The sequence below is a fragment of the Hibiscus syriacus genome, unplaced genomic scaffold (assembly GCF_006381635.1).
Source record: "Hibiscus syriacus cultivar Baekdansim isolate YM2019G1 unplaced genomic scaffold, ASM638163v2 tig00112131_pilon, whole genome shotgun sequence".
Taxonomy (NCBI): Eukaryota; Viridiplantae; Streptophyta; class Magnoliopsida; order Malvales; family Malvaceae; genus Hibiscus; species Hibiscus syriacus.
Window position 1 is genome coordinate 121,118 of NW_024063261.1, and position 64,068 is coordinate 185,185.

General features: G+C 33.6%; 2 protein-coding genes and 2 pseudogenes across 2 annotated transcripts; 2 read left to right on the plus strand and 2 right to left on the minus strand.

Annotated features, from left to right (window-relative positions):
• The first annotated feature begins 224 nt into the window (after positions 1-224).
• Positions 225-18,472, plus strand: LOC120174934 (bifunctional aspartokinase/homoserine dehydrogenase 1, chloroplastic-like). Its single transcript, XM_039181659.1, has 6 exons — positions 225-364; positions 493-580; positions 719-811; positions 17,022-17,062; positions 18,041-18,094; positions 18,390-18,472. Exons 1-6 carry the CDS (start codon positions 287-289, stop codon positions 18,426-18,428), a joined length of 393 nt encoding a protein of 130 aa, XP_039037590.1. The 5' UTR covers positions 225-286; the 3' UTR covers positions 18,429-18,472.
• A 1,377-nt stretch (positions 18,473-19,849) lies between these two features.
• Positions 19,850-24,688, minus strand: LOC120174935 (annotated as a pseudogene).
• Positions 24,689-26,826: 2,138 nt separating this feature from the next.
• LOC120174947 (dnaJ homolog subfamily B member 6-A-like) lies at positions 26,827-27,866 on the plus strand. The gene is made up of 2 exons (XM_039181675.1): positions 26,827-27,406; positions 27,553-27,866. The coding sequence occupies exons 1-2, from the start codon at positions 26,827-26,829 to the stop codon at positions 27,864-27,866; spliced, it is 894 nt and encodes a 297-aa protein (XP_039037606.1).
• Positions 27,867-50,813: 22,947 nt separating this feature from the next.
• LOC120174932 lies at positions 50,814-54,632 on the minus strand (annotated as a pseudogene).
• Between the last annotated feature and the right edge of the window lie 9,436 nt (positions 54,633-64,068).

A 64,068-nucleotide genomic window follows, 5' to 3' on the forward strand; every position in this document is an offset into this window, starting at 1 on the left:
GCATTGTAATGGCGAACAAAAAGCTCTTACATCCACATTGGTAATAAGCTCTTCTGCACATCTTCATTAGTGAAATTGAAACAGTTAGGATGCTTTCTGTGTTGTCAAATTATAGTTTTTGAATTCTATTGATGTGAATATTTTCAGTGTGAACTTTGAACCATTGATAAAGTAACACACTTTGTTGTAAACAGTAGCCAAGGGGGCATTTCATGATGTTAACATTTTCTCTATAGGTTTGTATGATTTTGATATTGGTACCTTGTTGCTTGTCCAAATTATTATAATGTTTCTTTCCCTTGTTCTGCAGGAGGATTATGACAAGTTGGTTTCACATCCACGACGCATATGGAATGAGTCAACTGTAAGCCAATTTTAAACAATCTCCTTACGATACTTTTTTCTTCATGTACTGGGCATATGCTGCTTGATGTAACTGCATTGCAATGTCTCAAGCCTTTTCTACTAATTTAGGTTTTATTATTTATTTAGGTTGGTGCTGGTCTTCCAGTCATATCATCAATAAATCGCATAATTTCATCTGGAGACCCCATCCATCGTATTGTTGGAAGTTTTAGTGGTATACATTTGTTAATGCACTGAGATGAATTCACAGTATTAGTTTCATTGGTTGACCCTTGGTTTTCTGTAGGGTTAGCAAATATATACATCTTTTAATTTTGGTTTGCCTATTATATATATGAATTTCGTTTTACAGGTACTTTAGGTTACGTAATGAGTGAGGTTGAAGATGGCAAGCTATTGAGCCAAGTAGTTAAATCCGCTAAAAGCTTGGGATACACTGAACCAGGTAACTTACAAAAATAAAATTGCCGTCTTTTCTCTATGTGTAAACACTAATTTTTCATTTTACTTAATTTATTATTATTAAAATTATTATTATTATTATAAATATTATTATTATATTATATATATATATTATTATTAAATAATTATTACAAGCCCAGATCCCGGGAGCCCAAATACAAATCCCAGGCCCAACCAGAACCGGCCCAGACCAAAAGGAAACCCTAAACATTTAGGGTTTCAACTAGGGTTTCTAAACCCTAGCACTTCAGCCGCCGCTGCTTCCAGAAGCTTCTGCCAGGTGCCTCTTCCAGTTGCTGCCGACGCCTCCCAAGCCAGATGGTCCAACCAGCCGATGCCGATGCTACAGTGCCACGCCACGTCCCGTAGAAGCCTCCAGAAGAGCCTGTCATTGCCCCGTGTCAAAGCCTTATGGTGAGTCACCACCATAGTCCGGTGACTCACATAGGGTCGCCCTTTTCGACCGGTCCGAGACAAGAATCGTGGTGGCCTATAAAGCCACCACCTCACCTGCAAAAGAAAAGGAGAGAACCCAGCAGCTGAGAGACAGAGACGAAGAGCAAGAACGAGGACGAACAGACAGGAAGAGAAAGCAACGAGAACAACACAACAACACCACTACAACAACAACCAAGAACACACGAGCAAACAACAAGGTTCCAAATACCAACAACAAGCAACATATTGAAAGCAACTGAGAGTAACGAACGAGGGAAAGAGAGGAAAACTTACTCTGCTCACCGGAATCGCTGTAAAATCGAAGGTAATACATACGGTCTTTTTTAGATCTAGGAAGATTTATAGGGTTTTAGGAAAAAGAGAGGCCATATTCGGCCTTAGAGTAAAAAAAGGGTCATTTGGGGTTATTTTCTCAAATTCTGGCCACCATGTACGGTGGCCGGCGGTGGTGTCGGAGCCGAAGTACGGCTGCCGGCCGGTTTCTGATCTCTCCGGGTGAAGTTTTTAGAGAGAAAAGAGAGAAAAAAAATTTCTCTCTGTTAGAGAGAAAATGAAAAAAATGAGAAATGAGAGAATAATGGCCCTGTGGCCGGTTTAGAGGTATATATAGCCTCACCAAAATGACGTCGTTTTGGTGAGGGTGTTTCTGTAATTTCTCACAGGGGTAAACCCCATCTGTAGTGCTCCAAGTTTGTACACTTTGCAATTTAGTCACTGAAATTGATTTTTAATCATTTCAATTTAGTATTTAAATTTTATTTTAATATATTTTAGCCATTAACTGTATTTATATACATTTAGGGTAAATAATCGATTTAGTCCCTTATTATTTAAATAATATTTATTTTAATCCCGTATAATTATATAGGTTAAATTACATTGTTAATATTTATGTTTTTATAATATTTTGAATTGGAGCTTCTACTTTTAATAATCGATACTTTAATCACCTATTAATAATTAGGGTTAATTACATCATTAGTAGTTATATTTTTATAATAATATAAATAAGGGCTGTAAAATTTTAATTTTTATTATTTTAATATGTTTTAGTCAATATTTAATTGCAATTTAATTTGTATTATTATTCTTTCAGTTCCAATATGTTTAAATGATTACTTTAATTATTATTTTATTATTTTAGTCATATAAATATATATATATATATATATATATATATATATATATATTTGTTTAATTGATAATATTTATTTATTTTTAATATCAAAGAAAAGGACAGTCTTAAAGTAACTAGATGTCCTATTTTGATATTTTAAAAATAAATAAATATCTTACTTATAAAAACAAGAAAATACATATTGTTTTATTTTATTAGAGAAAATTATTATTTTTAATATTTAAATATTAAGAAAGGGCAGTCTTAAAGCAACTGGATATCCATTTTCTGATATTTTTAAATAAATATTTTACTTTTATCAATTATATATATTAATCTAATTTTTATTATTTTTAAATTTTATTAATGTTTATTTATTTATTTTAAGGAAAGAGCTGTCTTAAAACACCTAGAAGCCATTTTCTGATATTTCTAAGTAAATAAGTATCTTGTTTAAAAAATAGATATTAATATATTATATTAATAAATTTAAAATAACATGATTATAAATTAAATATATCTTTGAACTTTTAAATTTTCAATAATAGAGACAATTTATAATTAATAAGTACTAATTTTGGGCGTTGTAGGGGTGCTAATCATTCTCTAAACGTAACTGACCACGAATCCCTTTTTATTTCTAAAAAGAATAAATTTTTGGTTAAATGCAGATCAATTTTATCTTTTAAATTATGTTTTATTCAAAACTATTTTAAAAGATAATTTTTAGGTATTCATCCTACCTGATCCAAAAGACCGATGGCGACTCCTAAAACATTTTTTTCAAAATCATTTTTTATCCATATTATTTTTCCCGCCAAATAAATAATTTCGTACCCGGGTGAAAACCGGTTACAACAGCTTGACGACTCCGCTGGGGATTTGTCAAGCTTTGAAATTAATTATAAATTGTCTCTAGAAATTAAAAATTCATATTTTTAATTTATAATTCTTTCCTTTCAAATTTTTTATACATATTCTTATTATTTTTGTAATATTTTATATATTCTTCTTTATGATTGTTTTTATTTTATTTAAAGGTGTTAAATTTCATTTTTATTTAATTGTTTGTTAGAAGTCTGAATATTTCTCCTCACACACAATACTTGCATTGCATAAGCATAATCTCTATAACTGAGATTTGTCCCTTTTAAGTGGGAGTGAAAGCGACGTCTTCGTGAGAATTTATTCTTCGTGTCAGACCTAGCAAGTAGCTTTCGGGGTTCATATGCTCTATGTCTTCATGAGAATTTATTTTCCGTGTCAGGCATAAAGAAATGTGTCCCCTCGAATTGAACTCGGTCCGTTTAAGTCTGTGATGGACTAGGATTGAGGGTTGGCAATCCAAGGGGGCATCAACAAGGACAGTTCGAGTACCTTTACCCTTAGAACCAAAACCTTGCATATAATGAACCCTAGAAATTCTCCTGATATAAGACAGTACTGAACCTCTATCCGTAAGTGTACACAAAGGAGAAATAAGCTTTAGCTTTTAATTTATTATTTTTCTCTCTGAATAAATGCATGCGAACTAGAAATCATGCGGTTAGGTTAATTTTTCCAAACAAAGCATGGAACTAAAAAGCATTAGGTTAGGATACATTATATACCTTGATAGATAGAATCTTTCTTGGTACTAACCAATTTATTTTTTCCTTCCCATTGTTATTTTTCATAAATTTTGTTTTGCTCTAACTTGTTTATATTGATTTCTTTCGTCTGCATTGCATGATCATGGCATAACCAAAATGTGTTGACTTGAAAGACTGTTCATCAAATTGGAAAGAAATCATAAATGGACAAAAAAATTTATGATCGAACAAAATATGACGCGGTCAAGGAATGGCATCCCGAGGGAACTCCGAAGATAAATGAGAGCTATGCACCTAAAGATCATGTGTCCATTAAGAAGCAAGAGGAGATACAAGAAATAAGAGAGCAGATGTCCAAGATGATGGATAAAATATCTGTTTTGGCCAAAGGAGAAGAGATTCCTGCACAGAAAGAGAGAAAGCTTAATGAAGATAATCCTGCAATTTCAGATATGCAAGAGACATTTGATCCAAACCAATTTGAGAAGTTGCAGACAATCATTATTTGTATTCACAAGTTGTCTGGAGATATTCAGGAAATGGTGACAACTGTAAAAGCTCCCAGAGATGAGAAGAAATCATATAATCTGAAATCGACGAAGTTTAGTCTACTCCCGACGTCTAAAATTCAGGTTCCAAGACAAAAGACGATTCTCATTTTAATGCTATCCCTATATCATATAAAGAGTTGTATGAGAAGCTAATGGAAGCACGAGAAGTGGCTCCGTACTACATAAAACCGTTCCAACCTCCGTATCCGAATTGGTATGGCATCAACGTTTATTGTGAATATCATGCCGGAGCTCAAGGACATACCATCGAGAATTGTCTTGCCTTCAAACGTCAAGTCCAAAGTCTTTTGGATCATGAAACCTTACAATTTATGGTAAATGATCGACCTAGTTTGGTAACCGAAGGTCCTGCTAGATTAATACCAAAAGTCTTCAAAGGTAAGACTATCAGTAGGAGCGCCCAGAGAGAAGAAGATTTGCTGAGGTTGAGGCTCAAATACGTCATTTGAAGATTGAAAACGATAAATTGAGCACCAAAATGGAAACCATACAGGAAGATTTCCAGAAGGTCAGTCAAGCATTTCAAAATACTGGCATAGGAAACACCCCAGAAGAGTGGATAACAGGGGTCACCAAACTGAAAAAGAATTGCAACATAAATGAAGGACGAGCCAAGAAGTTTTCTCATGATTTATGAGTTGCAGAAGAAAGACTCAATACAATTGTCATGGAATCGAGAAAATATCAAGTCGACAATCAAAGGTTGAATAGTGCTATGACCAACATGGAAGCATCATATCAGATTCATCAACTTGAGATCGATACTGAATTAAAAGCCACTATGGCCAATAACAAAACATTGAAGAAATGTTTAGATGATTATGGAGATCTTGTACGAAAAATTCTTGAACATAAAGAATCTCTCACAAGAAAAAATGAACAACATTGTTTACAAACCCGAGAGTTGACACAGAAGATGGAGGAAAAAGTCAATGTCACGAAGGAAATTACCGCTCAAGCAAGCAATGTGGCTCATAAGCTTGTAAACTTAGCTGTCTTCGCGAGAGAATTGAAGAGATGGATAACTCTACACCTGAACATGAGTGGAAGTTAAAATGGCTTTTAAGGGAAATAGAGAAATTAGGAGTAAAAGCCATCCCCTACATGTAAAAGTTTTGTTTAATGCACGGAAACTTTTGTGTTCAATGAAATCTGTTCTAAGATGATCACTCTTGAGTAACACATTTTCATACATGCATTTGCATTTTACATCTTTGCATTTTCATTTTGTATTCATACTTTTATGTTTACTTTTGCATTACATAGTTTGCATTCTCATTTTTGTATTTATGCATTTTTTTATTTACATTACATTTTTTATTTGTTCGAATATTGGTATATACATTAATTATAAAAACATGTAAATAATTAATGAAAGATTTTGTAACAGTAAAATCAAGATCATTCATTCATTTTACTATACCATCATTATGAAAACAATGGAGCAATCTTATGAGGGACTACAAGATCAGTGGTCAGAACAATTGATAGGGTTACCTCAGGATAAAAGGAAAGAAGCATCAGATTCAGTACTAGATGGATCAAATCAAATTATTCAGTGTGTGGCATCTGATAAAGAAGAGATAACTGCTAAAGAGAAACCGTGCTATCGGATTGAAGAGTCGAGAAAGATAATATACCCTGGGGCATCCCACTCGAACCCAAAAAATAGCCTCATTAATTATTCACAATATGAGGAAAGAGTCAAGAGGGCGGAGAAAGCAATAAAAAACATGAAAGATGTTAGTGCCCATCACCAAGAATTAGAAGCAAGAGAGCTCAGCTTGGTTCCAGATTTGGTTATTCCCCATGATTTCAAAATGCCAAATTTTGAAAAATATGATGGAACCAGTTGTCCTTTAATCCATTTGAGAATGTTTTGCAGAAAAATGGAAGGATATTTAAGTTATGATGATATGTTAATTCACTCTTTCCATGATAGCCTCGTTAGCCCAGCAGTAGTATGGTACAATCAGTTGACCCAAGAACAGATCAAGAGATGGGTTGATCTAGCTGATGCATTTTTGGGACAATATCGGTATGTTAAAGGCTTAGCTCCAACACGTATGGATCTTCGAAGAGTAAAGAAGAAAACCAATGAAAGATTTCAAGAATATGCCTTAAGATGGAGAGGAGTGACAGTACAAGTTCAACCTCCCATGTTAGAAGAAGAGATATCATGTATGTTTCGTGATTCCTTTCCAGCGCCTTTCTTCGAGTTAATGCAAGCAAATCCGACGAAGGAATTCAAGAATCTTATGACAAGTGGAGATTTAAATGAGAATGTAATCAATGAAGAAAACTTAAAAGTCACATCCAGGAGCCCGATGGATCAAAAAGCAAAAGCTAATCATGTGAATGAGTGTTGCATCCAGAGTCCTCACAATTGCAAAAGAAAAAGAGCGAGTAACTGTTCGGATCGACCAAAGAAAGTCATGCGATCAAGAAAAACTTTGGAAGTGTTCCAAACTTCCATTTCATACTTGTATCCTCATTTGGTTAAAGGTCAATACATCACACCAAGACCAACTAAAGTGACACCAAACCCTTCTGCTCATAGCTATGATCAAGATAGTGTTTGTAATTTCCACTTGGGGGTAAAGGGGCATTCTACAGGCAATTGTAGGCCACTGTTAAAAGAAATTGAGATGCTTGTTGACAAAGGGGCTTTTACACAAGAAATGATCAAGAAATGGGGGGGAAATGAGGAAAAGAACCCTGATCCTATTACATACCCAACATTATAGGAATAATGAGGCATGATGCATAAACAAGTGGAAGTGTTATCTACCACTGTAATACTTTCTATTTTCAGCATTTTGTTTGAACTTGTTTTTTTGTTTCTCCACCTTTTGTGCAATAAATAAATGTGTATTGCTTTTATGGTTATGAGCAAGGAATCAAGTTTTAACCTTGAGATTATTGAGTATCAAGTAGATTAAATATTCTTTTAATTTTTCAAGAGTTATAGATCTTTGGCAAGTGGTAAAATTATATATTCCATATCCCATCCAACGCCAATTACTCGACCCGTACCAAAACCAAATTCTGACACTACAATTATCTGAGACTCTGAAGAAATGTCTCTACCTGTTTTTGAGACACTCACTCTAGATGTTTATCTTCTCGGTTAGAATTGATTGATGACATTACATTCCACCATATACATGATTTCATAAGTCACACATTTGTCCTTCCAAATACAAAACCATCATAAACCAAAACACCTCAAAAGAACCAAACTTTCAATTATCCGTGAATCTTACTACGAGAAGAGACGAGATGAGGCATCATGGACCAACTTATTGAAGATGATTTCGAGTGATTAGGGCATACTCAAAGAAGAAGGAAAAAATGATTGATTGAAATAAATATATCATGCATTAATTACATTTTTTTATGTAAATAAAGTTAATCTTGAATATTCATCCCCCTGGAAATACCTCTTTTTACAAGGACTTCTATGTATGAGATGACTGAACTTCGCACACAGATAAAGCATGCAAATTCAGTGACATATCGCCCAAAGATGAATGGGGCATTTGCAGGAGCAAATAAGAACCTTAAGAGGATCATTACAAAGACCACTGAAGCTTACAAGGATTGGCACGAGAAGCTACCTTTTGCCTTATATGCATATTGAATTACTGTGCGAACATCTACTTGGGCAACACCTTATTGTTTAGTCTATGGGATGGAAGCAGTATTACCGATTGAAGTTGAGATCCCATCACTTTGTATCTTAAAGGAGGTAAAATTGAAGAAGACTGAATGTATCCAAGCTCGATTTGATCAATTAAACCTTATTGATAAGAACTAATTGAAAGCTATTTGCCATGGGCAGATGTATAAGAAATGGATGATGAAAGGTCACGAACAAAAAGTACATCCGAGAGAGTTCTAAGAGTGTGATCTAGTATTACTGTTACATAAAGATTTTTGTGGGAAATAGAGACCTTTTCCGGAGAAGCGTCGATCTTGGCAGAAATGGATAGGAAAGTTCTGAGAAACGAAATAAACTCAGATTCTATCAAGAGATATTATGCTTAAGAGAAAAATGACAAAAGTAAAAGGAGGCGTTCAAAGCAATTGAAGTATTATACTCATCCAACAAAGAAAGAAGAAGAAAAAAAGATGAAGATGAAAAAAAAAGATGAAAAAGGAAAAATGAGAAAAAAGAAAAAGAAAGGGGAAAAAGAAAAAAGAGGAGAAATTGAATCAAGATGGGTGACCCATGGAGCCTCAAGTTACAAGATGGATCAAGTACAATTAATTCAAAGATTCACATTCAATAAGAAAAGAAAGAAATGATGAAGATATGAGAAAATGGAAATAAACCCAAAATTTGGCAATCTAGAGGGATCCAGATGATGGAAAAATCCCCAGCAAGGCAGATCCAAGTCAAGCAAAGCAAGATTGAAGGCATTTAAAGAGTATATCTTCAAAATTCATTCCATCTCTCAAGATTGATTTTTATTTGCAAAAATTGGTTTTTAAAATCTTTAATGCATGATATGAAAAATGATAAAAGGGGGGTTCAAGATGTAAATTTTCAAATAACATTTTGAAACCAAAGGAGGATTCGAGTTGAAAACCTGAAAAGGCGTATGATTTTGACACTTGCCATAGGACTATGATTTTTGAATGATTTAAAAGTGTAGTTAATTTATTTGATATTCATTAAATTCATTGTTTATGATTTGATTCTATTGTGAACTTGAGAAGTGCATTACTTTGCAAAATTCTTTCATTCTTCAATAAAGAAAGGAGAAAAAACATTTTTAAACAGGACAGTCTCAAATGAGGAAGGTCCTTGAAGCAATCGTTGCTTATTCTAACTCTGTTGTAGAAAAAGAATGAACGAGGCCAAAATAATGAAGCACTTCACATTTTTGAAGGCAAGTGGTCTGAGAGTCCAGAAAGTCTGGAGAATTGAACTTGTGATGCTCTCATGTGACATCGTTAGCAATCTATCAAGAAAGGTTATCACTTATCTCATGCTGATGACGATAAACACACCAGACAAATTATTTTCCCCAGCCATCAATCCACGTCTCTATCATATTCTCCAATCACAGAGTCATAAGTCCCATTAAGGTGTACTATGGGAATGAACAAGTCACTACTTGCACTTTGGTTATACTATGATGCTGGCTCAAGTCTTGATACATCATTGTTGCCTCTTCGATGCCGATCATTTTCATAGTAAGATTATATCCATTATGTCCTTCAGAAGATTGCTGAATTTGAAATTGAGAACTTATGACACAAAATAAGACATTGGAACATATTCTACACTTATAGACCTTTCATATTGAGAAGAGTGGAATATGGCAGTGCGTATCTTGGAGAAACAAAAAAAAGAAGCCGTTGTAGCAGTCATTGCAAGGCACCAACAAAAATCTTCTAGTTCATCCTGATGATGTTTATTTGTTCCAGTAAGGTTGTTACATGGGATGCCATCGACGACAAGGTCGAATTCGCCAAATCTACTCATCAATTGCTCAATCTGATCACTATTCAGTTCTTACACATCTACTTTCAAATATATGCCAAGACAGTAGAAGGCAACCTCTCCATCACTGATCCCAGAGAAAAGAGACAGAACATTGATACAACGGGGAACATGTCTCTAGCAGGTCATACTCCTCATGTATAGTTTTTAGGGAAATCTAAAAATATTTCCACCTTATCAGATTTAAGTGGAACAACTTTATTCCTTCCAATCCATACCAGATTCCTTTTCGACACTCATCAAGAACATACTTTTGGACACTCGAAGATGACTCATCATAAGCTTCAAAAGCCTTACGGACCCTTTCTATCAATTTGACACTTCCTGTATATATTTGTAAACAGTTCAACTTTGTTCTGGGAGCCCATAAAGGCCACCATTTTGTGTCAATGAAAAAGCATCATGTATTGCGCAAGGAGGAAGCAGAATAAAAGGAAATATGTTCTCAATTGGCAGATTATGAACATAGCCCCTTGTCAGTGCCACAACATGAAAATACTTCGAATCTACAAATTCTGGCTCTATATCAGTACTGTGAAATTTCAGTCCAAGCACCAACTGGAACAAGTGCCACTTTCTCATAATAGAAATAAAGAGGTCCAATAGCATCTTCTGGAAGTGTTCTTTGAGTTATCTGATCGGTTTGAGGTCATTGCATAATTGCTTCCTATCTTCTACTGAAAGAAGTGCGTCAGCAGCCTTAGCCATTTGAGCAACACATATAAAATCTGTCAACTCTGCCATTGATGAATCCAGATCACATCTCTACATGGCTATTGAAGCATCAGCCTCTGATTATCCCATTTTTGTCAAGTATAACAATTTACTCTCCTCATCCTGAAAGATCGCTTCATAATCAGATGAGTAGTTATCAGAATTAACATGTTGCATGGGTGTGGATGTTTCAAGAGCCTGTACCACTGTATATGTAGTCTTGCTATTGCATCAGATTACTGTTCACATAAATTGGTTTCTCTTTTACAGAAAAGTATATTCCAGAAATAGCCTTCACAGAAAAGTATATTCCAGAAAAGTATATGTACCAAGCTATTTATACTGCTCTATCCGACTAGACTCCTTTAGAAAAGACACATATCTCAGACATTTCTGTCAGAATAATTGAGTACTTAGTTTTACACAACATGAAGAGAATTTCTCCAGTTACTTGACAATACTACTGTTTAGTGACATCAGAATGAGAGTATTCAAGATAAACAAATTTGGGGCACGAATAAAGCTACAAGTACCTATAACAGTTCATTGTCAAAATTGGACCTCGTGGGGATCATGACATTTCAGTCAAACAGACATTGAGAGTGAATCAGACAGATCTAGAGGGATATCTTGAGGGCCCATTTCAACCAGAAATAGAATATTGGGGCATTTTGAAGGCTCACAACAATATGAATATTTGGGCATTCTTGGAGGCTCATCTCAACAAAAAATAATGTTGAGCACACTTTTAACATCTGTATCAACAAATGTTGGGGCATTTTAAAGGTTCATTCAGACAGATCCATGTGGGGCATTTTGAAGGCTCAGATTAACAAGAAGCCAATATCGGGGCATGCTGAAAGCCCATTTCAATCAGAATTAGGACTGTTGATGCATTTTTGAACGTTTGTATCAACAAATGCTGGGGCATGCTGAAGGCCCACATCATCATGTGTTAAAAATCATTGACTTGAGCAGATATTTCCAATGAGACAGAAAAATATGAAGAATGAAAATAGTGAAACAATAACAGTCAATCTGACTACACATAATTGCTTCGTTCATCAGGCAGTTGCATTAGAGTCATGTTGTTGAACAAATATTTATTCAGCAAGTATGGTTTCAAATACCCAATCTTCTTAAACCATGTGTCACATGACAGTGTGTTCTTTGTTAAGCTACATCATGGTTGTATGAATAAAGATGGTCCCCTTGTAGACTATTCGATCCAAGGATCAGTTCCTCGAGACCTCGAACTCTGAATTTGGCCTTTTGTATGTCGGTGATAATTGAAAATATTTCTTTGAGATTCCTGTTAGTTAGTTTCAACCATACCGTTGAGTTTACGAAGTTGTTTTTCACATCAGTTTTGTTTACTTAATGACATTGAAGAGAGAAGCTCATGTATATTGCTCTTTCCCGATGTTACTGGGGTTATCATTGCCAGCTAGATTGGACTGAGTTTTCATCTATTTGGTTTATCATGTGTGTTTCATCCCCAGCGTCAAGAATTCTACGGATATCTTTCCATACATGGCTCTTATAGTGGGTGTGTTTCTACTTCTTACAACGCTCATTACAGAAGAAAGCGCGATCAATATCACTTTTGCCTTTGTCCGAGATGATATCAAGATCAGTTAGTGTCTCTTATTCAGTTTGACACTAGCATATTTTGTGAATTTGATCAAGTTTTGGTCATGAAACACACCAATATTTCACTTGTATTCCCATTGAGTTTTGTTCTCAAGTGATCTTGTGACATCATACAAAAGTTTTGAACAAATATGCAAAGAGTTTCAATGATTGAGAAATCTTGGCAGAAACCACAGGAAAGGATGAATGTGTTGTCAAATGTTTTACATCTAAGTAGAAACCACAGGAAAGGATGAATGTGTTGTCAAATGTTTTACATCTAAGTAGAAACCACATGAAATGATGAATGTGTTGTCAAATGTTTTACGAACCAGTTATTCCGATGCTAAACCAATGTTGTTATCATATGGTTTTCCTTTATTGATCCAAGATAAATTTTATCTTCTTCAACCCCAAGATTAGAAATGAGATATGATGAAGATTTCTTTCCACAAAAGGAGAACTGAAATTTTAAACAAGAAACTAGTGGTGCCAACTAAGGTTGAACTACAGGTTGTTGTTAAGCATCTCGACATGATATGGTCCAAGTTGCCTTATTCGAGATCTGATTATATGTGGAGACATGAAAGGAATTGGAATAAATCTTCCTTGTGATGTGTTTCAAAAGTTAAATTAGAACAGACTCTACTCTCCAAATTAATCCCTACTGAGTCAGGCATATCTACATACACTTCAAAGATGATAGATTCTCTTTCAAAGATGATAGATATCTTTTTAAAGATGATAGATTCTCTTTTCAAAGATGAAAGCTTTATTGGATTTCTACACAAGTCCAGACAAAGAAAACCGGTGTTACCAAAGACAAAATGGGGCATCAAAGTCATAGTTCTGACTACGGCAAGAGTTCCACAAATGAAACATTTCTTCTAAGACTTTCATGAAGCAAAGAAGACGCAAAGATACAAGTTGATCAAATGATTCTGCAGAAATACAATCTTGATAGCATAAATTTTTACACTGATATCCAGAGGTAACCCTGGCAATAAATGATGAAGTGAAGGAAGACCAAGTTCACCACTTTGAAGTCAAATGAAGATTGTATCAACATTCATGCATTCATAAGAATATCATTTACACAATAGATAATGCATTACATTGATACATCTGAGCACATTCAAACATAAAGTTTTATAGATCTTCGAAAGAACAAGAAGATTCATGGTAAAAAATACCTTACAAGAAGAAGGTATTCAAAACCGCAAATGCAGGAATCACGCCAACATCTGAAGAATAGATGGACGCAATCTACAAGAATGAACATTATCTTGAGATTGGGTCATGTTACCCAATCAACATGTTATTTTGAAAAATAATGAGAAAACGATTTCCATAGTTTCTCATTCAATCTTTTCTAAAAATGAAATTGTTGAAAAGTAAGAAAACGATTTTCATAGTTTCTTACTTAGTAAACTATTTCCCACATCTGTAACTCCTACAGTGCATGATGTTTCCAAAAAGCCTTCGGGAGCTTTTTGATGTTTTCAAAACCTTAGGGTCATCTGTAAGTCCTACAGTGCATGATGTTTCCAAAAAGCCTTCGGGAGCTTTTTGATGTTTTCAAAGCCTTAGGGTCATCTGTAAGTCCTACAGTGCATGATGTTTCCAAAAAGCCTTCGGGAGCTTTTTGATGTTTTCAAAGCCTTAGGGTCATCTGTAAGTCCTACAGTGCATGATGTTTCCAAAAAGCCTTCGGGAGCTTTTTGATGTTTTCAAAGCCTTAGGGTCATATGTAAGTCCTACAATCATGATGTTTCCAAAAAGCCTTCGGGAGTTTTTGATGTTTTCAAAGCCTTAGGGTCATCTGTAAGTCCTACAGTGCATGATGTTTCCAAAAAGCCTTCGAGAGCTTTTTGATGTTTTTAAAGCCTTAGGGTCATCTGTAAGTTCTACAGTGCATGATGTTTCCAAAAAGCCTTCGGAGCTTTTGATATTTTCAAAGCCTTAGGTCATCTGTAAGTCCTACAGTGCATGATGTTTCCAAAAAGCCTTCGGGAGCTTTTTGATGTTTTTAAAGCCTTAGGGTCATCTGTAAGTCCTACAGTGCATGATGTTTCCAAAAAGCCTTCGGGAGCTTTTTGATGTTTTCAAAGCCTTAGGGTCATCTGTAAGTCCTACAGTGCATGATGTTTTCAAAAAGCCTTTGGGAGCTTTTTGATGTTTTCAAAACATATTATTATTAAATAATTATTACAAGCCCAGATCCCGGGAGCCCAAATACAAATCCCAGGCCCAACCAGAACTGGCCCAGACCAAAAGGAAACCTTAAACATTTGGGGTTTCAGCTAGGGTTTCTAAACCCTAGCACTTCAGCCGTCGCTGCTTCCAGAAGCTTCTGCCAGGTGCCTCCTCCAGCTGCTGCCGATGCCTCCCAATCCAGATGGTCCAACCAGCCGATGCCGATGCTACAGTGCCACGCCACGTCCCGTAGAAGCCTCCAGAAGAGCCCGTCATTGCCCCGTGTCAAAGCCCTATGGTGAGTCACCACCATAGTCTGGTGACTCACCTAGGGTCTCCCTTTTCGACCGGTCCGAGACAAGAATCGTTGTGGCCTATAAAGGCACCACCTTACATGCGAAAGAAAAAGAGAGAACCCAGCAGCCGAGAGACAGAGACGAAGAGCAAGAACGAGGACGAACAGATAGGAACAACAACCAAGAACACACGAGCAAACAACAAGGTTCCAAATACCAACAACAAGCAACATATTGAAAGTAACTGAGAGTAACGAACGAGGGAAAGAGAGGAAAACTTACTCTGCTCACCGGAATCGTTGTAAAACCGAAGGTAATACCTACAGTCTTTTTTAGATCTAGGAAGATTTATAGGGTTTTAGGAGAAAGAGAGGCCATATTCGGTCTTAGAGTAAAAAAAGGGTCATTCGAGGCTATTTTCTCAAATTCAAGCCACCACGTACGGTGGCCGGCGGCGGTGTCGAAGTCGAAGTATGGCTGCCAGCCAGTTTCTGATCTCTCCGGGCGAAGTTTTTAGAGAGAAAAGAGAGAAAAAAAATTATCTCTGTTAGAGAGAAAATGAAAAAAATGAGAAATGAGAGAATAATGGCCCTGTGGCCGGTTTAGAGGTATATATAGCCTCATCAAAACGACGCCGTTTTGGTGAGGGTGTTTCTATAATTTCTCACAAGGGTAAACCCCATCCGCAGTGCTCCAAGTTTGTGCACTTTGCAATTTAGTCACTGAAATTGACTTTTAATCATTTCAATTTAGTATTTAAATTTTATTTTAATATATTTTAGCCATTAACTGTATTTATATACATTTAGGGTAAATAATCGATTTAGTCCCTTATTATTTAAATAATATTTATTTTAATCTTGTATAATTATATAGGTTAAATTACATTGTTAATATTTATGTTTTATAATATTTTGAATTGGAGCTTTTACTTTTAATAATCGATACTTTAATCACCTATTAATAATTAGGGTTAATTACATCATTAGTAATTATATTTGTATAATAATATAAATAAGGGCTGTAAAATTTTAATTTTTATTATTTTAATATGTTTTAGTCAATATTTAATTGCAATTTAATTTGTATTATTATTAATTCAGTTCCAATATGTTTATATGATTAATTTAATTATTATTTTATTATTTTAGTCATATAAATATATATATATATATATATTTTGTTTAATTGATAATATTTATTTATTTTTAATATCAAAGAAAAGGACAGTCTTAAAGCAACTAGATGTCCTATTTTGATATTTTAAAAATAAATAAATATCTTACTTATAAAAACAAGAAAATACATATTGTTTTATTTTATTAGAGAAAATTATTATTTTTAATATTTAAATATTAAGAAAGAGCAGTCTTAAAGAAACTGGATGTACATTTTCTGATATTTTTAAATAAATATTTTACTTTTATCAATTATATATATTAATCTAGTTTTTATTATTTTTAAATTTTATTAATATTTATTTATTTATTTTAAGGAAAGAGCTGTCTTAAAGCACATATAAGCCCTTTCTGATATTTCTAAGTAAATAAGTATCTTGTTTAAAAAATAGATATTAATATATTATATTAATAAATTTAAAATAACAGGATTATAAATTAAATATATCTTTGAACTTTTAAATTTTCAATAATAGAGACAATTTATAATTAATAAGTACCAATTTTGGGCGTTGTAGGGGTGTTAATAATTCCCTAAACGTAACCGACGACGAATCCCTTTTTATTTCTAAAAAGAATGTATTTTTGGTTAAACGTAGATCAGTTTTATCTTTTAAATTATGTTTTATTCAAAACTATTTTAAAAGATAATTTTTAGGTATTCGACCTACCTGACCCAAAAGGCCGATGGCGACTCCCAAAACATTTTTTTCAAAATCATTTTTTATCCATATTATTTTTCCCGCCAAATAAATAATTTCGTACCCGGGCGAAAACCGGTTACGACACTATGCATGATTGATTTCACTCTCTAAAACTTCCAACTCTTCTATTTGGCCCATGTTATTTGTTTCTTTGAATCCTACGAGTTCTTTTATAGTTAATGTAAATGTAAGGTTCTTGCTTAATCTTGTCCTTGCAGATCCACGGGATGACCTTAGTGGTATGGATGTTGCGAGGAAGGTTCGAATGAATATGTTCCCATGCTTTTGATTAGTACTTTGTCATATATGAATTGCATGCATTTATCAATATAAACCACTTGGCAAGATATATTCTCATTATGACATACAGATGTGCATTTTCATATTTTTGGACCTCATATATGTAGGGTTAGGGTTTAAATTCAAGGTTTAAAATGATTTTGGTTTTAGTACCTTTTTTATGTTGCCTTTTATTTTTGGTATTTTCTAGTTTTGTTTATGGTTTATAAGGTAGGTTTTTTCTTTTCTTTTTCACACCACAGTTCATGCTCAAATACTCTAAATATTTGTAACTTTGCATTTTAAATTTAAGAATAAATTGTTTGTTTATTGTCTGATGACAAGAAATGCACCTATATGGCTAATATATATATATATATATAACATAAGCATAAATAGCCATTGTGATCTTTTCAATAGGAAAACTGCTATGACCCAGTGTGGCCTAACATATAAAATTTTGCTAATGGTGTTAGTACCTTTTTTTTGTTGCCTTTTACTTTTATGGTATTTTCTAGTTTCGTTTATGGTTTACTAAGGTAGGTTTTTTCTTTACTTTTTTTCATACTGCAGTTCATGCTCAAATACTCTAAATATTTTTAACTCAACGTAAATTTAAGAATTATTATGTTGTTTATTGTCTGATGACAATAGAAATGGGCCCAATGTATATATATAACATAGGCATAAGCCATTGTGGTCTTTTCAATGGGAAAACTACTATGACCTAGTTTGGTCTAACATATAAAATTTTGCTAATGGTTGGTATCTTTGATGCGTAAATCAAAACTTTATAGCTGGATTAGTGACTATCCATCATCACATTTTATTTAGAATTGATGAAATGGACCTATCATACTCGCATAGATTTTACGTGGTGAATTTGATATGTTCCTACTTTGGAAATTTAGTTATTGCTTCAAGTTCCTGTGATTTTCTTTTATTTTCTCTGAAACAGGCTTTGATCCTTGCCCGACTTCTTGGGAGGCCCATTGACTTGGGTAGCATAAGGGTCAGTATCGAAACTCTCTGTTACCTTCTATTCTGTTACAAATCTTATAAAAATGATAGATTAACTTCTTTTCTTTAATTGGTATGACAAATTGTAAAAATTGAATTTTAGGGACTACCACTTTTAAAATTGGTTATTTCATAAAAAAAAATCTTGATTTTAAGTGGTGTTACCCCGTATCTGTCAAGTCTTCGTTTTTGTGTGGTTTCATATTCAAGTTGGCTCTTGCCAAATGATTTTAAGTTGGATGCTAAACATGGTCAATTGTAACTGAACCTTGCTTCTATTTTTGTAGATTGAGAGCTTGTATCCCGAAGACATGGGGACCTACTAAGATGTCTGTTGAAGATTTTTTAATGGTGGGCTTGTAAAGCTTGATAACAATATCAAGGAGAGAGCTAAGCGAGCTTCACTCAATGGAAATGTCATCCGTTATGCCTGCATGATAGAAGGCTCAAGGTATTCAAATATTCTTGTTAATCCTTGAAAATCACGGATAGAAATGTTGATGTGCATTCATCCGAAGAGCGTGTAGATATAACCATATACTGGTGCAAACTCGAGACTTTCCTTGGGCAAATTGAAATGTAAAAGTAGGTTTATTTATGGAGTTAATAATGTTTGTGAAATCTAATCAGTCTGCTTCCAGTAATGTCTGTATAAGTGTCCTTAAATCAGACTTGATTACCGTGATCATCTGTTATTTTTCTGTCTCGGAACTTGCTTGTGATCTAATGGTTCCTTGACGTTATTTCTTGTTTTAGGTGTGACGTCGGAATTCAAGAACTTCCTAAAAGTTCTGCATTGGGAAGATTGAGAGGAAGTGACAATGTGGTAAGCTTCCCCTTTCTCTTATATTGGTTCCTGCTCACTTCGAAATTCTACTCTCTGGTGAATAATTGCAGAAATATCAGAAACCATGTTTTGCTCCTATTTCCAAGTTATTAGATGTGAAGTTGAAATATATTCCACCCAATGCCGTTGCAGCTAGAAATATATAGTTGATGTTATAGCGAAAAAACCGCTAGTTATTCAAGGCGCAGGAGCTGGGAATGATACTACTGCAGCTGGTGTGCTTGCTGATATCCTTGACATTCAGGACCTATTTACCTGAAAGAAATAGGGTTCATCAACTTCACGACTCGAGTTGCCAAGCATTTCACCTACAAGAATGAAGCTAAAAGGCGTAAAATTTCCGAATGTCGAATAATTTTATTCGGGAGCAATACTGAATGTTTGTTGGGATGTTCCATGGTAAACGATGTGCAAACCTACAGTTTGGTTGAAGAACCTGCAGACATAATAAACTTAGATTCACCTTGATTTACTTGAAAACCTGAAGCATTAAAATAAAAACAATCTTTCACAATTAAGTTAATTTGCTCAGAATCTCTAGTTGTTTACTATCATATGTTTTAGAGCAAATTAGTGGAAACTTTTTTTTTTTTGAGTGTATAATTGTTTACCTTTCTAATACTTCTATAAAAGGGATGGTTCTTATATACTTGAAATATTGAGGTTTTCATGTCTTGTAATTGTAAATATTGTGATATAAATTTTTAAATATCTTCAAAAATAAAAAGATTTGAAAACAAATTATCATATTTATGTATATGACATATTCAATAGCGGTATTTATGTTAGGGACGGATCTCATGAAAGCTAACATCAATGGTGGTCAAGGAAAAGCCGCTTCAAAGCTATGGCGGATGCAAACGGATCTCTTCATCAGCCACCACCAGGTAATTACACCAAACATTACTTGAAATGGCTCATGCTGAAGATAGAACTATGCTTTATCATTAAGCATAATCTGGATTTAGAGCTAAGGCCTCCTGGTTAATCATGTCCTTCATCTGCTCTTCTCCCAATGGTTGCTGCTCGAATTCGAAAGAGAACGGCTCAGGGCATAACGATTGCATAATTCATCTCAACTAAAAGACCACAACACTGGATGGCTTCATTTTCATATTGATTATCAAACAGAGCTCATTTTCTTCTCTCTCTCTCTCTATATATAATCTCACTTAAAAGTTAAATCCATGAATCCAAAATGTAGCACTTACCAGTAATTCTTCTGGTCGGATCAAAAGTCAACATTCTGTCAATTAGATCAATGGCCAATGGATGAACACGTGGGAAAAGTTTTGCTAGTGATTGACGCGGATGTGCAGGGAGCTGCCTGATATATCTCCTTGCATCCTCATTCCGGAGAAACCCTAGTTCAGATTCAGTTGGTGTGCCAAGCAGCTATAAAGCAGAAATAAATAAATAAATAAATAAAATTACAACACTATTATTAAATCCTCAAATTTAAATCTCATACCACATTAAATTTCCAAAATTACAAGACTGTATAAGTTACTGAGGTATCTTCAGCTACAATTATTTGATGAAACCTTCAATTACCTCAGTCAATAAGCGCATTTGATGTACATGATCATTGCCAGGAAACAGAGGCTTCCTATTAATTAGCTCCATGAAAATGCAACTAACAGACCACACATCTATGGCGGCTGTGTAGTCTGATCACTGATGAGTTTAGCAATATCTCTTATGCCCTATACCATCTCGTGACAACGTATTCAGTCATGAACTCATTCTCAGCAGTAGGTCGAGCAAGACCAAAGTCACAAATCTTAAGATCATAATTAGCATTCAACAAGAGGTTGTTGGGTTTCAAATCTCTATGAATGACATTGGCAGAATGAATGTACTTCAGTCCTCGAAGAATCTGATATAAAAAATACTGCATGCGACACAATAAAATCAACATAAACATACATCTATACAGATTCTTCAAGTTCTCTTCGGTTCTCCCGTATTCATCGGAAAATTTGAGAGAAAAGTGATAAAAAAGCTGTGTACCTGGCAATGCTCCTCAGTTAGAGCGAATGATTTGGTGAAGATCGGTATCCACGAGCTCAGTGGCAATGCAAACCAGGATTTTAAATCGCGGTCGTGTTTTCTGTTATTTCGGATTTACCGTGATTGCGGCCGTCGCGGGTAACTCGGACGGCGACGAAACCGCTATATCGCGGCCGAAATCACGGTCGTTGATCGTTTTTTAAAACCCTGATATAAACATTAGTAAATTCTCTCCGTAATGGTGGAGGTATCACATCTCTGATTCCAATAACCTGTTTATTAAGCATACAGTCTTTACTTATGAATCAATTTAACTTTAAACGAAATAGAAATTAAATTGATATTATGAAAAGGAGTTCATTGACTTTTGGTCAACATTTTTAGATCTTTGAATTAAGGTTTCCATTTCATTGACCAGTTTGCTCTTTTGATTCTTTGTTATCATCTCTTAACAATCATGAAATAGTAACTTCAAAATGTCGGGAAAAAAAAGAAAGAAAGGAGCTTACGTTTTCGTGATCCAAATGTCGAAGGAGCTTAATCTCACGAAGCGTACGCTTAGCGTCCATGTGATTATCAAAAGCGTTGGCCATTTTCTTCACCGCAATCATCTCATTCGTCTCCGAGTTCAACACCGAGCTTCAAAATCAAAAAAAGAGAAAAAGAGAAAAAAAAAAAAAAGAAAAATCAAACATCAAGCCATAAAACAAAATTAACCGTCCTTAGTATGATTTGGGAGTTTTTCTTTGAAAATATTTTGGAGTCGCCATCGACTTTTTGGATTAGGTAGGTCGAATACCTAATTTTTTTTAAAAGAGTTTTTAATAAAACATCATTTTAAAAGATAAAACATTCTACGTTTAACCAGATATTCATTCTTTTTGTAATAAAAAGGGGTTCGGAGATCGATTACGTGTGGGGAAGGATAAACACCTCACAATGCCCAAGATTGGTACCCATCGATTGTAAATTATCTCTAATAGTGGAAATCTAAGAATTCGAATATAAATTTAAGTTACAATCTTATTATTCCAGATTCAACCATACAATTTTTATTTAACGAGAAATTCTAAGGAGAATATAAAATATTATAATATTTCCAATCGAAAAAAAATCCCTAAAATACTTTAGGACGAATATTTCTCTTTCCAACTGAAATGAAAAGAATATAATAATTTCTCCTAAGAACTTGATATTAAGAAAATTTGATTTGACCAAATGAAAAAAAAGAAGCCAATTAATCCAAATTATATTAATCATGCTAGATGATGAAAGTTTAAACTAGAATGGTAAAAATATAAACACAATAAAAGCAAAAGACCAAAAATAAGTGATTAAATAAAATAAATCATACCATAACACAAGGACCAAAATGCAAGATAGCAAAATAAAGCATTCAATTTGATAAAAATATGAAACATGCATATACTCTCATGCATACATATTAAGGACATAAGTGATAATTTACAAACATGATGAATTAGAATACAAATAAAATCCAATCATAAATATTAAATAAGGACTAAATATCAAGAGCAACAAATTTTAGAGGTATAATAATAGACATATAACAGGTCATGGCTAATATACAAATATCACATAACATGAGTATTAAAACATAATAAAATTAAATTACAAACCATATTGTGTAATAATTACAGGACTAAAACTTAATATAATCAAAACATATGGGATTAAACTTGATATGAAATCAAAGTCAACACAAAGTCAAACTTAGTGACCAAAACAAAAAAAACAAAAAGTAAAATGTCAAAATTAAAACAAATAAAATAGAGAATATAACATGTTAGTGACTAAAATGAAACAAATGTAAAAATAGGATCTCAGAATTAAATGATAAAATAAATGAGGAAATGGTGGCTAAATTAAAATAAATGCAAACAAAGTGTTATAAATAAAATAAAATAAAATAAAACACAGAAATGACCAAAATAAAACAAAACATAATATGGAGCTTAAATCAAAACAAACAATAAAAACTAAATCTAGTGACCTAAACATAAAACACACTAAACATAAAGGGACTAAACTGAAAATAACCCTAAGAATATATAACATGCAAAGAAATAGGAAAATCACAAAAAGTCCCTACAGGTGACTCATATGCAAAAGCACACCAAACTTAAGAGACCTAAGTGCAATTTTCCCCTTAAGTTATCCATAAATATTAAACTTTTCATTTTTTTCTTTTTTTTTTCATTTTAATTAGTTTTAAAAAATTTAGAGAGAGAGGGTCTATCCTCTCTCTAGAAACCGACCGTTCGTCGGTGGCTTACCCAGCTAGTCGTCGTGTTGTCCGTCGCTTTCCACCACCGCGTCGCCACCACTGTCGGTGGCCTATGGCCACCAAATTACACCGGGAGGTTCGTCTCGGCCTCTCCGTCTCCGATCTGGGGTCGACTTCACGAGAATCGACCCCAAACTCCATGAATCAACCCCAAACCGTTTGACCTCCCTCTCTCTGATCTGTCGTCGTCTGTCGTTGGATCGTCTCTGTTTTCAAGTATGTGGTTCGTGGTGACCTTGCGCGGCTGTTCACCATCCGGATCTTCGAGAAGAGTCTCCTAACGTGGGCGAAGCTCTGGCCAAACACAAGGGTGAGTTTTTTTTTTCTCTTTTGTTTTAGCATAGGCTTTATTCGGTTTTGTAGGATAAAAAATTAAAAAATAAATAAAATAATAATAATAACAACAAAAGTCGGCTCATTATCGAAATAGAAAAACAAAACAATTGCTTGAACTCTTTTGTATTACTACTTCTATTGAAAATACAAAGGGAATTTTACATTGTTTTGTGAAACCGAAAGCCCCCCTTTCCCTTACATTTTTTTCAAACCGAGAACCCCATGTTCTTTTTTTTTATTCGATTCTGCTCCCCCTTCCTCGAATGACCTCCTCCCCTCTTTTTAATTGATTGTTGATTTTTGTCGATATCCTTGGTGGCAGGGTATGACATTGGCAGTGAGTTGGTGTTGGCAATTGGTGTAGTAAAGATGGTCATGGCAGAGAAGTATAGGCACGTGTACTGTGGAGCAGGGCATGGGTCTGCTCGGTTGGTGGTTCTTCACGTGGGGTGCTGGAGATGGCAGGGCATGGTGATGACTTGAACCGGTTGGGTCAAGTTGTCGGGTCGGATTTGGGCTCCAGGCTCCAATTGGGTCAGGTTGGTGCTGATATAATCTGGGTTGGATCACTTGTAATGGACTTCGGGAATAGTGTTGTTGTTGGACTCTAGATGTAATTGGGTAGGTTGGGCTTGGATGTAACTAGGTCGGTTGGGTCTGTAATTGTAAAACCTGCAAGAAAATAAAATAATACTTAAATAATAATAATAATAATTATTATTATAATAATATATTAAAAAAATGGGATGATAAACGAGTGTCTACGTAACATAGAGAAAAGGAAAACTAATATTCAGTAAAATCGCTTACCAAACGATGCCGTAGGCGCCACGACCGATCGGCATGATCGGAGGCCGATACTTAGATGTCACCTCAAACAAATTTCCAAAAATATTATACTCAATAAATTGACCTCCGTGTGTATGAATCGCCGGAAAATCTCCAAATTGACCGCCGGCGTCAGCCATTTCGCTACTTTTTACTGCTTTCTTTTGACTTTTTTTTCTGCTTTCTCTTCGAGGAAATACAAAGAAATCCAAAGCTATACAGGGAAAAGTAATAACTAATAATAATATTTCTGTTAATTCAGTAAGACTTGGCTACGAGGAAAGAAGAAGGAAAACGCGCGAGGAAATGAGAGACGCGTTAAATGGGTGGCTGCGATTATATCCGCCTCTAATCTACAGTTGAGATTTGATAAGGTTTTGTCAACGGTCTGATTTGCCTCTTTACTGACTTAATGGATTCAAATCAAAATAATTTTGGCTTTTCTATTACTTTAACAAATCTTATTTTATTATTAATAATAAGATCATTTCCACTTTTGCTTTAAAATAAAATAAGTTAGGTCCTTTTTAGGTGGATAATATATAATTATAGAAATTATTTTATTTGCATGAAATGTGTATTCGTCGTAAAATTAATTGGCACAACCTTATAAATTGAATAATTTCCCTATTTTCCAGTAGTTTGAAAAAGTCAATGCTTCTTTAAATTAGTGAAATAAATACAAGAAACCGTTCAGGAGAAGATATGAGTAAATAATATAAATACTATTGGGAATATCAGGTTATAAGCTTAAGGTTTTAAACCCTAATTCTCTCTCTCTCTCTCTCTCTCTTATTTAATCTTTTAATAATATAAATATATATGAATAAAATTTTTTATTAATCTATTTTAATTTTATATTTATTTTACTTCATTTACTTTAATAATAATATATATTTGTTTTATTATTTTTTTAACTCTCAAATTAATATTTTGTCTAATAATTATTTTTATTCTTTTTCATTAATCTTTTAGTTTTATGATATAGATTATTAAATTAATTGATTATATATGTATATTCTTATAATGTTTTATAAGTTTTTATAACTAATATATTATTATAAAATAATATAATTAATTTTAATCATAATTTAATTTAAATATTTTTCATTATTAAGTAACATCTACTTAATTTGGTATATTAGTTCGGTGTTAAACTTTATTTTAGAGCACTTGTTTTAAATTCTTTCATCAACTGAATATGTCTCATTTTTTATTGATTAAGAGAGGGATGACACATATAATCGTCTTACTGAAAAATATTAATTTATTAATAATAACTTAGGGTAAACTACTCCAATGGTCACTAATGTTTGGGTAAATTTTTGTTTTCACCACTGATGTTTTAAAAGTTACAAATCAGTCACTAACATTATCGTTTGTTACAAATTGGTCACTCGTTGTTAACAGGCGTGACAGAAAACACACGTGACTTGTTAACAGCAGTTAACATGCTTATCTGGATGGTATAATTATATAAATAGTCCATGTTATTTATATATTCTTTCAATTTGATCCTAGTTTTAATAAATTAAAATACATTTATTTTTAATTCTTATAAATAATGATACATTTTTCAAAAAAGGAATTCAAAAAATTAAAATTAGTTATAAAAACAAAAAAAATAATGTTTTAGTTGTGTGCATTATTCTTTCAATTTGGTACTTTAGTTCATTTAGTTTTTAGTGAACGACCGTCCCGTGCATTATTCTTCGGTTATGCAGTGTGTTGCTTCTGAATTTATTTTAGTTATTTCAAAAGTTTGGTACTCGAGCTCATTAACAGGTCTTCCTGCTCTCTTTTCCTTGGATAAAAGGCATTTTGCGCAATGTGTTTGATTCCAACTCTGGTGTATGCTTCTTTTGGAAGTTCGAATTACCTTCCTATGTGTTTCTACCATTTTAGCGAATAGATTCCTTGACAAAGAGTTATCATAATTTGGACAATATCATTAGCGCTTTCTGTTTGTATTTGTTACTTTCAATGACACCACTTTTTGATCACCTTTTATATGCAATATTGTTTTCAAATCTATAAAGTTAAAAGCAAATGACCTTTCTGTACATTTTTGCCAGTTACGGGTCTTTCGAACGTATGGAGTTTGATTAATCTCAAGTTAGTGCTTTTGGTTTTTGTTTGTACTTATCAGTAAAGTTGCAATCCGATAAAATTCTATTTTTTTATTTTCCTTTTCTGCTGAAGGAGTTTCTTATATTGGGTTAAACAACACTTGGTGTCTTTCGCAATTAATTGCTGCCTTCTGATGCATGTAAAACCTTAGATTTAGTTTTTTTAATGCTAGAATCTGTTCTGATAGTGTATTCGATGGAGATATTGAAGAAAGAAACAGCAGGCAGTCAGCGGCAAGTAGAAAGGCACCGACATGACTAAAATGGATTATAACAAAGATGAGACCATCAGAGCTAAAGAGCTTGCGGAGAAAAAACTTGCGGAGATGGGTGTTGTTGGTGCCAAAAGATTTGCTTTGAAGGCTCAAAACTTGTATCCCGAGCTTGATGGTCTTCCCCAACTACTTGCAACTCTTGATGTGTACATATCTGCATATAAAAAGATCAATGGAGAAGTTAATTGGTACAGGGTGCTTGCTGTTCAACCATTTGCTGATGAGGATACAATTCGAAAACATTACAGGAAGATGGCTCTTGTTCTTCATCCCGACAAAAATAAATCTGTAGGTGCGGATGGGGCTTTTAAAATTTTATCGCAAGCTTGGAATTTTTTGTCTGATAAAGCGAAGATAATCGCTTATAACCAGAAACGGAACTTGAGGGGCAGTTATACTAATGTTTCGCATGGGAAATCATCGTCATCTGCAACGACCAGTCCTAATGGTTTCCATAAGTTCCCTGATGAGAACATTTCAAACACCAGCGGTTGGAACGGTGCTACTTATTCCACGCCTGCTCCTAGCACAATGAGAAATGACACCTTTTGGACAACTTGCAATTCTTGTAAGATGCATTTCGAGTACTCTAGGGTTTACATCAACGTAAATCTTCCTTGTATCAACTGCCACACACACTTTTTTGTTGTTGAGACACCAGCCCCTGCTATAAATACCAGTAGTAAGTATACTCCATTTTCCGACTTCATGCAGCAACAAAATTCCGCCAGTCTCATAATGCTGGACACGCGAGATTTTCTGGTATATCTACAAAAATTACTCAAAAAGGCGGATTTCCTAGATCGGGAAGTAACATAAATGTGTCTTCATCAGCTTTTTTCACCAATGAAGCTACTGGTGTTACTCATTCTGCCGGTGAAACATTAAAGAGTGCACACAACAAATCACAGACTGATATTACAAGAGGCAAAAACTTGCAGATGAAATGTCATCCTTCTCAGAAAACTGATGCAGGTTTAGTTACCGAGTCCTCGGCTTCTATTTCTAGTTTTGCGGCAAAGATTTAATGACAAATTAAATTATAAGACGTTAATTTTTTTGTTTTTATAACTAATTTTAAATTTTTATTTCCTTTTTTAAAATATATCATTATTTATAATAATTACAAATAAATATATTTTAATTTATTAAAACTAGGATCAAATTAAAAGAATATATAAATAACATAGACTATTTGTGTAATTATACCATCCAAGTAAGTCTGTTAAATGCTGTTAACAGGCCACGTGTGTTTTCCGTCACGTCTGTTAACGATGAGTGACAATTTGTAACAAACGACAACGTTAGTGACCTATTTGTATCTTTTGAAACATCAGTGGTGAAAACGAAAACTTACCCAAACATTAGTGACCATTGGAGTAATTTACCCTAATAACTTATATAACATTTTGACTCAGTTGTCGTAAATGATAACGACTCAAATGAAAAAAAAAATTGATTATGAAAGTGCAAACATCTTAAAAAGTTAGTGAATATCAGTATAATCTACCCCAATACTGAATAATCTAAAATAATTATAGGGTATTATATATTTAAAATTTTATTAATCTATTAAAAATATGGGTAAAATATAGTAATGATCACTAAATTTTTCTAAAGCTTTCATTTAGGTCTCCCAACTTTTAAAACTTACAATACAATCCCCTAACATTTATTTCGTTTGCAATATGGTCCCCCAACATTTAGTCTGTTTGCAATATGGTCCCTGATCGTTTGACGCCGTTACACTGTCGTTAGTACTTTTGCAATATGTTCACTGAACTTTTCAAGCGCTTGCATTTAGGTCCCCAACTTTTAAAACTTGCAACACTATCCTAAATTTCATTCTAAACCTCAAATTCCTTTTCGATCTCGAATTTCCTTTTTCACTTCTCTCTTCTCATTTCCAGCGTAACTTTTCTGTCGGGATGCATGGGAAATTCTAATCTAACTTTGAATTATGTGGAGGTGTTGACTTGAATAAGGGTCCATTGAGAGAAGACCCAATCAATGGACTATTGGGACCATCAACGATTCAAGGTGTAATGTTTGATACAAGTCATCTCAGGTGAAGCATAGATGTTCGATGAAATGCTTGTGAGAAAGAAATGGGTTAGAAATGCAGAGTTGACAAATACTACTAAGATGAACTAAGTATCATTGTTGAAAGTCACCAACAAAGCTGAAATTATTTTGTATAAATGACATATAATAATTTCTTCGTTTAATCCTTGTGCTTAAAGATTTTCCAACAGATGATCAAATATAATGAAATCCCAAACAACGCATTCACCTCTCGTTTGATTTTTGTTCTTCAATTTTCTGCCATGTAAAATTATAAACCCAAGCAGTGCTCTGTCTTTCAGCTTTTTATTTACAAAGAAAAAATTGAGGAAGAATTACTGGAACGCAACACTGATTGTGTTTATTTCTTGGCCTCTCCCCTTACTTGCAAGAAGGTATTTATTTTCTCTTTTGGGCTATCCGGAAGTAAGCTTTTCTTCTTTCGCACTTTCTCATTTTCAGCTCGCATTGTGTGTTTTTTTTTTAAATTTTTATGTTTCTAGAATTGCATATCAATGATATGGATATTCAGTGTTAGTTTTGAACCAAAACTATCTAATTTTATTTTTTTCTTCTTAATCAAAACTTTTAGTACTCCTTATGAAAGATATTCAGTTTATCAGAATAGAAGTGAAATAGGGTCCTAGGCTAAATTTTTTTGATCTTCTTGTTTGGTTTTTCTTTAAATTAGGGAATTTGTTGTGAGTATCGACATAGAGAAATCCTCAGACTCAATTCGAGAGACTGCTGGTACTAGTTTACTGGGAATTGTATTGATCCGACCTGTGGTTTTCGGCGTCCTGTGAGCTCGTATTATTTTAATAAGTTCATGTTGATTATGGGACTGATATATCGTGAACGAATTAATTTTTTTTTTACATGTTTTGGAAATTTTACAGTTGAATTGTATTGAATTATAGCTTTAGAAGATAATTCTGTATGCACGTAACTCGAAAGGCATAATGACATGGTAGTATATTTGGAGTAACTACTTGACCCTGTCATGATACCTTTCGACTTGCGAAAGAGACTGAGAGGTGAATGCGCTGTTTGGGATTTCATTATATTTGATCATCTGTTGGAAAATCTTTAAGCACATGGATTAAATGAAGAAATTATTATATGTCATTTATACAAAATAATTTCAACTTTGTTTGTGACTTTTAACAATGATACTTAGTTCATCTCAGTAGTATTTGTCAACTCTCCATTTTTAACCCCATTTTTTTCTCACAAGCATTTCATCGAACATCTCACCTGAGATGACATGTATCTAACATTACACCTTGAATCGTTGATGGTCCCGATAGTCCCTTGGTCGGGTCTTCTCTCAATAGACCCTTATTCTAGTCAACACCTCCACATAATTCAAAGTTAGATTAGAATTTCTCATGCATCCCCGACTGAAAAGTTACGTTGGAAATGAGAAGAGAGAAGCAGAAAAGGAAATTTGAGATCGAAAAGAAATTTGGGGTTTAGAATGAAATTTAGGATTGTGTTGTAAGTTTTAAAAGTTGGGGGACCTAAATGCAAGCATTGAAAAGTTTAGTGACCATATTGCAAACGTACTAACAGAAGTGTAACGGCGTTAAACAGTCAGAGACTATATTGTAAACGGACTAAATATTGGGGGACCATATTACAATCAGACTAAATGTTGAAAGACTATATTACAAAATTTAAAAATTGAAGGACCTTTAAAAATTTCAATGACCATTATTATACTTTACCCTAAAAAAAAAAAAAAAGGCGGAGATGGGATGTGTGAGAGAAAAGTACAAACTGCAATTTTGTAAAGAGCATTGGAGTATTTATATATAATCATTTGTACTCATTGTCCACGTGTCAAGTCAAATCTGTTACAATATTAGTCCATTCAAATCTTCTATAGCTTTTAGGGTCTATTTAATTCATAAAATATAGTAAAATTTGAAGTTCAGAATACGATTATAGATTATAATGTTTTGAAGTACAAGTTTGTTTTATTAAATTGATTTTGTTATAAATTTTTTAAATAAACTTATTTTTAATATTTTTAATTTTATTTAATAAAAAATAAAAAATAACGTATTAAAATTATAAATATATAAATATAGATAAATAGATAAACCATTTATTTCTTCCATATTTTATCTCCTAAGTAGAGGCGGTAATCGGGTCATTCGAATTGGATTCACTCGAATCATTTCAAAATGGATCATTTCATGTCCAAATTATTTCAGTTTAGATTTGGTTCGGATTGAATCGGGTTTGGTTTGGGTCGAGTCAAAATCAGATTGGTTGGTTTTCGGGTCAGGTTAATATTGGATCGGATGATGTCGGATCGGGTAAATATTGGATCGGTTGATTTCAGTTTGGGTCAACCATTAGATTTTTGGGTCAATTTGGATCGGTTTTAATTTAGATCATCCTTTAGATTTTCAGGTCAACCGTTGTTCCTCTTTGTCGTTATAACTTTCGGTATTGCTCTTTATTACTTATAATTCAAGAATTCTATGTGAATATATAGTGTCACATCCCAAATTTAAAGTTATAAGTTTTAGGGTTTTTTTGTTTGGCTGTAATTGGTTTTCTGGAAATTGAATTCTGAAAAATGAATTATATTTTCTGGAAAATGTTTTCCAGGAAAATGAATTACATTTTATGGAAAATGTTTTCCAGGAATTTTCTGGAAAATGTTTGGAAGATGTTGTTTAAACCTTTTTTTTCACTAGTTGATGAGTTATTTAAAAATTATTTATTACAAATATTAAATATAATAAATAATATTATTTATCATAAAACTTAATATAATTATTTTTAAAATATTAAATCAATTTATTTATTATTAATTATTATTTTTATAATTTTATTAATAAAAATAAAAATATTGGTATATTTTATTGAAATAAAAATATTATAAATTATATTAATTATTTATTAAATTAATATTGTTATATATATTTTAAAAATATTAATTAGTATATTTTAAATATCTTTATTAAAATATTATTAGATTATTATATTAATATTAAATATATAAATAATATTATTCATTATTAATAATTTAATAATATTATTAGACGCGCATATGAAGACTGCATATGAAAAATGTTCAACTATGTATTTATTTATTTATTTAATTATACATGCATTGCATTTTATCTTTATTTTTAATTTTTCTGACTGCCGGAGGTCTTCCACGGAAGCTGCTCTCAACCTTGCGTTTAGGGCCAACCAATTACCCTACCTCCCCCTTACCCCATTATATATGGGAATAGGGTTTTGTTGTTGTTGTATTTCTATGAAGTTCATAAATAATATAATTTATTAATAATTTATTATATATTATTAAAATAAAAATATAATATCTTATATTATTATAATATAATTGATTATTTTATTATAATATTAAAAATATAATATTATATTATTAGGAAGATTAATAAATATATTTTAAATATTTTAATAATTAATATTTTTATTAAAATTATATTAAAATATTTTATTAATATTAAATTCATAAAATAAAATTATTTTGAATATTTATTCTTTGAAGTAAAAAGTTCGGAAAATGACTCAACAAAGCATTTTTTGAAATAAAATTAAATTATTTTGAGTATTTATAAAATTATTTTTTAGATTATTGGATCAAATTTTATTACATCTCAGTCATTAGGTTAACATCCAACTCAGATTGTCGTCAAATTTTTAACGAAAAATGATGAATTTGGAACATATTAAATAGTCGGGTGACCATTTTGTCATTTTTAATAGTCATGGGACTTAACAAAGCAACACCTTATAGTCGAATGATCATTTTGTAACTTTTAATAGTTGAATGACTCAACAAAGCATCACCTTATAATCGGGGTACCATTTGTGTACTTTACCCATAAATTATTCATTCGGGCCATTTAGGCATTGATTTTGAAAAGTGACTTTTAAAATTGTTATAGAAAAGAACTTTTAAAAGTGTTTAAAATTTAACTATTTTGTATTGTTATCCAAAATTACTTTTAATAAGATAAAATGTCTCTTTTAGATATTATATTGTAAATTAAAAATATATTAATTTAAAGAATTAACTATATGATTGGTCACTTTCGTTTATGTTTTAACTATTTTTTCTCACTGATTTCAAAAAACATAAGTTTTGGTCACTTACGTTATCGTTTTATTAAGATTTAGTCATTAAGACGTTAACTGACGTTCGTTTGACTACATGGCATATTAGTAAAAAGGTTTAATTTTTACTTGAACACTTGAACTTTACTTAAAATACTAATAATTGGTTTTTTATAAATACTAAATAGTTTACGGATAAAATATCGATTTACCCATTTTTTATTTTGTTTTGAGAAAATCGCCTCAGTGACCAAAAAAAAGTTATAATATACGATTTTAACCAATTTTTTTTGGATTTGCCAAAATGACCAACAAAATCGCAACGCGAAATAAAAATCGCAACGCGATCCCCAGAATCGCAAATCAGTTTCCAGAATCGCAAATAAGTTTCCAAAATCGCAACGCGATTCTTGAAAATCGCGATGCGATAGTACAAATTCGCATTGCGATTTTCCATAATCGCAACGCGAATATGAAAATCGCAACGCGAACACATAAATCGCAACGCGTATCCGTAAATCGCAACGTGTATCCGTAAATCGCAACGCGTATGGGTAAATCGCAATGCGTATCCGTATATCGCAACGCGTATCCGTAAATCGCAACGATAATACATAAAATCGCAACGCGTATCCGTAAATCGCAACGCGATATTTAAAGCGCCATTATAATCGCTACGCGTATTTTATTTTCAAATTACAAAAAGAATATTAAGACAAAATCCCGTAATCGCAACTCATAACCTAAAACCTAAAATCACAACTCAGTCCCATCTCCATCTCTCACTCTCTACGGCGAAGAAATCCGTCCCCATTTCCGAAGATTTCCGTCCCCATCTCCGGCGAAATCCCTCACAACCATTCACGGTCAGAAATCCCTCACAATATTCAGAAATGGAAAATCAACCTCCGAGGGTTAGTTTTTTTTAATTATTTTTATTTTGAAATGTTTGCATTATTGTAGGTTTTTCATATTGAAACTGATGATAAGTTTACTGGTCATTTCAATAATAGATTAACCATTTCACTTAGATTTCATTTCGCGTTACGATTCTGTCGTTGCGATTTTCATTTCGCGTTGCTATTCTCTCGTTGCGATTTTCAAGTTAGTATTTGTCTTTGTCTTTGTTCTGTCTTTTGGTTGAAGTAATGCAATCCATTCAAGTTTCAATTTGCAGAAGAGTCGCAACGAGATAAATGAAAATCGCAACGAGAGAATGACTGTCGCAACGAGAGAATCGCAACGCGAAATGAAAATCGCAACGAGAGAATCGCAACGCGAAACCAAAATCGCATTGCGATTTTCATTTCGCGTTGCGATTCTCTCGTTGCGATTTTCATTTCGCGTTGCGATTCTCTCGTTGCGATTGTCATCTCGCGTTGCGATTCTCTCGTTGCGATTTTCATTTCAACCAAAAGACAAAACGTGTTGCAAATTTTAGTTTCAAGAATAAACTACTACTTTTTATGTTTATTGTTTTTGGTATATCTTCACAGTGTAGTTTTTGGTATATCTAACTTGGTATGTTTATTGTTTTTGTAGAAATTTTTTTCGGCTCAATTGACCTTGAGAAATAAAGTCAGCCTGGCCACTACAATTGCAAAGAAGCTTTCACCTGCTCAAAGACAATTGTTTGAGGAAACCTGCTTCGGGCCATGGCTGAGAGTACAGCATCCGGGTGGAGATGCTAATTTGACCCATTTGTGGCTTCAGACCATGACATCAAATCTACCCGACAGTATACAACGTGGTGAGGAAGAGATATGGTTTCATTTTCCACCAGCGTATACTTGCTTTGGGCGGAAGGAGTTCTGCTTAATCACTGGTCTACGATTCGGACACGATGATGTAGGCCGTACACTCGTCATATCGCCCGCCCATCATGGTTATCCCGGGTTTTTCCGGATGAGTCAATGGAGAAGCCGAACCTACATGTCGACGACCTGAAGAAATTATTTAATAAGAAAGCTGGTTTCACTCGGATGGAAGACGTCGATGTTGTCCGAGTATGCTTCTACTACTTGTGTATGCCGGCTTTTTAGGCAGAGAGGCCAGACAACCTATTCATCGGGAGCTAATAATATTGGTAGAGGACCTGAATGCATGGAATCTGTTTCCGTGGGGTTCGTATATATGGAAAGCTACCTGGACTAAGTTGTCGTCTGCCTTTGATGACCGCAAAAGTTTGCGGGGCGATGGGTCCAAATACACTTTGTCATGCTTTGTTTGGGCCTTTAAGGTAAGAATTTCTATATAATGTTTCTAAAATTATAATTAATTATTTAACAATTACTAATTTTGTTATTATATTGTTTGTAGATTTGGATATTCGAGGCTTTCCCCAGCATGCGTACATATGCAATAAAAACGTCAAATGATATTCCCAGGGCTATTTCCTGGAAGAGGAAAACTCTGTTGGATTGGGAAGACTTAATACCATATGCCACAATAAATAATGTAAGTTACACAAATACTTTCATATAATATATAAACAAGTTATTAATAGTAGACGTTTAACTTTGTTTGAGTTTTTATATTTTAGGAGGCCAACATTCCATTACAAAGACTGACACCCACGGAGGAAGAGCTTGCCACTGATTGGTGGCAAGCTAGTCAGAATTTTTTTGATGGCACGGATGATGAGCAGCATCCACTTCCTCCAATTCGAGAGCCATCACCTCACCTAGAGCCATCACCCGATCGACCCGACTATACATCTCTAGAACGAGAGCCATCACCTATCCCGTCACATCATCGAGCCTCTTCTCCACCATCACCTCATGATAGGCGACCGGCAAAGATGCCACGACTCCTATCTCCCTGTTCTCCACCTCCACCTCAACGGGATGAGTCAAGGGAGTTACGTGATGAGGTCAATGCCTTGCGTGAGGAGATCGGTACTCTACGCGATAACGATGGTGCATGGCGTGTGGAGGTGTCAACTTTACGTGGTGAGGTTGCCGCTCTACGTGAGATGATAGTATCGTTGCAGAATGAGGTTCATACTCTACGCAACGAGGTAAGTTAAGATTTTCCATATTTAACTTAATGATAAATTTACTCGTAATTTCACTTAGATTAGCCATTTCACTTAGATTGCTTAGTAAATTTATTCGGTTGCTGCCAATTCTGCTAAACTGTGTATTCTTTAACACTGTGAAATAGTATTTGTCTTTGTTTTGTCTTTTGGTTGAAAGTAAATTTGTTCGGTTGCTGCCAATTCTGCTAAACTGTGTATTCTTTAACACTGTGAAATATATTTGTCTTTGTTTTGTCTTTTGGTTGAAAGTAAATTTGTTCGGTTGCTGCCAATTCTGCTAAACTGTGTATTCTTTAACACTGTGAAATAGTATTTGTCTTTGTTTTGTCTTTTGGTTGAAAGTAAATTTATCCATTCAAGTTTCAATTTGCAGAAGAAGAAATAGTTTACTTTCGCAACACGAAACTTAAAATCGCAACGCGAAACCAAAATCGCAACGCGAAATGAAAATCGCAACGACAGAATCGCAACGCGAAACCAAAATCGCAACGACAAGATCGCAACGCGAAACCAAAATCGCATTGCGATTTCATTTTGCGTTGCGATTCTTTCGTTGCGATTTCATTTCGCATTGCGATTCTGTCGTTGCGATTTTCATTTCGCGTTGCGATTTTGGTTTCGCGTTGCGATTTTAAGTTTCGTGTTGCGAAAGTAAACTATTTCTTCTTCTGCAAATTGAAACTTGAATGGATTGCATTACTTCAACCAATAGACAAAACAAAGACAATACTAACTTCAGGGTATTAGTTTGAAACATATTTTCTTTGGTATCTGATGCATTTTGTGAACTATGATAGAATAATGACTTGGGTGAATACAATGCAAGTTTGAAACATATTTGTCTTTGTTTTCACTGTTTAAATATCATGTCTGTTTATTTACTGATTTTGTATTTAATTATTTAGCGGCCCGATAGAGTGGATGCTTTACGTCGGTTATGCTTGCACGACGGAGTTCACGCATCAGACAGCGTGCACGTGCTATTAAGTCTCCGTACACCCCAATAGTGCGAAGACACCGCAAGAAGAAGCCCGACTCGCCTGTCATCCCTCAAGAGTCCACTCCTATCGTTGAAGAGGCCCCCCATATCATTCCTCGAGAGTCCCCTCCCACCGTTCAAGAGGCCACTGTCATCATTGAAGAGGTCCCTCCCACCATTCAAGAGCCGATTCACATGGCGTCATATGTAGGCTTCTTGAGAAACCCTCTGTCGTGCCGGACATGATGGATTCAAGTTGGCTCTCGTATGAGTTACCGGCCAGTACCATACCGGTATCTGAAGAGGAGAGGGAACAACTACCGGACACAATTTTGGATAACACCCTTTGGGCTAAGACCGCAGTTGATTTTTATCTACATGAGCGGAGCAAGGGGTGTTTCACTGACATATGCAAGCTCACCGATGATATCTTTTTGTTGCTTGAACGGCCTTGGTGGGGCGTATTATTAGGGGTCGAAGACAATGGCTATTTCGATGGGGGGGTAAGTCTTATATTTTTCTTATATTTCAATTTGATTAATTTTTTTTTTAAATTTATGTAAGTCACTAATATGTCTTTTTTTGTAAAAGCATATCGATGCGTGGGTGACACGTCTTCTAATAATAAGAAAACTTAAGAAAAATAAAAATATACGATATACAATAATGCCGACGTCTTTTCACGCCGTTCACTTGAAGAATGCACGAGATGAATCATTTGATTTGGGCAATGGACAAGCTAAACTTTATCCTGCATGGTGGGAGGTCGATAAGGTTAGTATTATTTTAGATTGAGTTTAAGGTTTTATGAAATAAGTGCGCAAATGAATGAATTATTACTTATGATTGCAGGTGTTTATCCCTGTTTTGGAACGTAAACATTGGATTCTCGTCGAGCTTCAGCTCCCATCCCTTAAGACAATAGTGTATGACAGCATGATAAATTATATCATTGGCTGATTTAAGAGATGTTATTAAGGGATGGAGCTCTCATTTGGCTAAATTCTTGGATGCGATCAATTATTGGACTCGTTCTGGAAACAAGAAGCCAAAGAAGCTCAATATACAGTTATTAGAGACGAGACCGCGCCACAACAAACGAGCGGAGCCAGAGGAGATTGTGGTCCTCTCGTATGCTTGGCGTTGGAGCGTTTGACGACGGGAAGCATCAAGTATCTACCTCCCACCGATAGAGATAAAGCTGCAGTAGGCTTGTGGTTTCGGCATTATATGGCTAAATCGATATACGAGACGCTGCCTACCTGCATCCGCGTTATAAAAATGTCCATAAACAATTGGTAAGTTTATATACTTATAAATGAAATGTTTGGTTAATTAACTAGAATTCAATAATTTGCGTAGAAAGTGTTGTTTGAACAAATGTTTGGTTTCTGCAGGTTAATCTCAGAAGTGAACTGCGTGAAAATGATGCGAGCTGCAAAAGTTGATTCAATAGTTTAATTGATTGTTTTTTGATTGTTTAATTGATTTGTAAAAGTTGATTCAATAGTAGATGATCGGAAATAAGAATTATTGCTTATTTTGATTGTTTAATTGATTTGTAAAAGATGATTTGTAAAAGTTGATTTGTGTAATTGATGCGAACATAATTCTTATTTGTGCTTGTTAATTGATTGAAATGTAATGGTTGATTTTGTTGATTTCAATCTGCATTATGTTGAAGGCAAAAATGACTATCGCAATGCGAAATGAAAATCGCAATGCGAAATGAAAATCGCAACGAGAGAATCGCAATGCGAAATGAAATCGCAATGCGGAAATGAAAATCGCAATGCGTTTATAATTTCGCATTGCGATTCTCTCGTTGCGATTTTCATTTCGCATTGCGATTTTCATTTCGCATTGCGATTCTTTCGTTGCGATTTTCATTTCGCATTGCGATTTTCATTTCGCATTGCGATTTTCATTTCGCATTGCGATTTTCATTTCGCATTGCGATTTCATTTCGCATTGCGATTTTAATTTCGCATTGCGATTATGTCGTTGCGATTTTCATTTCGCATTGCGATTTTCATTTCGCATTGCGATTCTCTCGTTGCGATTTTCATTTCCGCATTGCGATTTTCATGTTGGGATTTTCATTTCGCGTTGCGATTGTATTTTCCGTGTTGCGATAGTCAAATGCATGCCTAATAGTGATAACAACTGAATAACAAGAGTTGGTTAAGTCAAAATGGTTGGCCTGAGTCATTAATTCAACTGAAAATGTTAAAAGTTCACACATAAATCCACATAATACAACGTTTGCATTTAAAAATCACCTAAGTTAACAGTCTCAAAAGGTGAAGCCAATCGTGATTGGGATTTTAAAGATGATTGCCTTTTGCTTGACACCATATGAGCTTTGGATTTTGATGAGGATCCATATTTTGGTAGAGGAAAAGATGATTTTGATGGCACTGGTGATCCACATGTCAACCTTGTATGACCACTTTCCTTGCACCGACTACATGTCGATCTCTTCTTCTTCACCCTTAGACGGTATACGATCGTGACTTTTTGGTCGGCCAGGTAGCCTTCTGTCCATGGCTGGTGGCAAAACTGTTTGTAAGTCATCTGGTATGTCCCACTCAGAAGGATGTGGAATAGGGTAGACAATCTCGGCATAAGTCTGTTGATATACTTCTGTAGTGTAGCAATCCATAGAGTATGTGCTTGAATCATCTTGGTTTAGATGAAGAGCAACTTTTATAACATGGCCACACGGATAACCAGATGTTTGCCATTTCATACAACTACACGTCTTTGCATTTAGATCGACTAGCCCATTTAAGTTATTATCCAGTACTTGAAACAAAGTGTTTGAACATGGTTCAACTCTCCATGACGTTGACTTCACAACACGTTTCGTTATCTTTTTTTCAGTCCATGGTGTAACACGATGTTCCAATGTTCCTGTAAATTTAAATAAACAATACTTAGTAAAATATAAATATGATAAGTTACGAATTCAAAGAAAAATACCTGCATGGTTTCTTTTCTTGTAGTACCACTGTTGAATAGAGGCTCGAAAAAACTCCATTAACATAGTAATGGGTAATTTCCGGGAATGACGACTTAGAGCGTTGATTGATTCTGCACTATTAGACGTCATGAAACCATATCTTGCTCCAAGTTGATGTACTCTTGACCATCTTTCAAACCCGACATCTTTTAGTGTTTGAGCACACTGAGGCAAAACACGTCTTAAACAATTTATATGCTTATTGAAATCCACTTCCCGATAAGCTTTTACAGCCTTCCAGTATGTCCATTTGTGCTTTTTTATACCAGCAGACCTTGATTTTAGATTTCTATACAAATGAACACCACAAAGTCCATGAAAAGCATCTGGGAAACACCTTCTAACAGCGTTGTCAATTGAGTTTGCCCTATCGGATATGATTGTCAGATTGCTAATAGGACCTATGCAATCCCTAAGATGCCCCATAAACCATGTCCATGAATCAGAGGTTTCAGATTTGCCAACCCCGTAAGCTATTGGCAATATCCCATTGTTAGCATCCATGGCTACTGCTAATAAGTTTACTCCAAGGTATCGACCTTTCAAATGTGCTCCGTCAACTATAATAACTGGGCGCATGCAAGTAATAAACGAACGAATCTACAAAATAATATACACAAGAAATATAATCATTTAAATGTGAAATGCATGTAACTAACAAAAATGAGTCAACAAAATTATATTGATTTACTAACCGTAGCACCAATGGCGATAAACAGCAACTCAAAGCGTCCATCTCTATCTGTTTTGATATGAGTTACCGACCCAGGATTTTTCAGCTTTAAATTGTGACAATAAGCCGGCAGTTGGGCAAACGATGCTTCTGGCGACCCCCTCAACAATTCCAAGGCATAACATTTGGCTCTCCAAGCTTGAGAATATGATATACTAATCTTGAACCGAGCATTCATGTCAGTCATAATTTCATGTCCCCGATATACCCTGCCATTTAAAAACATTAACTCAGCCAGAAAACCACCCAACCCTTTTTGTTTGCCTGTCTATGGTGAGGAAAAACTTGGGTTCTTGAACATGTATGTTATCAATAAAAGTCCTAACTTGAAACATTTTGCAATCTTTTATTCTCTTTGCAATCATACGCCACGTACAGTTTTTGTCAATCATACCCTTGTTTCGAAACGATCTTTGCTTGATTTGTTAACTTTTAGTTGATAGCCATCTTCCACACATTTCGTATATAAAGCTATCTTCAAGTCTTCCTTTGTATCAAACAATCATCTTTCTTGATACGAATAACTTTTGTGTAACAATCAACTGCTTTCTTTATCAACTCTTCTTCCGGTATCTGAAGTAATTCTGGCATATTCCAGTTATACGCCCGTGGCATTTCTTTTCTTCGGGGACTTTTTCTTCTTCTTTTCTTCTTCAGGATTATATGAATTACAGAATGGATGTTCAACATGTTCATTCACAGTCGTAACTTCCTCCTCATTATCATCAACATTACATCTTCGGCAACGGCTGTTTCATCATCAAATTCGGGTATTGACCAATATCAATATCATTACACGCATGGTCTGTTTCTTCTTCTGAAACATCATCAAAATCCGTGTATTGACCAATATCAAAGTCCGGATATTGACCAAGACCAAATTTTGAATACTGACTAGTACTCACAATTTTTTCTGTTGGCTCATCATCGTCTAACTGGTCAATACGAAAACCGAATTTGGTGCTGAAAGTTGATTGGGATTTGGATTAGAGAAAGGTTGTGGGTTTTGAGAAAAACTTAGTTGATTACTACCCGCTACTGACCCAACAATACTACTTCTAGGTTCAACAACATACAATGTAACATCATCTTGTGAAACACTAATGTAAGCAATGAATCGTTCACATCTTCATTGTCGGTTAACAAATAAACTTTACCATTTCTCTGATAAGATAGCCTAAATCCACTTAGGGGCTCTAAATTCAATTTATTTGAAACACGTAGCATTAGAGTTTCATAAGTTAACTTTTGTAAAGACAATTTTAGTTGAAGATTCATGGGTAAAGGCATATATTGTAAAACACCATGAACATTATCCCATGACCCTCCAAAACACAAATCTATCCAAACATGATCAACATTAGATGATTTCATGGTGTAAATTAATTTACTAAACAGACGAGCTGCGAAACTAAAACCTGTTGCCGGATTGGGAAGGATGTCGTTGGATATAGGAACGGATGTCGCCGGAGAGAGTGATAGATGGAGATGGAATGAGTTGCGATTTAGGGATTTAGTTTATGATTTCAGTGTTATATACCCAAAATTTAAGTGTTGTGATTTACAGATTCTCGTTGCGATTTACGGATTATCGTTGCGATTTACAGATTCTCGTTGCGATTTACGGATTATCGTTGCGATTTACGGATACGCGTTGCGATTTACGGATTATCGTTGCGATTTACGGATACGCGTTGCGATTTACGGATACGCATTGCGATTTACGGATACGCGTTGCGATTTACGGATACACGTTGCAGTTTACGGATATGCGTTGCGATTTACGGATACGCGTTGCGATATACGGATACGCATTGCGATTTACCCATACGCGTTGCGATTTACGGATACACGTTGCGATTTACGGATACGCGTTGCGATTTATGTGTTCGCGTTGCGATTTTCATATTCGCGTTGCGATTATGGAAAATCGCAATGCGAATTTGTACTATCGCATCGCGATTTTCAAGAATCGCGTTGCGATTTTGGAAACTGATTTGCGATTCTGGGGATCGCGTTGCGATTTTTATTTCGCGTTGCGATTTTGTTGGTCATTTTGGCAAATCCAAAAAAAGTTGGTTAAAATCGTATATTATAACTTTTTTTTGGTCACTGAGGCGATTCTCTCTTTTGTTTTCTTCCCAAATTTTATCTTTGCTTGCGTCGCACATTTCCTTTGCAGCCACATAGGCATGGTAGATGGTGGCTGCAATAGAGTGTGCGGTGCAAGTAGAAGATAGGGTTTGGGAAGAAAAAAAATTAAAAAATGAATAATTTGATATTTTATTCTTAAATTATTATAGATTTATAAAATGACCAATGCTTAGTATTTTATTTAAAGTTCAGGGGTAAAATAAAATTAAAATTTTTATTAACGTGCCACGTAATCAAACTAACGACAATTAACATAAGTGATCAGAACTTATGTTTTTTGAAATCAATGAGTAAAAGTGGACAAAACATAAACAAAAGTGATCAATCCTAAATTAATTTAAATTTATTAATATTTTAATATATAAAAATATCAAATTAAATTATAAAAAATAAAAATAAAAATATAATTATAATAAAAATATAAAATCAATTTAAAAGTTTTTTTGGACAAAACGTAATAAATATATAATTAATACATAATTTATGAAAATAATTAAATTTTAGTTTTTTTGTGGATAAAAAAATGGAACCCATGCATCACAGTAAGAGTAAAAGTATAATTTAACTTTTAAACATTTAAACTTTAGAAAACTAAAAAAAACAAATTTTACGGTTATTTTAAAACTATCAAAATAACTTAATCAAAAATTATTATCAATTATAAAGTATTTACTAAAGAATTCTAAATTTAACCTAAACCACAAAATCTTTTTCATCAGTTTTCCTAATAAGGAAAAGAGTGATATATGAAACTTACGTCAAAATGATGCCAATTAATACATACAAAACATTAAAGATAATTCTCAACCTCTCAACATTAAATACGTACACTACTGGTATTAGTATATATGGTGTTTAAACTCGGATCCTAAATGAATAATAAAAATCATTTACTATAATGGTTACTTGATTCATGCTAATATACTTGTTTTTAAATATTATATTCTTAACTTTTTATTTTTTTTAATTTTAATATTAAAATATAATTAAATCAAATTTTACTATTAATCAAAGCAATATGAATAAATCATTTAATTTAAATATTTTTAATTATTATAATTAAATCATATTGTTTATGTATGGTTTGAATTAAGATTAAAAAAATCTAAAACTTGGAAGTGTATAAATTAAATAATTAAATTAAAAAATATAGATTAAATTCATAAATTATATATTTTATAGAGATTAATAATAAAATTTAGAGTTCAATGCATCATATATCCTCAAAGTATGACCATCGTTTTAAACTGATCTCTAAAATTTTGAATATTCTAATTTCATCCTTAAATTATGATTATCATTCTAAATTAGTCCTCAAACTTTTGAACATTTCAATTTTATCCCTAAACTATAGCATTCATTTTAAATTGATCCCCAAACTTTTTGAACATTCGAATTTCATCCCAGACTATACGTATATACTAATCACATTCCTTGTTAATAAGATCATTTGGCCAAGTTATATTACTATGTGTTTGGGGGAAAAACAATTTTTTTTTAATAAGCTAAAAAAACTAGTTTTTTAAATCATACCTAACGATTGGTTTTAGTTTCGTTTAGTCAATCACTATAAAAACAATTAACGGTGATACCGACGTGTCACCATAATATAATGTCACATCATCATTGAAAATAATAAAAAATGTCATGTTAGCAGTTCTTTTAATTTTTTTAATGATGGGTGATCAAAATATAACATTAACTATGATTTTGAAAAAAATATAGTTGGATGACTAAAATGGAAAAAAAGTGATAGTTGTGATACTAAACATGTAGTTTACCCTTTAAAAAATTATGAGTCCGTTTGTTTCACTGAAAATGTTTTCCGTAAAATAAATTACATATTCTGGAAAACATTTTCTGGAAAATGTTTTATGGTGTTTGGAACATATTGTGTAAACCATTTTTCACTAGTTGATAATTTTTTTAGAAATTATATATTGCAAATATAAAATATAATAAATAATATTATTTATTATAAAAACTTAATATCATTATTTTAAAAATATTAGAATAATTTATTAATACTATTTATGCCAATTTATTATTAAAATATTATTTCTATATTTTATAAATAAAAATATTAACTCTAGTATATTCTATTAAAATAAAAATATGATGATTATATTGAATATCTATAAAAATAAAAATATTATATTATATTTTAAAATTATTAATAAATATATTTTAAGGAATTTTTATAATATTATTAGGCTATTATATTAATATTAAATACATAAATAAAAGTATTCATTATTAATAATTCAATAATATTATTTTTAAGAAATTAATAAATAATATAACTTTTATTAATAATTTAAGATATATTATTAAAAATATTAATAAATATATTTTAAATATGTTCATAATTAATATTTTAATTAAAATGATACTAAAATATCATATTAATATTAAATTTATAAAATAATATTATTTTGAGTATTTATGCTTTGAAGTGAAAAGTTTGGAAAATGACTTACGGAAAATTAAACTGTAAGTCATTCTCCAGAAAATGCAAAGGAAATTCTGTTGACCAGGAAAGTGTTTTACATCGACCAATCTGTTTTCCTCCAACCAAACACTGAAAAGTGAGGAAATCATTTTCCAGAAAATATTTTACGTGAAACAAACATACCCTGATTTTTTTAGGTAAAAACGTACTTGATGCCCTTGTATTTTTTAAAAAAATCAACGTGACCCTCAACTTGATATCAAAAAATAGGAAAATCGACCTACTCGTCTATTTTTATTAGATACAACTCTATAAAGTCAAGGTGGATCCGAGCTTCATGTGTTAGAGGTTTTTTTTGTCACCCTCAATATATATATATTTAATTTTCAAGGAATAACAAATTTGTCTCTACAAAATAAAAATAAAATAACTTTATTAGATACAACTCAATAAAGTCAATGATGATCATTTTGTAACTTTTAATAGTTGGGGATGTTGAAAACATTTTGATGTTTCGATATAACAAATTAATGGTTATTGAATTTTAAGATTTCACAATCATTTTGGAAGTATATTCGATTCAATTATTAGAATATCAAAATATTACTCCAAGTTTTTCAAATATCAATTTCAATCCTTACTCAAGTGTAAAATTGTGTTTTAAACTTAAAGATATTTTTGAAACAATTTTACATAGTATTTCGAACCAAAGATCGAGCCAAAAATCAATTTTATGAAGGGATGTACCGATGCACTAGTTGATGCATCGATGCACACCCTATTTCGAATGCATTTAGTGTACCGATGCACAAGACATGCATCGATGCACTCTTGAATATTTTGAAACATCGAATGCATTTAGTGTACCGATGCACATACCATGCATCGATGCACTCATGGCTATTTTAAAACAACAAATACAATTAGTGTACCGATGCACTAAGACTTATAACTGTCGAAATATTTGAATTTTATACATAGTGTACCGATGCACCTTGGCTATGCATCGATGCACCCCACGCTCCCACCAAAATTTTAAATTATAATTACACAATAACAGCTCTATTGACTTCACCAATGATCTCCAACGTTCAGAAGTGATTCAAGGTGTATTTAAACAAGCTTAGGAGTCATTGATCAATAACAATTAAGAAGAATTAAGAGAGAATCAAAGAGAAAGCATCAAACCCCAAGTTTGAGCATTTTCAAGCCTATTTCATTCAATATTCATCTTTGCTTTCAAGAACACTTATTATGCTCAATTGTATTATTCTTAAGTGTTCTTTCTTTGTTCTAGAATTGTGCAAATATCTTGCCTTGTGAGGTTTTTCTGTAAGTTTGCGAAATTTGTATTGTTCTCTTTGGGAGATAGTGTTCTCAAGAATTTGATGTATAATTCTTGAGGGATTTGTAAGGTTACTCTTTGTCCTCAAAAGAAAGATAAATTAGTGAATTTGTGGAAAATCCTTAGTGTGGATAGCTAAGGTAGTGGACGTAGACTTTGGTTGAGAAAGTCGAATCACTCTAAATCGCTGTGCAATTATTTTCTATTTTCTGCAAAAGTTTCCACCAAAAATTTTATTGCCAATTCACCCCTCTCTTGGCTATTTCGTCGATCGATTAACTCAACAGGGGACTCAACAAAGAAGCACCCTATAGTCAAGGGACTATTTTGTTACTTTTAATAGTTGGAGGAATCAACAAAACAACATCCTTATAGTCAAAGGAACAGTTGTGTACTTTATCCATTTTATGTTGATTAATATATTCTTTCAAGTAAATATATACGAACCGAGTGACTTCGGTGGTTAAAGGGAAGATATTCTTAGAGGTAACGCGTTTGAGCACGACGCCTGCAAAGGTGTTTGAGTGTTCATTGTCAAATAGTTGGGAGTATTTTGAACATATATCACTTTATAATTATATGAGACTAATAAAAATATTTTTAATCTATTTAATAAATAGTTCTTTAAAAAACATAATTTATAACAATTATTATAAAGAATTCTCAAACAAACAATAATCATTACAAATATATATATATATATATATAAATTTTAGTTTGAATTATTATAAAAAGACTCCATATTTAGTACTTAAATTATTACTTTTGTTCTATTTTGGTACTCGTCGTTAAAAACTTAACAATTATATTGATGTGTCACCATAAGGTAAAATCATATCATCATTAAAAAAATTAAAAAAATATTATGTCAGCAGTTCTGTTAAGTTTAATGGTGATATACCAAAATAAAATCTAAATTAAGTACCATAACGAAATAAAAATAATAATTTAAGTACTAAACATGTGATTTATCCTAAAATGAATGATTAAACATAGAGATTTAGAGCGACAATGTCTCTCTATATAAACAAAATAATAATAGTAACATGATATTTATATAATTATCATATTTTACTTAAATAAGTACATAATATGATTTGATTTATAAGTGTTGAGTATAGTATAAAAATGAAAATGAAAAATTGATTTTTTTACTACATATTACGAGATTAAATTATTAAAACTATTCACTTTCACTTGTAAAATTCAATACATCTAATTATTTTTTATTCTTAAATAAATAAAGTTAATTAAAATTTTATAATTTTTAGTTTTCAAACAATTTGTTATCATATTTTATCTTTTACAATTTTTAAAATATTTGTATTATTTTGATTTTTTATAAATATTTTTAATAAATAATTTTAATGATTAAGACCATAAATAATACGGTGAGGAATACTATATAATAATGTTTTTCCTTGACAAACTTATTTTTGGAGAATACAGTTTGAGCAAAACGGCCATGAAGAAGAAAGGGGGGTTTATTTAATTATAAAATGAAGCTTCTTGAAGAAATGTTATCAGTGGATAATTATTGATGAATTAGTGGGTCCTTTAATGGGAAATTATTGGAGATGTTTCCATCTTTGTTTTCGTGGAGGAGATGGAAATGTATGAATTGATATAATGTTTTATGCTCGTGATGCATAATGTTTAATTTAAAGGTAAAGTACATAGTCCCGATTATAGTGTGCTATTTTAGAGTGTTATGACTATTAAAAGTTATAAGATGGTCATTTAATTAAGAGAATTATTTTGTTGAATCCCTCGACTATTTATATGTTTCAAATCATCATTTTTCGTTAAAAAATTGATGATCGTCTGAGCTAGATGTTAATATGTTGATTGAGATATGATAAAATCATGTTTTAATGATGTCTATTGACACTTTCGTTGCTTTCAAGCATTGACTCTAATACATAATATTTTAAGTACTAGCTTGACGGTATAATGTAAACAGAGATTCAATCTATTAAATATAACTCAAACAGTTATTTAATCATATTTTATTATATCATTGTCGAAACTCAATAAAACAATGTCCTATAGTTAGAGAACCATTTTATAAATTTTAATAGTTACAGGACTCAACAAGGTAACGTCCTATAGTCGGGGGACTGTTTGTGTACTTTTACCCTTCATTTATGTAATATTGTTATTAAAAAATAAGAGATATAAAAAATTACAATGGATATTTATGGTTATAAGCGTAAACTAAACATATAATTAGGACATTTCATATAATCATTGACATAAAAATCTAACTGTTTGAGATCATACAAAAAAAAAATGTTAAAAACACATAAAAATTCGAACAAAATATAGATACAAATATATCCGATTGCATCGGCAAAGTGAATCACAACATGAGGTTAACCTATTGAAAGATTTTCGAAAATCGTAAATCAGAGTCGAGTGTCGTGAGAAAACTATCTCCAAATATAATTTGCATATTCAAATCCAATATGATAGTCCAAAGCACCAAAAATCGACAAGATAACAAAAAACACTATCTTAATCAATTAAGATGATATTAAATCCAACCTTAAAAAAACTAAACAAATAGAAGGATGACTTGACATTTGAATTGAATGGTTAATATTATATTTAATTTCTCAATTATAGTTATTTTTTAATATTTATCAATATTTTCATTTAAATATTTCAAATTTTAAAAATATAAAAATCTAAATTTTTAAAATGCAATTCCATCAACGGTTACAATCCAATCAAATAATATAAAATGCAAACCTAAATAATATTAACAACGATAAACTACACAAAATTGTCACTAATATTTGAGTAAGTTTTCATTTTCTCCACTGAATATTTATAAGTAACAAATTAATCACTAACATTATCGATTTATAACAAATCGGTAGTGTTACTGCAGTAACGAAATGATGATGTGATGTGTTAAACCAGCTGACTTAGCATGTTTGACCATGCATGATACCCTTTGACCGATCGTTTGACTCTTCTTCTTCTTTGCATTCAAGTTGTTCGTCTGCAAATCTATCAAATGGAGATTATAACTGAAATTTCTGAGGCAAATCTGCAAATCTATCATATGTTATTTGATCTTGTTGGCCAAATAGGTTTTCTAAGTTCTTGCTTGTTTTTTTGATTGGAAAAGTCTAATTTTGAACTATTTTTTTTTTCTGTTTTGGGCGATGATGTGAAGGAGGTTTTGCGGAGGCGGAGATGGCGAAGTGACTTTTCCGAAGACAAGTGTTGTGATTCTTGAGAAGATATGTCAATATTTTTATTGATCTCCAATATTCCAAGTTCGGGTTTTATTTAATTATTCTTTTAATCTTATGAGCTTCTATCTATGTCTGTTTTGGTGTATTTGGAAGGAAAATCCTAAACCCTAAACCCTAAAACTTAATAGTTGATGAATTATAACCAATTGATTGTTTTTCTCTAGGAAAGCTCTCTGTCTTTGATTATGTTAGAACATGGAAGTGAGGTTATCAAATCATATAATGACAAGACTTTCATTGTTCTTATTTAAAATCAGATATGGTGTTTTAATGAAGTCTCTGATTATTCATAGTGACTCGTTCTAATTGTACTTAAAATGAGAATCAACAAACAAATGTTTCATTGTTATAAAAAGATTTTTTGCTCTCTGACTTGTGAAATATATTTTCCAGTGATAACATAACACGTTTTATTGAGATATGAACAAGCCAAAAATACTTTTTGTTTTTCTTAATAGTTTTGCAGCTAGCACCAACAGAGATTTTATGTTGTAATCTCCAGTCGGTAGATTTCCTTTTCTTCAGATATGAACAACTTGAAGGGTGTCACGCATTATCAAACGTGCTAAGTCAATTAGTTTGACGTGCCACATCTACATTCCGTTAATGCAGTGGCAAAATAATGACAGCGAATGACTAATTTGTTATAAATTGATAACGTTAGTGATTAATTTGTTATTTTTGAAACTTCAATGAGAAAAACGAAAACTTAAACATTATTGACCATTGGTGTAATTTACCCTATTAACAAATGCTTAAATAAGCCTAAACCTCGCAATATTAAACTGAACATGAAGCAACTTTCACTTATTCAGATTCTCACTAATGGTAAACGGGAAGCCATTTTAAATAAATACATTACAGTAACACCTTCCAAAATTGAAGAAGAAAGATGCAAAGATTTAGAATTTGATCACTTGTTTTGGTTGACTCCCATGTTTCCCTAGTGCCTTGTCCAATGCAGTTCCAAAATTGTCAAATGGAACCAACTCCATCCTATGAAAAAAAGAGCACAAATCGGTTTTACATACCGGAGAATCGAATAACATAACGGAAAGCAAGATGAGTATAAGAAGATCGAACATACTCGTATTTCAACTTCCCCTCTTGTGCCAGGCGTAGAAGGTAATCGAGCATATCTCTGCACTCTTTCGCTTTATCGGCACTTAACCATTTCTGTAGCCAGAATCCTCTCAAGGAAAGGTCCTGCAAACGGATAGGAGAGCATGTGTTATTTCATAATTCGGAGGCTACCACTTTTTTATTTCTTGTGAAAATGAGCAGTACCTGGACTGATATAACTAACAGTGGCACATTGCCGAGCAACGATAAAGAGAAAAAGGCTAATCCTTCATTACCTTGAAAATGAAGGGCGAAGTTGGTACGGTGATAGGCTTTTTGGACATTCCACCATATGTTACCATAGTTCCTTCCTGCCTGAAAATTTGCATTCCAATGGAAGTTAGATTCTTATAACAAGAAAAACGTCCAAGGTCCTCAATGCTTTACAAGGGGTGGTTGTCCGACCTTAGGAACTTGAGAACCAAGGAAGCAGCATTTCCACCGACACAGTTCAATCCCAGAGCAGGTTCGGGTATATTTGACTACCATGACAATAACAAATCAAATGGGAAAGATGGTTGAACAAACAAAAAATCAATATCTAGCAACTTTAATAACATGAACTACATAAGATGAAGATCAAAGATCTCCCCACAATGAACTAAACTATGTTCCATTAATGATAGATAATACCAGAAGGCTCTTAACATTCTTCAATTCTAGTTGGCTCTCAGTAAATACTTCATCAGCACCAAGAGTTTTTAATTTTTCTTTTACTTCATCCGATTCAGCCCTAAAGCAAGCAGAGGATGGTAAATAAAGATGCACTGAAAAAAAATGCACACTTCGAATATAAAAACCCTAACTAATAAGAAAATAAAATCAAGTAAATAGTTTAACTCAAACATGTTTGCAGTTGATGACAGTATCTTTCCAATAAACAAAATATCCCTAACTGATGAAACCAATCTACGTTAAAAAAGAGAGCATGTGAATTGGAAAAAGGTGCTCCGATACCTACAAGAAGCTAAGTACAGCACCTGTCCTGGATAATGTTGATGCTATGGATGCTACGATATCTTGCAAGCTGGATTACACATTGCCCAACAATGCTGGTGGCTCCATTTTGAACGATGGAATCCCCTACCCGTACAAGAATAATCAAGAAGAGAATGTGATAGAGGCTTGAACGTTGTTAATTACTACATCGACAGTTGTACCTGCACTTAAAGTTGTGAAATCTTCAAGCATCCTTAAAGCAGTCAAAGGATTAACAGTAATGGTTGCAGCATACTCAATTGGTGAATCTTAACTGATTTTGTGCCACGTATCATGGTCTTTGACGACATAAGTTTGCCATGTTCCTGACTATAATTTTCAATTGACCTTAGCATTCAAAAAGAATGAAAGATCAGCCTAAGAACTCATCTTTCCATTATTTAGCATATAAATGAGAAAAATGAAAGAAACTTCAACAAATAAAAATAAGAAAACTGAAAATCCAACAGCTTGCAAGTTTCAACTATTCATGAGTAGAAAAATGAATTTCCTAATTCTTTTTTAATACAAAAGATTCAACCATATCCCGGGTGTTAAATCTCCTACACTAACCGCAATAACACTAGCCATTCTAAGCTTCCCACCCAAACTTCTTTTAACAGAAGTTTGTTTCACATTCTAACTTAAAAGTGCTTGAATATAAACTTCAGCACCTAAAATTGAAGATGCATGACCAGAAAAACATGTTGGGTTACCAATTACTAAACACAAAGCACTCGGAGAAAAAATAACAATGGCGTTGCAGAAGATGCAAAGAACAAACCAGAGGAGGGTGGAAATGGAATGACCAAATCACCCGGGGAGAGACCCTTAACTGCAGAACCAACAGAATATACTTCTCCAACACCTTCATAGCCTCCAACAGCAGGCACTTGTGGCCTCACAGGGTATACTCCTATACACCAAAAAATCACTTCTTTTATTTACAGACGTTCATCATTAATAATAGGGATAAAACTAAAAAAAAAATATGAACTTTGATTTTGTGCAATTGCGAAAATGAAATGTTGATTTGAATCAATTTTTACAAATGAATAAAACCATTATCAACCATTTTACCTTCACATAGATGTATCTATTTATTTTTAAATGTGTATAACTGAATCAAAAACAAAGTTTTAGAGTACAACTAAACCAAAATCAAAATTTCACACGTATAATTATACCATATAAAAGTTCATGTATTACATTAACTCAAAGTTGTGCAAATTTCATGCGTATAATTATAGTACAACCATATCAAAAGCAAAAGCAAAGTTTTACAATACAACTAAAACAAGACCAAAATTTCATGCGTATAAGTACAGTTAAAACTCTATAAATTAATAATGTCAAGACCGGAGAAATTTATTAATTTAGAGAGTTATTAATTATCGATAAATTAATAATTATTAATTTAAATTAAAGAGTTTTTAAGTAATTATACTGTACATACCAAACAAAAAGATAAATTAGTCTATGCCTTTTAGAATTACGTTGCAAGAGATGAGTTAAATTAATAATGAGCTCCAAATAGACTTGAACTTTAAAGGAAAACACAACTATTGAATCATATTTCAATAGAGTGTAATATTTTTTTCAGTTTCTATGAATTATTAATTTATAATTTTTTTGGGACCGAAAATTATAAAGGGATCTCACGAAAAATTATTATCTTATTATTTATCGAGTTTTTTAATATTTTACATTGGCCCAAGTCGATACCGGACAAATTTATTATTTTAGAGAGTTTATTAATTTACTGAGTATTAATTTAAAGAGTTTCTACTGTATACCAAATTAAAGTTCATGTATCACATTAACTCAAAGTAGTTTAAATTTGAGATTTATCCTCGTTATTATCATTTAAAACTACCCAATTCAAGTAATCAAAAATCAATACTTCTTAATTAAATTAAGTAAAAAAAAAACAAGTTGAAAAAGATAGCACAAACCTTCAATACGGTTAATATCAGAGGGATTAATGGGAGCAGCCAACATTTTAACGCAAACTTGATTCTCCTTCACTTCTACTGGGGATAGCTCTATCATTCTGTACAAATAAAACAATAAGCAATAAAAAAGGGTGTGAATAATGACTAAATTTGTATATTGGGAACCTGGTGACGGAGTCCGGTGGGCCGTGGTGCTCGTAGGCGATTGCTTTGGAAGGCGGAGACATGATGGTCGACAATGCCCTCACCGTTTGGGCCTTGGGAAAACTCCCGGAGCAACTCCGGTTTAGACTCCATAGACCGGTACTCACTGCTTTTAGCGCTATTGATCTCGCCATTGCCATTTCCAAGCTAATAAAGAAGGCTAATTTTGCCTGGAAATGTATATATATAATCCAGAAGAGTCCACTACATGGTTCCACGCAGTTGAAAAAGGCGTTGCCGGTGAGGAATTCTAAAGCCCGTCGACAATCCAACGCGGACCCAATTATTGCTCACAAATGGGCTAAAGGATAACCCATCTCAAATTCAGAGATATATGATATTCATACTGCTCTAAACTGGGTTCAGCTTAGTTTCAAATTTGTATTCGAAGATAATTTTCTTATGACATTTAACTTTAATTTATAATTGTTGGTGGTTTTTTAATAATTTGACCCTTTGTTATTGTTTGTTTATTGATGTAGTTAAATTTGTTTGTTTCTATCTTTTGTTGAAATTTTTTTATATAATCTCAAATGACTAGTTTCTTGTGTCAATATATATAAAATATGTTTAAATTATATATTCATTATAATATTAGATATTATCTCTTTTTTTTTAATAAAATTAGTGGTGTATATCTGTATAATTTTTTTTCAAATGTTTAGATGTATTCAATCTCGTGTTTTTATGCATATAGTATTAAAAATAGTATTATATAAGTTTTTCTTAAATGGTTCATGGTGATTATAATATAATATTTATTTATAATTTTTTAATCAATTGTAGTCTATCTCGAAACTTAAAAAAAAACATTCTCGTAAATAAGTTTAGTGTGATAGAAAGTTTTTACTTCTTAAAAATTAGTTGAAATATAATTCTAAATTAAATTACTTTTCTTTTGAATGCTTCCATTGTCACACAAGTGGGTTTACGCTACCCCATTCATCGTCTTGCTCTGCTTCTTCGTTCTTTGGTGGTTAATTTATCTCATCCAGGTATATAATATAATATATAATAATTGGAAGAGAAAATAACCTCAGTGACAAAAAATCTCATATAATATACGATTTTAACCAATTTTTTTTTGGATTTGCCAAAATGACCAACAAAATCGCAATGCGATCGCTAATTCGCAACACGATCTCCATTATCGCAAATCAGTTTCCAGATTCGCAACGCGATTATGACTATCGCAATGCGATTTTCCAATTTCGCGTTGCGATTTTCCCAATTCGCAATGCGAATAAGTAAATCGCAATGCGAATTTAGAAAATCGCAATGCGATACTTACTAGCGCAATGCAATTTTCCTAATTCGCATTGCAATTTACGTATTCGCGTTGCGATTTTCATAATTCGCAATGCGAATACGTAAATCGCAACGCGATTAAGTAAATCGCAATGCGAATTAGGAAAATCGCAATGCGAATACGTAAATCGCAATGCGAATCTTACTATCGCAATGCGATTTACATAGCGCCATTCGTATTAACGCGTATTTCTTTTTTCAAATTCCAAACACGAATTTTTTCTTAATATATCGGAAACTGAACCGTCCACAGTAATCGCAACTCATAACCTCAAACCTAAAATCACAACACTCAGTCCCATCTCCATCTCTCACTCTCTACGGCGAAATACGTCCCCATCTCCGAAGATTTCCGTCCCCATCGCCGGCGAAATCCCTCACAACCATTCACGGTCAGAAATCCCTCACAATCATTCAGAAATGGAAAATCAACCTCCGAGGGTTAGTTTTTATAATTATTTTTATTTTGAAATTTTTGCATTATTTTAGGTTTTTCATATTGAAATTGATGATAAGTTTACTGGTAATTTCAATAATAGATTAACTATTTCACTTAGATTTCTTATTAAATTCATTCGATTGCTGCCAATACTGCTAAACTGTTTAGCCTGTGAAGTTAGTATTTGTCTTTGTTTTGTCTTTTGGTTGAAGTAATGCATAAGAAGAATAGTTTCGAGAATGAAAATCGCAACGAGAGAATCACAACGCGAAATGAAAATCGCAACGAGATAATCGCAACGCGAAACCAAAATCGCATTGCGATTTTCATTTCGCGTTGCGATTCTCTCGTTGCGATAGTCATTTCGCGTTGCGATTCTCTCGTTGCGATAGTCATTTCGCGTTGCGATTCTCTCGTTGCGATAGTCATTTCCGCGTTGCGATTTTCATTATCTCGTTGCGATTTTCATTTCAACCAAAAGACAAAACAGTGTTGTAAATTTTAGTTTCAAGAATAAACTACTATTTATGTTTATTGTTTTTGGTATATCTTCACAGTGTAGTTTTTGGTATATCTAACTTGGTATGTTTATTGTTTTTGTAGAAAATTTTTTCGGCTTCATTGACATTAAGGAATAAAGTTAGCCTAGCCACTACAATCGCTTCGAAGCTTTCACCTGCACAAAGAAAATTGTTTGAGGAAACCTGCTTCGGGCCATGGCTGAGAGTACAACATCCGGGTGGAGATGCTAATTTGACCCATTTGTGGCTTCAGACCATGACTAGCGATCTACCCGACAGTATACAACGTGGTGAGGAAGAGATATGGTTTCATTTTCCACCGGCGTATACTTGTTTTGGGCGGAAGGAGTTCTGCTTAATCACTGGTCTACGATTCAGACACGATGATGTAGGCCGATACACTCGTCATATCACCCGCCCATCATGGTTATCCAGGGTTTTTCCTGATGAGTCAATAGAGAAGCCGAACTTACACGTCGACGACATGAAGAAATTGTTTAATAAGAAAGATGGTTTTACTCGGATGAATGACGTCGATGTTGTCCGAGTATGCCTTCTACTACTTTTGTATGCCGGCTTTTTAGGCAGAGAGGCCAGACAACCTATTCCTCAGGAGCTAATATTTGGTAGAGGACCTAAATGCATGGAATCTATTTCCGTGGGGTTCGTATATATGGAAAGCTACCTGGACTAAGTTGTCGTCTGCCTTTGATGACTGCAAAAGTTTGCGGGGCGATAGGTCGAAATACACTTTGTCAGGCTTTGTTTGAGCCTTTAAGGTAAGCATTTCTATATAATGTTTTCAAAATTATAATTAATTATTTAACAATTACTAATGTTTGTTATTATATTGTTTGTAGATTTGGATATTCGAGGCTTTCCCCAGCATGCGGACATATGCATTAAAAACCTCAAATGATATTCCTAGGGCTATTTTCTGGAAGAGGAAACGTCTGTTGGATTGGGAAGACTTAATACCATATGCGACAATAAATAATGTAAGTTAACACAAATACTATCATATATAAACAAGTTATTAATAGTAGACATTTAACTTTGTTTGAGTTTTTATATTTTTAGGAGGCCAACATTCCATTAATGAGACTGACACCCACGGAGGCTGAGCTTGCCACTGATTGGTGGCAAGCTAGTCAGCGTTTTCTTGATGGCACGAATGATGAGCAGCCTCCACTTCCTCCACTTCGAGAGCCATCACCTGATCGACCCGACTATACACCTCTACAACGAGAGCCATCACCTATCCCGTCACATCATCGAGCCTCTTCTCCACCATCACCTCATGATAGGCGACCGGCAAAGATGCCACGACTTCTATCTCCCTGTTCTCCACCTCCACCTCCACGGGATGAGTCAAGGGAGTTACGTGATGAGGTCAATGCCTTGCGTGAGGAGATCGGTACTCTATGCGATAACGATGGTGCATGGCGTGTGGAGGTGTCTACTTTACGTGGTGAGGTTGCCGCTCTACGTGAGATGGTAGTATCGTTGCAGAATGAGGTTCATACTCTACGCAACGAGGTAAGTTTAAGATTTTCCATATTTAACTTGATGATAAATTTACTCGTAATTTCACTTAAATTAACCATTTCACTTAGATTGCTTAGTAATTTATCGGTTGCTGCCAATACTGCTAAACTATTTATTAACAATGTGAAGTTAGTATTTGTCTTTTTGTTTTGTCTTTTGGTTGAAGTAAATTTATTCGGTTGCTGCCAATTTGCTAAACTGTGTATTCTTTAACACTGTGAAGTTAGTATTTGTCTTTGTTTTGTCTTTTGGTTGAAAGTTTGAAATATTTGTCTTTGTTTTCACTGTTTAAATATCATGTCTGTTTATTTACTGATATTTGTATTTAATTATTTAGCGGACCGATAAGGTGGATGTTTTACGTCGGGTTTTTCTTGCACGACATAGTTCACGCATCAGACGGCGTGCACGTGCTATTAAGTCTCCGTACACCCCAATAGTGTGAAGACGCCGCAAGAAGAAGCCCGACTCGCCTGTCATCCCTCAAGAGTCCACTCCTATCGTTAAAGAGGCCCCTATCATTCCTCGAGAGTCCCCTCCCACCGTTCAAGAGGCCACTGTCATCGTTGAAGAGGTCCCTCCCACCATTCAAGAGCCCGATTCACATGGCGTCATATGTAGGATTCTTGAGAAACCCTCTGACGTGCCGGACATGATGGATTCAAGTTGGCTCTCGTATGAGTTACCGGCCAGTACCATACCGGTATCTGAAGTGGAGAGGAAACAACTACCGGACACAATTCTGGATAACACCCTTTGGGCTAAGACCGTAGTTGATTTTTATCTACATGAGCGGAGCCAGGGGTGTTTCACTGACATATGCAAGCTCAACGATGATATATTTTGTTGCTTGATCGGTCTTGGTGGGGCGTATTTATTAGGGTCGAAGACAATGGCTATTTCGATGGAGGGGTAAGTCTTATATTTTTCTTATATTTTAATTTGATTATTATTTTTTAATTTATGTAAGTTACTAATATATGTCTTTTTTTAAAACAGCATATCGATGCGTGGGTGTCACGTCTTCTAAAATTAGGAAACTTAAGGAAAATAAAAGAAATACACGATATACAATTATGCCGACGTCCTTTAACGTCGTTCACTTGAAGAATCAACGAGATGAATCATTTGAGTTGGGCAATGGACAAGCTAAACTTTATCCTGCATGGTGGGAGGTCGATATGGTTAGTGTTTATTTTAGATTGAGTTTAAAGGTATTCATAAATAAGTGCGCAAATGAATGAATTATTACTTATGATTGCAGGTGTTTATCCCTGTTTTGGAATGTAAACATTGGCTTCTCGTCGAGCTTCAGATCCCATCCCTTAAGGCAATAATATACAGCATGATAAATTACATATCATTGGCTGATTTAAGAGATATTATTAAGGATGGAGCTCTCATTTGGCTAAATTCTTGGATGCGATAAATTATTGGACTCGTTCTGGAAACAAGAGCCAAAGAAGCTCAATATTACAGTTAGTAGAGACGAGACCGCACCACAACAAACGAAAGGACCCAGAGGGGATTGTGGTCCTCTCGTATGCTTGGCGTTGGACCGTTTGATCACAGGAAGTATAAAGTATCTACCTCCCACCGATAGAGATAGAGCTGCAGTAGGCTTGTGGTTTTGGCATTATATGGCTAGATCGATATATACGAGACGCTGCCTACCTGCATCTGCGTTATAAAAATGTCCATAAATAATTGGTATGTTATAGGCTTGTGGTTTGAAAATGTTTGGTTAAGTACCTAGAATTCAATAATTTGATGTTTGTAGGTTTTAGATGTGTAGAAAGTGTTGTTTGAGCAAATGTTTGGTTTATGCAGGTTAATCTCAGAAGTGAGCTGCGTGAAAATGATGTATGGCTGCAAAAGTTGATTCAATAGTAGATGAGGAAATAAGAATTATTGCTTATTTTTTGATTGTTTAATTGATTTGTAAAATGTGATTTGTAAAAGTTGATTTTTTTAATTGATGTTAACATAATTCTTATTTGTGCTTGTTTAATTGATTGAAATGTAATGGTTGATTTTGTTGATTTCAATCTGCATTATGTTGAAGGCAAAAATTACTATCACAATACGAAATGAAAATCGCAACGAGATAATCGCAATGCGAAATGAAAATCGCAACTAGAGAATCGCAATGCGAAATAAAAACCGCAACGACAAAATCGCAACGCGAAACTAAATTCGCGTTGCGATTTTCATTTCGCTTTGCGATTCCCTCGTTGCGATTTTCATTTCGCATTGCGATTCTCTCGTTGCGATTTTCATTTCGTATTGCGATTATCTCGTTGCGATTTTCATTTCGCATTGCGATAGTAATTTCCGCGTTGCGATAGACATTAAGATGATTGCGAACGTCATTTTCGTGTTCCGATAGTCAAATGATTGCCTAATAAGTGATAACAACTGAACAGATCATAGCAATTTTCAAACTCAAGTTACTAATACATGCCTAACTGAAAATGTTAAAAGTTCACACATAAAATCTACATAATACAACGTTTGCATTTAAAAATCACCTAAGTTAACAGTCCCAAAAGGTGAAGCCAGTTGTGATTGGGATTTTAAAGATGATTGCGATTTTGATTGCCTTTTTCTTGACACCATATGAGCTTTGGATTTTGATGATGATCCATATTTTGGTAGAGGAAAAGATGATTGTGATGGCACTGGTGATCCACATGTCAACCTTGTATGACCACTTTCCTTGCACCGACTACATGTCGATCTCTTCTTTTCTTCACCCTTAGACGGTATACGTTCGTGACTTTTTGGTCGGCCAGGTAGCCTTCTGTCCATGGCTGGTGGCAAAACTGTTTGTAAGTCATCTGGTATGTCCCACTCAGAAGGATGTGGAATAGGGTAGACAATCTCGGCATAAGTCTGTTGATATACTTCTGTAGTGTAGCAATCCATAGAGTATGTGCTTGAATCATCTTGGTTTAGATGAAGAGCAACTTTTATAACATGGCCACACGGATAACCAGATGTTTGCCATTTCATACAACTACACGTCCTTGCATTTAGATCGACAAGCCCATTTAAGTTATTATCCAGTACTTCAAACAAAGTGTTTGAACATGGTTCAACTCTCCATGACGTTGACTTCACAACACGTTTCGTTATCTTTTTTTCAGTCCATGGTGTAACACGATGTTCCAATGTTCCTGTAAATTTAAATAAATAATACTTAGTAAAATATATGATAAGTTACGAATTCAAAGAAATAATACATGCATGGTTTCTTTTCTTGTAGTACCACTGTTGAATAGAGGCTCGAAAAACTTCATTAACATAGTAATGGGTAATTTCTGGGAATGACGACTTAGAGCGTTGATTGATTCTGCACTATTACGTCATGAAACCATATCTTGCTCCAAGTTGATGTACTCTTGACCATCTTTCAAACCCGACATCTTCTAGTGTTTGAGCACACTGAGGAAAAACACGTCTTAAACAGTTTATATGCTTATTGAAATCCACTTCCCGATAAGCTTTTACAGCCTTCCAGTATGTCCATTTTTGCTTTTTTATACCAGCAGACCTTGATTTTAGATTTCTATACAAATGAACACCACAAAGTCCATGAAAAGCATCTGGGAAACACCTTCTAACAGCGTTGTCAATTGAGTTTGCCCTATCGGATATGATTGTTAGATTGCTAATAGGACCTATGCAATCCCTAAGATGCCCCATAAACCATGTCCATGAATCAGAGGTTTCAGATTTGCCAACACCGTAAGCTATTGGCAATATCCCATTGTTAGCATCCATGCTACTGCTAATAAGTTTACTCCAAGGTATCGACCTTTCAAATGTGCTCCGTCAACTATAATAACTGGGCGCATGCAAGTAATAAACGAACGAATCTACAAAATAATATACACAAGAAATATAATCATTTAAATGTGAAATGCATGTAACTAACAAAATGAGTCAACAGAATTATATTGATTTACTAACCGCAGCACCAATGGCGATAAACAGCAACTCAAAGCGTCCATCTCTATCTGTTTTGATATGAGTTACCGACCCAGGATTTTTCAGCTTTAAATTGTGACAATAAGCCGGCAGTTGGGCAAACGATGCTTCTGGCGACCCCTCAACAATTCCAAGGCATAACATTTGGCTCTCCAAGCTTGAGAATATGATATACTAATCTTGAACCAAGCATTCATGTCAGTCATAATTTCTTGTCCCCGATATACCCTGCCATTCAAAACATTAACTCAGCCAGAAAACCACCCAACACTTTTTTGTTTGCCTGTCTATGGTGAGGAAAAACTTGGGTTCTTGAACATGTATGTTTATCAATAAAAGTCCTAACTTGAAACATTTCGCAATCTTTTATCCTCTTTGCAATCATACGCCACGTACAATTTTTGTCAATCATACACCTTGTTTCGAAACAATCTTTGCTTGATTTGTTAACTTTTAGTTGATAGCCGTCTTCCACACATTTCGTATACAAAGTTATCTTCAAGTCTTCCTTTGTATCAAAACAATCATCTTTCTTGATACGAATAACTTTTGTGTAATAATCAACTGCTTTCTTTACCAACTATTCTTCCGGTATCTGAAGTAATTCTGGCATATTCCAGTTATACTCCCGTGGCATTTTCTTTTCTTCGGGGACTTTTATTCTTCTTTTTCTTCTTCAGGATTATTGAATTACAGAATGGATGTTCAACATGTTCATTTACAGTCGTAACTTCCTCCTCATTATCATCAACAACATCTTCCTCGGCAAAGGTTGTTTCATCATCAAAATTCGGGTATTGACCAATATCAAAATCATTACACGCAGGGTCTGTTTCTTCTTCTGAAACATCATCAAAATCCGAGTATTAACCAATATCAAAGTCCGGGTATTGACCAAGATCAAATTTCGAATACTGACTAGTACTCACAATTTTTTCTGTTGGCTCATCATCGTCTAATTGGTCAATACGAAAAGCGAAATTTGGTGCTGAAAGTTGATTGGGATTTGGATTAGAGAAAGGTTGTGGGTTTTTGAGAAAAACTTAGTTGATTATTACCCGCTACTGACCCAACAATACTTTCTAGGTTCAACAACATACAATGTAACATCATCACTTGAAACACTAATGTAAGCAATGAATCGCTCAACATCTTCATTGCCGGTTAACAAATAACTTTACCATTTCTGATAAGATAGCCTAAATCCACTTAGGGGCTCTAAATTCAATTTCTTTAAAACACGTAACATTAGAGTTTCATAAGTTAACTTTTTTAATGACAGTTTTAGTTGAAGATTCATGGGTAAAGGCATATATTGTAAAACACCATGAATATTCTCCCATGACCCTCCAAAACACAAATCTATCCAAACATGATCAACATTAGATGATTTCATGGTTGTAAATTAATTTACTAAACAAACGAGCTGCGAAACTAAGACCTGTTGCCGGATGGGGAAGCATGTAGGAACGGATATAGGAATGGATGTCGCCGGAGAGAGTGATAGATGGAGATGGAATGAGTTGCGATTTAGGGATTTAGGTTATGAGTTGTTGCTACTGCGTAGATATATACACAAAAATTTGTGTTGCGAAACTAAAACCTATTGCGAACTTTGAAAATCGCATTGTGATTCTGTATTATCGAGTTGCAAAAGTAAGTATTGCGTTGCGATTTCCCAATTCGCAATGCGAATAAGTAAATCACAATGCGAATTTGGAAAATCGTAATGCGATACTGACTATCGCAATGAGATAATACAAAATCGCAACGGATACTGACTTTCGCAACGCGATACTGACTTTCGCAACGCGATTCTGACTTTCGCAACGCGATTCTGACTTTCGCAATGAGATTCTGACTTTCGCAATGAGATTCTGAAAATCGTAATCATCTTCAAAATCCCAATCACAACCGGCTTCACCTTTTGGGACTGTTAACTTAGGTGATTTTTAAATGCAAATGGTGTATTATGTGTATTTTATGTATGCACT

Excerpts from the sequence above, each read along its gene's own strand:
- LOC120174934 (XM_039181659.1), top strand. The coding sequence starts at position 287 with ATGTTTCTTTCCCTTGTTCTGCAGGAGGATTATGACAAGTTGGTTTCA. Across the intron at positions 812-17,021 it reads CTTGGGATACACTGAACCAG|ATCCACGGGATGACCTTAGT; the intron begins GTAACTTACAAA and ends TTGTCCTTGCAG. Across the intron at positions 18,095-18,389 it reads TTGACTTGGGTAGCATAAGG|ATTGAGAGCTTGTATCCCGA; the intron begins GTCAGTATCGAA and ends CTATTTTTGTAG.
- LOC120174947 (XM_039181675.1), top strand. The coding sequence starts at position 26,827 with ATGGATTATAACAAAGATGAGACCATCAGAGCTAAAGAGCTTGCGGAG. Across the intron at positions 27,407-27,552 it reads TTGGACAACTTGCAATTCTT|CAACAAAATTCCGCCAGTCT; the intron begins GTAAGATGCATT and ends GACTTCATGCAG.